Source organism: Microtus pennsylvanicus, chromosome 1 (assembly GCF_037038515.1).
Source record: "Microtus pennsylvanicus isolate mMicPen1 chromosome 1, mMicPen1.hap1, whole genome shotgun sequence".
In the NCBI taxonomy this organism is placed as follows: domain Eukaryota; kingdom Metazoa; phylum Chordata; class Mammalia; order Rodentia; family Cricetidae; genus Microtus; species Microtus pennsylvanicus.
The window spans coordinates 15135431-15207519 of NC_134579.1; the positions used below are offsets into that span (position 1 = coordinate 15135431).

Below are 72089 nucleotides of genomic sequence, written 5' to 3' on the forward strand. Positions count from 1 at the left end.
TAAACCCTGGGGTAGGGGTTGAATAAGATGATACACAAAGACCCAGTCAGGTCCCAACAGAGACAGCCAGTTCTTCAGACACCTATGCCTACCAGTGCTTTCCTTTTGATGGTTGCATCTTCTACTGAAACATTTAGGGATTGTGCCTGGTGATAAAAGAAACCTTGACAATGCCATTGCTTCTGATCAGTCAGTAGATACTTTATTGATGTTAATGTATAGATGTGCAAGTTAAAGAGGCCAAGGGTTTTATGGTTACATTTATTGACCTTCAGAGAACATTTGATATTAATCAGTGGCAAAATCTGGAGTATGCCACCTTAAAATTTTTTTTTATTTTAAAAATCCTGACTTCATTAAATTTTATCTTGATAATATTTAGTTAAATAAAATGACTGTTAAAAGGGAATGAACCTCATTGGGACCTTGGGAGCTCAGTCCATTGCTCCAGTGTGGGTCTCTGTCTCTATCTCCATCCATCACCAGATGAAAGTTCTAGGATGATATGCAAGATATTCGTCAGTATTGCGCTAGGATAGGGTCAGCAGAAGGAGGGAGAACATGAGCAAAGAAGTCGGGACCACGAGGGGTGCACCCACCCACTGAGACAGTGGAGCTGATCTACTGGGAGCTCACCAAGGCCAGCTGGACTATTACCAAAAAAAGCATGGGATAAAACTGAACTCTCTGATCATGACGAACAATGAGGGCTGATGAGACGCCAAGGACAATGGCACGCAGTTTTGATCCTACGCAATCTGCTGGCTTGGTGGGAGCCTAGCCAGTTTGGATGTTCACCTTCCTAGATATGGACGGAGGGGGGAGGACCTAGGACTTACCACAGGGCAGGGAACCCTGACTGCTCTTTGGACTGGAGAGGGAGGGGGAGAGGAGTGGGGGGAAGGGGAGAGGGGTGGGAGGAGGGGGAGAAGAGTGGGAGGAGGGGGAGGGAAAGGGGAGGCTGGGAGGAGGTGGAAATTTGTTTTTTTTTCTTTATTCTTCTTTTATCAACAAAAATAAATAAATAAATAAATAAATAAAAGGGAATGAACCATACATCCTCTATAATTTTTGCAAACGACCATCTGTATTTCAATGTTTTACGTTCCACTGGGGCATGGGTTCTATCAGTGTTCAAAATATGAGGCCACCAATTCCCTCTTGGAAAACTGGTTCCCCCCTTTTTTGTAAACTCATATGAGGCACTATTCAAGTAGATTCAGTACTCAGTGTTCTTTGATGGAACAGTGATTTGGAATCGTTTTTAAACTTTCAAAAATTCTACTTTAATTTAGTTCATTATGAATCAAACCAAAAAGGAATTTTGCTTTATGTGTGGAAAGAAAATAGATAGAAAAACTTGACAAATCTCTGAAAGCTCATCAGATGTTTCTCCACTCTTGTATTTTCAATAAAAAGACCATGCCCCTTAAAATAATAACTTTTAAACTAATTTTCTCACTACCATCAATCTTCATTGTGTCTTTTAACTTAATTTTCTTTCTAACTTTTTTGATATAGCACATGTATTCAAAATATTTTTCACCTGCATATTGTTCTAAGATGTTGTCCTAATCAAAGGTTAGATTATTCACCTTTCACTCTAATTCAGAAGTATTTAATTCCGGGTTGAAATTAAGATTAGGTTTGAAGTCTATTAGGTTTTGTTGTTGTTATTTTGTTTTGTTTTTATCACAAGCCATTTGGTATTTTGCTTATACAAGAAGAAATATTAAATGACAATCTTTACTCTTAAAAGTATTTTCTGCACACCAAAAGGTTAATGGTTGCCTAGAAACCTGCACCAGAAAGTACTTTAAGTGCCTGATATTGCTATACAGTGTGCAATCCTCAAAATATTCAAACAATTCTATGTAGATAGTGTAAACTGTGTTCCAATTCTAGTAGGTAATTCTCAATTCAAGCAGCTTGGCTTCATTTTTAGAAAAAAAATAATTATTATAATGATATTTTACACAGAAGTCTGTCATACTATTTAAAAATATAATAAATTTTATAAAAGAACACACAGGAACAGTGATAAATGTACACTTTACCTATACAGGTTTCGCTTGAGAAGGAATTTCCTGGAAATACTGACATTATCAAGTAATCAAGGTTGAGTTTGGCTATCAGAGAGCTTCCTTGCCTGTGACCCCACTCACGTTCATCCTAATGACAGGAAAAATGATAAATAAACATTGGGGGTAGACCAAGCCTTTGTCAGCCATGCTACACAATACAACAGTCTCTCAGTTTATTCTTAATTCTTTTTCTTCCACTGGGACTTGTAAGCAGAGGCCGCTCGTTTGTTTCCCAGCTGCCCAGACCTGAAATAATCACACAGAAACAGTATTATTACAACATTGCTAGGTCTAATAGCACACACTTTTTATTGGCTAACTCTTATATCTTAAATTAACCCATTTCTATTAATCTGTCTTTCACCACATGGTTGTGGCCTACAGTAAGGTTTCATTGAGCATCCAGGGTCTGTCTTTTGTGGTGGATGCATGAGTTCTCTTTGACTCTGCCTAGTCTCTCTCTACATCTATCTGCTTGGAATTCCTATCTTGCCCAATTCTGCTTTGAAATAGGCCTAAAGCAGATTCTTTATTCACCAATGGTATACATAGAATGCATAGTGGAATTCCACATCAAGGAATGATTCCCTAAAAGAAAATATGCCCTTCAAACTGTCTTAATACAATTTTATGGTTTTTGTTTCCCTAAAATTCATATATTGACATTGATAGCTCAGAATGTGGCTGTATATAAAGGTAATTTTCAAAAACATGAAAACTGGCTCTAGAAAAATGCCCAGGAATCCACAAAGGTGACCCCAGCTAAAACCGTGAGCAATAGAGGAGAGGGTACCCGAACTAGCCTGGCCCTGTAGTCAGACTGATGATTATCTTAAATATCACGATAGAACCTTCATCCAACAACAGATGTAAACAGAAGCAAAAACCCACATTGGAGCACTGGAATGAGCTCCCAAGGTCCTGTTGAAGAGCGGAAGGAGTGAGAATATGAGCAAGGAAGTCAAGACCATGAGGGGTTCATCCACTGAGACAGTTTGCTTGAGCTAATGTTAGCTCACCAACTTCAACTGGACTGGGAGTGAACAAGCATGGGAACAAACTAGTCCCTCTGAATGTGGTTGACAGTTGGGGCAGACTGAGGGGCCACTGATAGTGACACTGGGATTTGTCTCTACTGCATGTATTGGCTTCTTGGGATCCTATTCTCTTTGGATGTATACCTTGCTCAACCTAGATGTAGTAGAGAGGGCCTTGGACTTTCCACAGGGTGAGGTGCATTGCCCTCTCTTAGGATTGAAGGGGGCTGGGTGGGAGGGTGTGTGGAGGGAGTGGAAGGGGACTGCGAGGAGGGGAGGGAGTGGGAATTTGGATTGGTATTTTTTTAAGTAATAAAAGAAAAGAAAAAAAAGAAAAAGCTGAATAAGTTTGCATCTCATTAAGATAGATCCTACCCCAACATCCATGGAGATCTTGTCAAATAGAATACAAGTTGGAAAACAGACTCATGCACAAAGTGAACTGCAGGCAGAGACTGCTTGTTTGTTCTTAACTGCCCATTGTTTGTTCCCTGCTGACCAAACCCAAATGATCACACAGAAATTATATTGATTACTACACTGCTTGGCCAATGACTCAGGCATATATCTAGCTAGCTCTGACACCTTCAGTTAACCCATTTTTGTTAATGTGTATATTGTCATGAGGCTGTGGCTTACTGGTAAAGGTTCTGAGCATATTTCTCTTTTGGCACCTACACGGCATCTCTCTGACTTTGCCTACTCTCTCTATATATCTTTTCCAGTTTGAATATTTTCTGCCTTGCTGTAGGCCAAAACATCTTCTTTATTAATAAATGGCAATAAAACGTATTCAAAGCATATAGAGGGGAATACCACATCATCTCCCATTTGCTGTCTAGAAAGGTTTTAATTTTTTTGAAAGGTTTTCATTTAACATAGTAAAATTACATATAATAACAGATTCAAGCCAGAATTGCAGTTACAATATTTAGTTTATTTGTGTCTGGAAAAATTAGAGAAAATATACTATTAGCTATTTTATCTTTGTGAGTCTAAAGTTTCATATCTAATTTATCTTTTATCATAACTAAGGAAAAGAAAACTATAACTGTCTTCAACTCCATCAAAGACACCACAAGGATATAATATTACCTAAGTAAACAGGAAGTACATTGTAAGCAACTTCCAAACTTCTAGAAAAATGACAGAGACATCTCACTGCCTTGACATTCACCCAAGTTTTTCTCTAATGTTGGGGCATTCATCTTTAGCCTACAGGCCTCTAGTATTCTAGCACACTTTTCTCTGAAGCAGGAAATTTTAAGATCTGTTCTGCCTTGTACTCATAAAGTTCACCACTTGCTTTCTTCTGCGTCCTGTAGAATGTCTGGCAGTTTCTTCTGTGAAGCAGGAACCCTGAATGACTGTCTCACCTTCTTTAGGCAACTTCAGCAGTCATTTTTCTGTGGGTCCTACATTTCCAGTTCATACAGCATGCCACCAAGCAGTACAGGCTAGAGCAGTTTCTTGCTCAAAAGGCTACCCGTGTCATATTGAAGGCAAATTACATAACGAGTTTCTTCAACGATTTATACCAAACTGCTTTTAAATGGAAACAAACATTTATAAAAAATCATTTTGGGAATTTAGGTGTAGTTTTCTCTAAACTGCTTTCTGCTTTTTGTTGGGCAAAGTAGTTTTAGGGTTCATGGAGACATTTCAGGGGGGTCTTTTTCCATCAAACCACATTAGTCTGGAAGGAATTCACAGGTTCTCATCTTCTGTGGAAACAAAAGCTGAACCTCTTTTCCAACGCAACATGCCCTTAGATCAAATTTTGAAGTCAAGATACCTTTCTTAGAAACCCCCAGAAACAAACGTCTCTCTGCAGTCAAAATAATTCAAAGAAAACAAAATAATATGCATAATCCAGACTCTCTTTGTATTTTCCATCTTCATGTGATTTATTTTTCTTTACTCCTTTAATCTATGACTGTCTGTACTCTATTAATGTCTCTTTAAAGACTTTATTTTGTTTTTTTTAAACTATTTCTTTTTAACTGTCTCTACTCTTTTTCTTGTCCTTCCCAAGCCTACGTACATTTTTGAAACACACTGTGTCTCATTTAGATGTCTTTTATGTTTGAATCTGTCCTATTGCACATCTGAAATCCTTTTCTGACAAGGAGCATTTTAAAATGGTAAGCATTGTGATCATGGCAGCCCTGGATGTTGGCTCCATCCCTTTTGGTCTTTCAATATGGCAGAGGGACATTTACTGCCAGCTCTGTTACTGCTGAATGGAATCTGTGTTCACCATCTCAACTCTGGGAAGCACCATGCAGTACATATATCTGAGTAAAAGCTAAATCTGTCATGCAGCGAGCTGCATTTCCTGGAAATATCTCCATGTATGGCCACAGGAATTCGTCAAGCTTTCTTGCCTATGCATGCCTAGCAGACCTGATCGAATCGCTTTCCCAGGTGGGGGTGCTAAGTGGCAAGCATGCTCTCAGCTACTTTCCTCCTAATAATGAGTGGGCATAGAAGCACCCAGACCAAATGTATGGGTGCCATTTTGTAGGCAGAGACTACTCTTTTGTTTTCCTGTTGCCCAGACTCAAATAGTCAAATAGAAATATGACTGAGGCATATTTCTAGCTAGTTCTTATATCAGAGAACACATTGGAAAACACAAGAAAAGGGCATCCACATACAAATCAAGGACTCAGAAGGAAGCAAGCCTCAGAAAATTTGTAATATAAGAAAATCATATGATGAAAAAATATTAGGAATCCAGAATAACCAAAATTTACCTTGTGATTATGCTGATATTATTTGTCATCTATAGCTTGACACATATAATGTTTATAATAATACAAAATACATTTGTTTTCCAATCCCTGGATTTTTTCTGGCATTTTCACTGTCTCTGAGTGAGATGATAGCATAACTAACACCATAAAGACATTTGACTTCAAACTTATTACTGGAAGTAAAAAATAATTTGACAAACCCCTGTCTCTAGAAATATGATAGATGGGATAGTATATAATTGTAAAGAATTTTTAAATACAAATTGGACTGTCAATTTAGTATAAGATCTAAATGTTGTTAGTCATAATTTGTGCCTTTTACAATTACATTCCTCTTGGCATGATTAGGCACTTTAAAGCACATAGTGGATTGCATATTTAAAACAAATCTGTTTATACCTATGATAAAAGACCAATATAATAAATGTCTATGCTTGTAGTTACAAAGAGATGTATTTGATTGGTTTGCACTGCATGAATAGTCCACAATGACCGTCTGTAGGGTGGAGAAATGGAGAATCCAGTGGCTGCTTGGTCCATGCAACTGATGCCTCAGAAATCTCAATCTTGCAATGAATATCTGGAGGATGCATACAGGTCTTCAGTACACGGTGGAAACTTGAAAAATTAGGCTTCTGATGTCAGAAGAGCATGGTAGCAGCTGTAGCAACCATAGAGTTGAAGGACTCACCAGTAGGCAGGCAAGCAGGCAATCAGTAACAACATTTTCTTCAATCACTCTATACCTTGGCCAGGACAGATTGCTAGTCTTCTAGGGAAGCATCTTCCCATAGTCAGTCCCTCCAACAAATACCCCCCACACCCACTCAGCAGTTTGTTTCTTGGTTGAAAACAGATACAATCAAATTGATACCCAAGATTAGCCAGCTCAAGGACATAATCAGACGTTAAATGAAGAGGTTTCCCTTGCTTTTATTGATCTTTTCTTTGATAGTCTTTAATTAACTGCAAATGTGTATTAATTAATTAATTCTATGTCATAATTCTTCTCTGGGAGTACATAATGGTAAGATAACTGTCAGCCACTGTTCAAAGAGTTTCTATTTATTGGAGCTTTGTCAATGATTTTAATCAAGTATATGTACTAATCATTTTATACTGCATACTAGATAGAGGGGGAAAGGAATCAATTGGATGAGAGCTAGTAGCTTAATAAGAGAGAATGATATCATATAGCTTTTATTTTAATAATGGGATAGGTAAAGCATTTCAAGACAGGAAGGAAAGGAGTGTAGAGTGGTTTAGAAAAAAATGGTCCCCAAAAGGAGTGGCACTATTAGGTGGTGTGGCCTTGTTGGAGGAAGTATGTCACTATTGGGGTGGACTTTAAGGTCTCTTTTACTTAAGCTTCTTTCAGTGCGACTTTCAGAAAGTTGACTGCTGTGGGACATTGGTCTGTATCCTGTCAATTATATCTTAAATAAATGCTGAATGAACAATATCCAGGCAGGAAGTATGGGCGAGACAACCAGACAGGAAGTAGAGGTGGGTCAATGAGAGCAGGAGAATTCTGGGAAGGAGGAAGCCCATTCCTCTATAGTTATGACCCACCACAGAAGAAGCAAGATGTGACTGCCTAACTGAAAAAGATCCCGAGCCATGTGGCTAGCATAGACAAGTATAATGAACTAATATAAGTTGTAAGAGTTAATAAGAAGCCTGAGCTAATGGGCCAATCAGTTTATAGTTAATGCAGACCTCTGTGTGATTTCTTTGGGACTTAACGATTGTGGGAACTGGGCAGGACAGAAACTCTGACAACAGTTGACTTCCTATTGGTTGCAAGATGTAGGACTCTCAGCTATTTTTCCAGTACTATATCTTTCTGCCTGATGCCATGATTCTCACTATGATGATAATGGACTGAATTCTGAAACTGAGCCCCCTCAATTAAATGTTTTCCTTTTAAGAGTTAGCGTGGTCATGATGTCTCTTCCCCGCAATAAAAACCTTAACTAAGACAGAGTATATTGCTTTAATTCAAACAGTAGGAGAAAGGTACCTTTCTAAATGTAGTTCCTAGATAACTGCCTTTTGGAGTGATTTAGGATGTCATGCAGAACAATCTCATTAAGAGTAAAAAGGGACAGATAAATCTGATTGACAAATCAGTCAATTGAGGGAAGTATTGAGAGAACAGTTCAGGGGACCAGTGAGTACAGGTATATAGGCATTTCAGTTTATCCTTGGAGGATAAAGAATAAGCATGAAGAGATGTGGGTATCCAAGGTTTGAAGACAAAACGATGGTATGGGCATAGAATAATTAAGGGCATTGCAAAGGGTGGATTTGAGAGAAGAGGAACTTGTGGATTATAGAATAAGGTTGGCTTTTTCCAAATACTCTTCCTTAGTTTATTCAATACCAGCCCCCCCCCCCCCAATATATGAGTCAGGACTACCACAATAACACGGAAATGAGTAAAAATCACATGCATATGCCACACTGATGTCTACACATTTTTCTTATATTTATCCAGTATGATTTCTTCATGATTGAGACCTAATTCATTTATGTTAGAGTTTCAAGAGGTCACATATCACCCAAAAGGTATCTTGAGATACAGGTTGAGTGGGAGGAGGCAAAATACAAAGAGGCAGTGTCACTTTATATTTCTGGGTGATGGACTAAGCCATTTGATGCACTGAGAGCTTCAAAACAAGATCTGTAAACACTAAAGACAAACTGAATCTGCTGAGCTGGGCACCACCTCGCCATTCCTCATATACAGCTATAGTCATCAACCTTAATTCTCACATGGTGATGGATATTCATTAATTTAGCCTCTTAGAGTTGCACTTTTGCCAATGAGACTTGTCCTAATCGTTTGATGTGAGAAAATAGGACATGTTGATTACTGCCTTGGTAATTTAGTTATTATTCTCAATTTCCTATGTGTCAATTTAAAAAATGATCGCTAGTGTTTGCATGTGTAAGGTTGGAGGCTAAGGCTCTTGTTTAATATTCTTCAGGCACAAGTGTCAAAGGGAGGCCTTCGGAAATTCCTCTCAGTTATTTAGCAAATTCCTTTGTAAAGTTAACTAGTTAAAGGAACATAAGTGAGCATACGGGTTCGTTTGCACAAGTTACCAGACCAAGAAAATCAGATGGGATAAGGCCTAGGAAATATGTGGAATATTTTGAGTATTCATCTTAGGTTAGTATCTGACCACGCCTTCAAGCAGCATTTAGACACAGCTCCACGTGCTTCCTCTGGCTTTGTCCTCCTCCTTTGCAAGGGTGTGATCGTGTGAGTGGGGCCAGGACTATGCACAGTAGGACTGACATCTACCTCCCGATGACCCCTTGTCTGAGGTGGATGTTCAAGCAGCGTTCTGAAAAATCGTTATGGTCTCTGCACCTTTTGTAAAACAAGGTACCTACAGAGTCTCTTGCAGTTCTTTAAAAGGGCAGGGAGAGGGCGGTTTTGTGGGGCTGGAGTCAGTCCACTTAGCACTGACTCAAAACTTCCTGTCCTCTTTTTTTCTGTTTAATCAGATTAATCAAAGTTCACCTGGAAAAAGATTGGATGCTTGCATCCTCCTCTCAGATAAGCTTCAGTGAATGTTTATAGACAGCCAGGGTTCTTCTAATTTCATGCTTGTGACAAGCGCATGTGGTTGCTCTTTCATCATACATTCTAAGTGAGTGAATGCATGTGCCACAGTGAATTCTGTATAAGAGATTTGAGTTATGTTTCAAGTAGTGGTATATTGGTATATGCTACTTGTCAAAACAAAAACTCTTTATCTCTTATTCCCAACTTAATTGAAAAATGATGATGTAATTGTTTTTTTGAAGGGAACAAAAATGGGAATGAATTTGCCTGTACTTACATGCTCTAATTTTTCCCAAATTTCTTTATTTCTAGCAAGCTTCTGAGACAGACAATATTTTTGTTTTATATGCAAAAGAATTTTGGGTTCATAATGTCTGAGATGAGCTTATTAACTTAAGAATCAGAATTGTTAGAAGACTTATCTAAAAACAAAACCATATGCTTTCCTCAAAGTGTTTACAGAATTGTTAATATGAGGCTCTGTTAATTAATTCATAGGCTATAAAAGGGATATATCTGAAGAAATAATGAACAAATATCTTTACTTATAAGATGTACTCAAAATAAAAATATTTAGTATAATTTTATGCATATGTATAAAACAATAATTATAGATTTTAAAAAGACAACAAATAATGACTTGGTTTAAATATTTCATTAATGATGGCAATAGGCACTTCAGAAAATTAACAAAGAATGTAGATATGAATATTGGTTGAATTTTCTTTGAAATTTTAATTCATTTTGAATGAGTGAAAATAAGCTGAAATAAGAGTGGTTTGCACTCTTTTTTCTGGTTTTGGAGAAGGTTGTCTTCTACTGAGAAATCTAGAGACTCTGAGCGAAACTCTTGAGGTTTTGTAACCTATGCAATGGAAATACTTGCTATTTGTACTCATGTATTAGTGACTCATTTTTGCCCCTAACTGGTCTCATTATTTTTATAGAAAGTGGCAGCATGGTCCACATGGAAACATACCAGAAACTCAAGTACAAAGCCAAAATCCTCACTAATTTGCTTCAGATCTTCAGCGGACAAGAAAAAGGTAATGAGACCAATAGAAAATAAACTTAAGATATAATCTGCCCCCAGATCACCATATTTCTTGCTATACATTTTTTCTTCATTCCTTCTGTTTAAGATTGGCACTGAGTTTCTTTCTTTCTAAAGTAAAGAAGCCAATGGTATGCGTTGGATATAAAACAAGCTCTTGGGTTTTTTTTTTAAATGCAGATTTAATGCTTCACTGCCTGTTTGTGTGTGTGTACAAAATAAGAGTTTAGATGATTTAAAGATTCTCTTCAGGTCTAGAAAGCTAGTCTAACAATCATCACATGTACTTTTTTATTAATTAAATGATTTGTACATTCTAGACACAAGGAGTCCAACAACCATCCTACATACATTTTTATTAATAATACAAAGTATAAACCCACATGGACCAAGCTATAGATATATTAAGTATCTAAAATATAGTACTGCAAATTGGAGGAGAAAAAATATTAAAAAGACAAAGGATAAATTATTTGTGTATCTTTTAAAACAAAGCAACTTGGTCTTATCTACTAATTTTATAACTGTAATTCTAGAATTTGAAATTTCAAATCAGAGAGTGGATTTATCCTGTTATTTAGACTCCAGGGAAGTTGGAAATCCAACGTTAGTCTAATATTCAGGAAGGGAGATATCCCATCATATCTTGTACTAGGGCTGCTTTCTCATGCCCACCATACTATTGCAATCAGGTTCTCACAACTTCCTGAACAGCACTGTAAAATGTAAAACTAAGTAGCTAGCTCAAGTTTTACTGGTTGTAACCCTATGTCTCAGCATTTCCTACAGAAAGTAATATTTATTAACTCACTTTATAATTTTCCTCGACACAATGGTCATAGAATATGAAGCCAGCTTATTACAGTATGAGAATGATTTATTTCATTTCTGTCCCCAGTCATTGGCTACAATATTTTTCTTTCAAATATAATCTAGTGGACAATAATTGTTTATGGTTTTTACTACCACTTTACTACTTTGCATGTTATAAACATTCCATTTGTGGAAGTATTATAATATTTGATGCATCATGAGAAAGAGTCCACTTTATTTATCTTTGCCCCTTTGGTAGTACATGCCAAATAGACCAAGCCCTCAGTAAAGCTTTGTTCACAGATGCAGTGGAAACAGTACTCCTGGAAATCAGCAGGGTGGTATGAATTGGAAAATTTTTGAGTGTATGTATCCTTTTTCCACTTATTTTAAATACGACATAAATTATATGTATATTGTCTGTCATTGGAAAGACAGATATAAAAGCATGCAGAATGTAAATTTTAGGTTTCTTATTTGATTTACAGTGAAATATGAACAAGATATCATATTGAAGTTGTTGGATTTGCTACTGTTTAAATCCACCTTCTCCACACAAGCCCCACGCTTTCCTTGCTCCTGGAGATTTTTTTCTATCTGAAGTATTTTACTGTAACAGACTAAAAATAAGACATCAGGCTTAAAGAGAGGCTGATAGATGTAGGCTCTCACTTCACCATAAGAAAGATGGCAGAGTTCTAAGAACGTAATTGAACTTCTTGTCAAATTATCGATCTGAAAGATGGCAAAGGAAGATTGTTATTTTAGAAATGAAATACATCTTTTTGTAGCAAGAGTTTCTGAGACTTTGAGTTTAGGGCTGTTAGATTATAAATATCAACCCTAAAATATTTTCTTACAGAAAGAGTTAGAAGATAGATGGTTGATAAATAAATACCTGTATATAGGAGTACATTAGCCACCTTAGAATATAAGACAAACATTGGTATAGGGGGTTCTTCTGTTTTTGCGTTGCTTTCATTGGTGGAATAAAGATACTACCTTGGCCTTTGGATAGGGCAGCCCTCTGATAGGCGAGGAAGACACAACAGAATTCTGGGAGAAAGCAAGCAGAGACAGGCAGACACCATGGCTCCTCTCTCCTAGATGGATGCTGGTTAGATTCATGCTGGTAAGCCACAGTCAAGTGGCAATACACATTAATGGAGATGGGTTAAACTAATATGTGAGAGTTAGCCACTAAGGGGCTGGAGATAATGGGCCAGGCAGTATTTAATTAATACAATTTCCATGTGGTTATTTTGGGGGGTTAAGCTAGCCGGGTGCCGGGAATGCAACCCCTTTCTCATTACAAAACATAAATTTCAATGATCTAAAACACCCCAACAAATAATAGCTAAAATCCTACTTAACATTCAATGTGATGTCCCTGCAAAAATGACCTGGCACCTGTTCTAACCTAGCCATGTCTCATAGTCCAGGCCTTAGGGAAAAAAAGTACTACTCTGGCTTTCTCTAATCATCTTTAAAGTCACATGACCAAGCAATTGTGCCAACAGTACAGGCCTCTGCATCTCACATTTTGTGATCAAATATGGAGGTTGAAGTATCCTTTTCCCAAATGGTTTGAGTCCTTTCGCTCACCACGCTCCATCCTTCTCAGGACAACCTGGATATCAAGCAAGTCATGAATCCTCTTTGGGTGGTAATTTCCCTTCTGCAAACTATGAGTATGTTTGTCTATTCTCTTTACCTTTTGAGCTCCTTCTGCTCTACTGTTTGTACAATGCATGTGAAAGTACACCATACATCACAAATATTTAAATTTAAATATTATTAGAGCCTTGGGCAGAAAGCCTGAAATTGAATTGTCATTTTTCTAAACAGTGCTCCCAACCATGTTTTACTAAATTAGTAGAGTTCAATAAAATTCTTCTCTAGAAAGGGTAGGCTAAATCAGTAATTAGCCCTAGAAGTAAATGGCCCGATCCTATAGCCATACTAACGAATATTTTGCATATCACCATAGAACCTTCATCTGGCGATGGATGGAGATAGAGACAGAGACCCACATTGGAGCAATGGACTGAGCTCCCAAGGTCCAAATGAGGAACAGAAGGAGGGAGAACATGAGCAAGGAAGTCAAGACCGCAAGGGGGGCACCCACCCCACCCACTGAGACAGTGGGGCTGATCTATTGGGAGCTGACCAAGGCCAGCTGGACTGGGACTGAAAATGCATGGGATAAAACCGGACTCACTGAATATGGTGGACAATGAGGGCTGCTGAGAAGCCAAGGACAATGGCACTGGGTTTTGATTCTACTGCATGTACTGGCTTTGTGGGAGCCTAGCCCGTTTGGATGCTCACCTTCCTAGACCTGGATGGAGTGGGGAGGACCTTGGACTTCCCACAGGGCAGGGAACCCTGACTGCTCTTCAGACTGGAGAGGGAGGGGGAAAGGAGTGGGGGGAGAGGGAGAGAAAAGGGAGGCAATGAGGAGGCAGAAATTTTTAATTAAAAAAATTTAATAAAAAAAATCTTTGCATAGAATTCATAGATGTGTCATTGAAGATCTCCAAATCTAAGTCCTTTTTATATGTAGGAAATCAGAAATTTTAGCAATTTGAGCATTATCATATGGGGGTGGAGAATTTGCCTAGCTCTGGGATAATTGCCTTACCAGGGAATTTACTAACAAATACTTGAACTTCTATCCCAGCTAGTTCTACCTTGGTTTATCTGGCCTTAACCACACAATATCTATCTTTTAACTGTCGAGTAAAGGAAATTACTAACTTCCTAACAGGGTAGGTTTGAGAATTAGGAGTTTTTATGCATATAGACAAATTATATGATATAAGACAGGTTTGCAGAACTTATTCTGATTTACTGATATTCATAATAATCACCACATGCATATGTGAAACTTGGTAAAATAATGACTGTAGTGTGTATATGGAGGAGTGGCTGCATACCCCACGGCATCCGTGTGGTAGTGAGAGAACAACTTTTGGGATCTGGTTCTCTTTTCCATCATAGCTTCACAGTACCAAGTTTAGGTCATCAGGCTTCTTCAGGAAGCTGTTTTCTCAACTGAGCTTCTTGCTGGCCTAATACTGTTATTTTTAAGACTATGTTCTTGTTTTTTTCTTGACCGGTGGTCTTTCTAGAAAAGAACGTCATTCTAATGTTCCAGTAAGAATTTCTTTATGGAGTTTTTAATTATCAGATCTCAATTTTTTCAGTACATTACATTTTTGGGGAAATGGGGAAAACAAATGGTATCCCAGGATATTCTGGGATCCAACTCATCTACTTTCTCATTGTAGTTATATTTTGTCACATAAAATCATTTATAAGCTTCCTCTCCATCTCATTTATAAAAGTAAATCAGGTTAGTTAACTCCAGAACTACACAGAAAGACCAAATCTTGAGATAAAATCATAGGTAAGTATTAAAATGACACCAGTCTCACAGAATACTATCAACTTACTTTGTTTTAGCTTTTACAATCCATCTTAGAAAAAGGATACAGTTATTAAAATGGACATAAAATGTGCTTGCTAGTTTCTAATTCTAAACTGAATACATGTAATTTTCCAAGTAAGATGGCTCTGACTTAGTTTGAAAAACATATCTTCATTAGATTATCAGCTCCTTTTAGCAAATTCCAGTAGCATTAAGCAAATATAATTGGATTTCTGAAAAAACAATTCCAATTTCCTATAATCTAAAAATGAGCTTGACACCTATGAAGTCCTCAATGGTCTAGAATACTTACCAGGTATAGGTAAGTGACATAGAAATATAAATATGGATTTGCTTTTGGCCCTGATTTGCTCTACTTCAGAAGACAAGGGGAGGCAGAGAAAGAAAACAAACGATAAAGAACAGGTAGGTAGGTGAAGTAGTACAAAATTGACATATATTGTATATAATTGGATTTTGTGTATTATATTGTGATTCTTATTTTATATCCTTAATAGACAACCGAAACAAGAAATTGAACAAATTGTACTAATTATTGTTGTCTTTCCCAATTTTCTCCCTGCAGTTTCTCAAGCAGAAGGTTGACAATAGGAAATTCTAGGACAAAGGGGATCCAAAGATAAATGGTTAGAAGAACAGGATACAGCCAATAGTGATAACTGATGAGAAGTGATCAAGGTTACAGGGAAACAAGTACTTCAATATCCAATAGCTCAGAGCTGTATAAGGTTAAACTTCATATAGTAATAGTCATTCAACTTAGTGCTTTTTGAAAGAATAAGGTGTGCCAAGGGTGTGTGGATATTACAAATATGGAGGGGTGGAACTCTACTCATGACCTTGAATTGCCCTTTTTGTTGTGGGCTGCATCTGTACTGATGTCTAAGTCTCATTATCCAGTTCTATGCCTTTATATATGTCCTTTAAGTGTAATTATTCCAAATACATGTCCCTAGTATTGCTCACTCCTCTGATCTCTGGGATTAGATGACATTGACATTCTTAGTCCCCTTTTTAAATGTCAGAAAAATACTCACAACTTACATACCCAAAATAGAACTGTTGATTTCACAGGGTGATGCTGGGTCTGTTTCCTAATAAAAGCTAAAATGTTTAAACTCTTTTTTCTTCATTTTTTTTTGCATATACAAGGTATGCGATGCTGATTTCCTTAAATCTGTCACAATACCTTTGACTAAAACAAAGTAGAATGCCATATAACCCTCTAGACTATTTCTTTTTAGCTTCCCTCCAGACTTTGCTCATCGCTCATCCGTCATCGTCTATACTTAACAGTCACTAGTATGTGACTAGTGCAGGGAAAGACATTTCAGAACCTTACTCCCTTCATTCAAAAATACATAGATGTGTGTTACTCAAGTTTTCATGAGATTTTCAGATAAATAGAACAATAATCATTTTTTAAATGTTTTACCAGAATAAAATAGTTTGCTTTTTTGAAAGCCTCAAATGAAACTTGCTATTTACAGCAAACTTTCAGAATCCTGTGAAATATTTTTATGCGAAAGTAAACATGTTTTATGAAAAAGCAATACTTTCTCTCTGGTGTCCAATAAATGATTGGTTTTTGTTAGTTAAATATAATTAGGAAGACTTAATTCCCTTTTAACAGTTGGATTCCATAGCATTTTATGTCCAGTTACATTAAGAATTAATTTTTTGGCTTAACACCAATGCTAAATTTGCTTATCCAAACAGAAGCCATGCCAAGGGTTTGAAGGATGATGACAGTAATTAACCCGAATCATACTATTCCAAAAACAAAAAAAAAAAAGTGTCTGCAAAACAGTATCTTTTTAGTGCTGAAGTTGATGTGCACATTGTGTGTACCAAAATCTTCCATGCATGGATTCTTGCTGTAGGTACCATATGGAGGAGAGGAAACAAAGAATGTCTTATTGCAGTAAATAAAAAAGAAGTGAGAGAATCTTGTGATTTTCTGAGATGTGTATACAGCAATCAGCTTTCTAAAGAATAACATGATAGTATGTTTAGCGATGATTTGGAATGTATCCTGCTTATGCAGCTATGGAGAGACATTTTTTAAAAAGGAACATAGTTTCTTCCTTCAAAACTTTAAAATTAGTCAAGTGATTTAAGTTTTAAAGGGATTAAGCACTGTATATTTTTCCAAATTTGTCATATTGAAGCAGAAAAACTATAACTGGTCTAAAGATTTTGTTAAAACTTTTATAATAAAACAATAAAGTATTTCTCTTTTATAAAATGTAATTTTATATTATAAAATCTAACTTTATTAAAGAAGAATATCACTGTTTTTTACACATTAAATTGATAACATCAGGTTAAAATTACATTAAATACAAGTTGTAGAAAAATAGTTATATTTACCACATACCTATTGAGAAAAGAAGACAATATTCACCAACATGTTACAACACATGGTCTCTGAAATATAGTTTGTGAATTTGTGTTCTTTTCCATTTCTTTTTTCTCATCTGCCTTTTTACTAACCCCTCTGCCTTTCTCTATTTTCCTCTTTTTTTCCATATTCTTCTTTATGTCCTAACATTCTTTCCAAGTCTCCAATAGTGTAGTTCTGAATGATTAGGTGATGCTATTGACAAAGTCTTGTGGTTTGCTTGGAAATAGGCTCTGACTGAGTCAGGTGATATCCTGGAACTCTGTAAAGTCCGAGAAAACGTGGGAGAAGATACAAGATTTGAGTGAGGGGCTCATGGAATCCCTGCACTCAGAAAGTGAGTAAGGGTAGCCTCTGTGTACTAAGTCTAGAGTCAAGAATACCATGAGAGGTCATTGTGTGAAGTTGTGAGGGCAAAGCCTGGGCTGCAGTGGAATTGTGGGACACATGTCAAGAAAGTCAGTATACAGAGAGCAGAACCATCTCAAGAGAGAGATGTATGCTACAGACAGCAAAGGTGGAGGTGTGGAGCCTTCTAAAACCCATTGACAGGAAGCTATGTATTTGGGAAGCTATGTAGTTGTCCCTGTTGGTTTTGCTTTTCTTTCAGTCTAGTGTTTCCTCTTCTTCAGAATGGGAATGTGTAGTGTGTGCTACTGTAGGATGGAAGTGTGTAATTTGTCTTTTTTTATTAATTAAACAGGGGTGTCATAGTTAAAAGATGCATTGAGTCTAGAAGAAACTTTAAGATTTTGAACATTTTTGAGGCTGTTAAAGATTATGGGAATTTTCGAAGTTGCACTAAAGGCATTTTGCATTATGATGTGGCCATTAACCTTCTGTCAAGGAGATATTGCTGTGGTTCGAATGAAAAATATCTCCCATAGGATCATGTAATTGACCACATACACGCAGATACATGCATGTACATGAATCAAGGAGGGATGGATGTATTTATATAAAGTACCTAGTAGAAAAATGACAGGAATAGAGAGGAAGTCTGCACTGGTGGGAACGACACAGTGTACTCAGTTTTGACTACATTTATATATACTGTTCCCATATTTTCCTATAACAGGGAAGGTTTTGAATGAGTTTTATAAGTAGTTTGCATTCTCTGTAAGATAATTAATTCATGATAGGTAATTTTTATATTCCCTTGAAGTTCTAACGTCTTATAGATTTGAGGTTCACTTAGAATATTCTAAAGAGACCACAGAGTATTAAAGAACATGAAGGGGAATGACAGGTAACTCCTGGTCAAGGGAATAGACAGATATTAAGCAATCACAACAGATGAATGTTTGCTCTGTTCTAGAACACCAAGGGATTTCAACTGTACAAAAAGAGCCCTGTTAAATTTCCTGTATATGACCTTCTCTGGATGTGTAAAATGCTTCCAAAAGGACCCTCAAATGTATAGTAGTATTAAATAAAAAAATAGATACAATCATTGCATTGCTGTGAGAATAAGAATGTAAGAAGGTAAAATAACAGAAAACCCATGAAATAACAGAGCTATATAGATGCTGGTTTTTTTATATATCTATAAAAAAAGTCAGGGAAAATAGACCAATATACAGCAGAGTAAAGCAGAATTTTTCCCATTTACTTTTAGAGTTTCTCTTTGATTTTTTAATGTTCTCTCTATTTTTGTTTTGTGTGAATGAGTGTTTTGCCTGAGTATATGTCTATGGAGCACATGTTTGTGCCTAGGGTCAATGGAGGCCAAAAGAGAGTATTGGTTATGCTAGAACTCAGGTTCAGATGATTGTGAGCTGCCACGTGTGTTCTGGGAACCAACCGAATACAAGAGCAACCAATGCTCTTAACTGTGAGATGCTTCTCCTGAGTACCCTGCTAGTTTCTTTACAGCTAGTCCTGAGTGTCAAGGTGCTATAAGACAGATGAACACACACACACATTTACTGAATAGAAATTGTAGTGGAACAGGAGTGGGTCAGGTAAGTTGTTTATATACTAATGGACAAAGGATTGTCGCTTGTGACAAACCAAGGAAATTACGGAGTCACCTTAAGGATCCGATTTGCTTGAGGCCTGAATTGAATTCTCTTGGACTTGACTGCCTGGCCTTGAGCATAAGAATCATATTGCTTCAGCAGGGGAAGAGCATCCATCATATGAGAATTCATCTGTTGCTGTGTGGAAACAGGACCAGATGAATATCATTCTTCTGCCTTCTGCTTTCAAGGGACTTTAGCTTAAACTTGTATGGCAGAGTGGAGCATTTTTCATTCCTTCACCTACATTTCGTGACTGAAAATTAAGATCAACTCATTAGGGGTCTTACTTCACTCTGCTCTTCTTTTTAATGCGTGACTGTGGAACCACTGATAAGTGATTTAGTGTGGAGATAAGCAAATACTGTCAGACAGGTGTGTCCTTCTGTGGTCATCCATTGTTGGAGATGAACATATGATATGTGAATGTAATGTGAGAGATGGGTTGTAGAATGCATTGGATTTTAAATCAGTGAGCCAAATCCATTGGCTTCAAGGTTTTTAGCCCATGTGGAAAAAGAGATAAAAGTGTACAATTTTTATAGGTAAAGGAATCCTCTCTTCACACTTGAATCTATCTGCCTGTGCCTGCCTCCTCCATCTGCATGAATCCAATGAGACACTTTAGAGCATCAGAGAACATTCACCGTCCTTTGCAGGATATTTTCAGTGCACTCTCTACTTACTCAACAGAAGACATGAAAGCTTGGTAGTCAAAATATTACTCTCAAAACATAAACTCTTATTTTCAATGAAGCAGCAGTAAGTATAGGATGCATTTGTGACAAAGGCAATAGATTATGGCTTTACGCAAGGGAACGCAAAGATTTTGTCCTGATTGCCTGCCTTTCTGTTTAGTGCGGTTTGCAGTCATTAGAATGCACACATTTCTATTTTTTACTTTAAATTTTTACATTTTAAATCTTTTATCTTCTCTAAAGAGTGGTTTTTTTTTAACAGTAGTTGAAGATTGCATTTCTGTCAAAGTCTGGAGTTCATAAGACAAAAACATAGCTTCTTCTTATGGAACATGGTCCAATGAAAGGCTCATTGATGTCAACTCAGGTCAATTAAAACAATTAAACTTAAAAAAACTGCTGGATCCTTTTATTTTTTTTTATTATTTTTTTTATTGATAAAAGAATAAAGGGAAAAAAAAACAAATTTCCACCTCCTCCCAGCCTCCCCTTTCCCTCCCCCTCCTCCCACTCTTCTCCCCCTCCTCCCACTCTTCTCCCCCTCCTCCCACCCCTCTCCCCTTCCCCCCACTCCTCTCCCCCTCCCTCTCCAGTCCAAAGAGCAGTCAGGGTTCCCTGCCCTGTGGTAAGTCCTAGGTCCTCCCCCCTCCGTCCATATCTAGGAAGGTGAACATCCAAAAAAAAAAAAAAAAAGAAGAGAAATAGTTGTATTGCTACACTTATCTGGAAAATTAATAAGCAATATAACAAGAAGTATTGCTGGATTAAGCATCACCATGAATGAATCCCCCAAATTATTAGATTGAGTAAAAGATGTAAAGTTTTCCCATCCACTAACATGTAAAAGTGTGCTGATTAATTTTTATGTAAAAGTCTAGAATTTTCGTGTAACCTTTTAGTTATGAAAGCAGCTGAGTCACATGAAGGGACAGAAAATAAGAGAGATAATTAAGGGTCATATTTGGGAGCAGGGTAATGGAAATAAATGAAGTCTTGGTTTTGGTAAAGACTAACTCATATGCATATTAAAAAAAAACTGCTGGAAACGTAGTTCAGGAATTAAGAGGGTTCTATTCTTCTTGCAAAGGGCCCAGGTCAATTTCCAGGACCCACATCAAGAGGCTCACAGCTACCTATAATTCCAGTTCCAGGTTCCTAGCCCTTCTTCTGGTCTCTTCAGGCTCCTGCATGTATGAGATGCATATAAACTCGCAGAGGCACATGTGCACCTCGCACACACACACACACACACACACACACACACACACACACTAAATCTTTAAAGCCCAAGTACTACTTTCACATATTAATAGTAGAGGTTTGCTATGAATATCACAGAGGCCTAACATTCAACAAAATTGGACTACCGAAGCAGAAAACTTTACATTTATATTTTATAACAACAATAAAGATCTCACCTCATTTTCCAAAAAAGAAATAACCCTGAACATTTTTTCCATTGGGTCTCATGTATTTGCTTTTGATTCTTGGGGCAGTCTGCACATCCTAATCTGTTGAGTTTTATGCCTTCCCATTAGGGGCTTCCCTTTTCTAGGACAACCTGTAAAATATTGATACTGCAGTTTCTAAGCTCAGTGTTTAAGGAGTGTGCTCTGCTTCCAGTTTAAAAAGACTGAGTGGATCATTTACTTTAGTTACCACACCAAAGTCTAGAGAGACGGCAGTGAATAAATATAAAGGGAATGCTTCAGGGCATTTCGGAGTGATAAATGTCTATGCAAGTGATTATACGGTTAGAGAACCAAGGTTAGAAGGATCTGTAGCCGGGAATAAATACTGGAGAAGCTGTTGCAGACGAAGGAGGTGCGTAGTCAAGCAATGGAAAAATGTGAAGCTCATGGTCACAGTAGCAGAGAGCAGAAATGAAGGAAATGAAAGTTATCAAAGGCATTTGCTAGAGCTTTGTAATATTCTGTGAGATATTCCCCCTTTCACACTGTGCTCACCACCACCCGTGTACCACTCCACAGTCACAGTAGCTGCTCAGTGAAAACTCAAATAAAGGTGCTGAAGAATAAATCTGGATTTCTAAACTATATAACTAATGTATATAGTTTAGACTTTTTTTGAAAAGTGACAGTCTACATCTATAATTTAAGCAAGACTTCCAGTGTCCTATCTTCTAAGTTAAATGGGGCTTGATGCACAGTCCTCCATTTAAACAAGAGAGACACTATCAGAATCCGTGTGTGCAATAGAACAAGAAAATCTCATTAAATGCCCATATTAATCAACTATGTTTTCCCCATACTTTTAATCTTCCTATGATGGACTATCATGTATTTTAATCAAATTACCTCCAAACAAAATTTAGTAAATGAAGTGTATGAGCTTAGAAGTAAAACAGTAATCCTGGAGTTAGAAGAGAAATTTAAATGCTCTAATTATTATCTTCAAAGATTAAAAACACTGTGTCTGTAAAAATAAGTGAATAATTTACTGCAATAAATTCATACTAATAACAAGACACCTCTTTTTATTATTGAAAATAGATTCTTCTCTAACATAATATATTCTGATTACAGTTTCTCCTTCCTCTACTCCTCCCAGTTTCTTTCCACCTCTCTTCCCCTCCAGATACACTCCCTCTCTGTCTCTCATTAGAAAATAACAGACTTCTAAGAGATAAGAACAAAATATGATAAAATGAAATATAAAAAGTGAAATAAAAACTTTCACATTGAAGTTGACACAGCAACCCAACAGGAGAAAAAGATTCCCAAAAGCAGGCAAAAGAATCAGAGACCCACTCATCTGCACAGTCAGGAGTCACATAAATATGATAAGTTAGTATTCGAATACAGACACAGAGGATCTGTGTAGACCAATGTAGGCCCTCTGCTTGCTGCTTCATTCTCTGTGAGCGCGTGTGTGCCCTGCTTAGTCGATTCAGAGGGTCGTGTTTTCCTGGTGTCCTCCATCCCCTCAGACTCTTGCAATCCTTCTGCCTCCTTTTCCACAGGATTCTATGAGCTCCAAGAGGAGGGATTTTATGGAGAACTCCAATTCAGACTCTCTGCATAATGTCTGGCTGTGGGTCTCTGCATCTATATTCATCTACTGATGGGGGAATCTTCTCTGATGATGGCTGGATAAGGTACTAATCTATAAGCAGCTCTTGAATTATTTTAAGAATTTAAAAAAGATTTATAGATATAAGAAGTTATATTGTAAGCAACTGAAACCAGAAGCACAATAACAAAAGCAGACATGAAAAAATGATAGATAAAACTAAATTAGAGAAATAGTACAAGAAATTCAACCTGAAAAGTGTAGTAATAGGAGGAGCGGCGACGGGGCTACATCCCCAAAACCCCAAGCCGCCTGCCCGGCTAGCTTATGCCCCGAAATAATTACACGGACTCTATATTCATTTAAACACTGCTTTGGCCCATTTCTATCTAGCCTCTTCTAGGCTAATTCTCACATATTAATTTAGCCCATTTCTAATCATCTGTGTAGTGCCCCTAGGTGCGCTTACCAGGAAGATTCTAGCCTATGTCCATCCTGAGTCGGAGCTTCATTGCTTGCGTCTGCCTGGGAGCTGGGAGGATGGTGTCTCTCTGAAGGCGTCTGCTCCCGAGAGGAGAGCTGTCGAGTCTGACCTCACTTCCTCTTCCTCCCAGCGTTCTGTTCTGTTTACTCCTCCCACCTATCTTCTAACCAATGAGGGAGGACCAAGCAGTTTCTTTTTATTTAACCAATGACCTTCCTCCATCAGAAAAGCATTTCAGTAAACAGAAAAGTACTAAGTGCATAATATTCTAAAACACTCCCATAACTGAAGAACACAAATGTCTGCTCCAGCAATCATTCTAGTTTACAGTAGAAAGACAATCCCAAGTATAGCATGATTCAGAGACATAAATTGGGGTTCAACCTGAAGGTAAGAAAAGCAAAACAGCCAGACACTGGCTCTTACCTCTACCTCAGTCTGAAATGGTGATCTTGTCTCTAGGAATCTCAGGATGTAACTTTGTCTGAGAGCTGTTTCCTTCCATTTTATAATCCTCTCTACTGCTGGGATTACAGGTATGTACTACTACCTTCCAGTTTCTATGGCAAATTAATGTAACTACTGGGATTAAAGGTGCGTCACCACTGCCTGGTCTGTAGGGTCTATTGGTGCAGCTGCTTTAGTCTCTGAACTTCAGGCAAGCTTTATTCATTAAAATACAAATGAAATATCACTACACACAAGAGAGTACATCATGTTTCAGAAGGGAAGAAGCAAGAAGAGAGACCAAACAATAGCATATCTGATAACTTTCCTGCTTTTTGCCAGAGGTTTGTTGGCTATTGAAATAACTGGAGATAAATTACTGGTAGTTGCATAAACATCTACAGACAGACATAAAAAAATAGCAGGATAACAAGTGTTATATTATAAACCCCATGAATAGTAGGTGTTTCTGAAGAAAAACTACTAGCCATTGCATAAACAGCTAGAGACATGAGAAAATAGTGGGATAAGAAGTGTTATAAATATCATTAACCCCATGAATAATAGATGCTTAGTAATAATGAGAACATTGTATTTATTTTAAAATAAAGATTACAGCCTGGTTTGGGTAGGATTAGTGGGGAAAGAATAGTAGAAGGTTTCAAGTCAGGTATTAGTTAATGGAAGGTTCTGATGCTGTTTTAAATATAAAGAAACTGACTGGATAAATTTAAAATAATGAGGATCAACTATTTTCATCCCACTTCATTTCAAGCACAACAATTTCAAAGGAAAAAGGACCACCTTGGCAGGACATTTGGGATGAATTTTTTTTTTAAATCAGAGTGTAATGCAGTATTTGTGGGCACATGAACTCATAACTGTAGACAAGACTGCTTGCACAAAACTTGTCCAAGAACAAACCAGTCAAAATTCTAGCGTGAATGAAGGAGGTTATTCTGAGAAGCTATTGATAGTTGATAGTTGTAGGGGGACAGTTACTTTTCTTTCAAGATATGGCCCCTGGTAGGTTGACCATGCTTCAAAAGATGGCTCCCCATGCATGCACATAGGAATGACACTGTCCACCCATGAGAGGAACCTGGGATGCCCCTGGAGCCTTGAAATCTCTGTTCAGTTCAAATCTCAGGATAATGTGCTGTGCCGCCAACCACAGTATTTTGAACTCATTACTGTAGACCAGTCAATCATCAGTCTGCTCAAGGTAAGGTAAGGTATGGTTAAAGAGCATGTCCAAAATGATAATATGTTTAGTTGTTATGATATCATTTGTAGAAATATAAAGGAGTGTTCTTTTTATAATTAATTATTTATTAAAATTTTCCACCTCCTCCCATTTCCCTCCCACTCCCCCACTCCCCCTCCCTCTCCAGCCCTAAGAGAATTCAGGGTGCCCTGCCCTGTAGGAAGTCCAAGGCCCTCCCCACTCCATCCAGGTATAGAAAGGTGAGCATCCAAACATAGTAGGCTCCCAAAAAGCCAGTACATGCAGTAGAATGAGAACCCAGTGCCATTATTATTGGCTTTCAGTCAGCCCTCATTGTCAGCCACATTCAAAGAGTCCAGTCTGATCACATGCTCGTTCAGTCCCAGTCCAGCTGGCCTTGGTGAGCTCCCATTAGATCAGTCACACCGTCTCAGTGAGTGGATGCACCCCTCCTGGTCCTGACTTCCTTTGTCATGTTCTCCCTCCTTCTGTTCTTCATCTGGACCTTGGGAGCTCAGTCCAGTGCTCCAATGTGGGTCTCTGTCTCTATCTCCATCCATTGCCAAAGGACCTAGCTGGGGACATCCCCGTGGACACTTGGGAACCCCTCTAGAGCCAAGTCTCTTGCCCACCCTAAAATGGCTCCCTTAATTAAGACATCTTCCTCCCTGCTCCCATATCCACCCTTCCTTCATCTCAACCATCCCATTCCCCCAAGCTTTCCCCAATCTTCACCGTCTCCCTTCTCTCTTCCCATCTCCCCTTCCCCCACCCCCACCCCCACCCCCGTGCTCCCAACTTTTGCCCAGTGATCTAATATCTAACAAAATTGATTTCAGTGTGAGTTTTAAATTAAATTAAAAAGTCTTCTGAGGATCTCTTCTCAAAAGATTGCAGTTTTTAAAAAAAGATACTTTTAGTCTTTAAATTTATATAGCAATTTAGTCTGCTCAAGACAGAATGGTAATCATCTCCTTCCTGTGACAATGCTATTATTATTCCTCCAACATTATGCATTTTCTCTTTAAATCTTGCTTAACTCTTCACACACTAGGCTATATTTCATTTTCATATGATTCATAATAGTGCTGTAAGATCTAACTCCTTACTCAATCTATGATGATCATAATGCACTGCTAGTAAACAATATTTTAAAAGACCACAAACCATCTTTTTGGAATCTGTAGTGTTTCTTGGTATAGAGATTATGTCTCATTTTTAAATATACTTAGATGTGTGAGACTGATATTATGTATTAATATTTTATAATTTAAAATATGTTGGGAGTAAGAGTTTGTTTGGTAATGTCACAGTGACATTTTCCACCAAGAATGGGAAGAAATTTAAAAAATCAATGTCATTGGCAGCAATGAGCCAAATCAGTCTTGAGTTCTAGTAATCTTCATCATCCCTGTTTTGACCATTTCATGTTCCTTTCTGGGTTTCACTTTTCTCCTCAGTGAAACAAAAAGCTTGGTTTAGATTCATGCTATTCCATGTGGTTCCAGGCATCCCCCTGGTCTGCTGAATCAGTGTGTTGGTCTGAGAGTCAGCAGTTTACATTTAACAAAGTTTCCATGTGATTCTTCTGGAAGCATGAGACATGCTGATATATACTAAACATTATTTAACTAGATTCCCTTGAATATTGGTGGAAGTACCCCACGGCTGCCACAGTTCATTTAAATGTTATGAAACCTATACACATGTACACTATTCATCTTTGGAAAACTGCCGTCTGTTGAATTAGCTACCCTAAGGATATATATCCCTTAAACCGTCATTTCCAAATTACATAAGCTATTAAATAAGGATCCCTTTGTTTTGGAAGCCCTTTATATTCTCCCGGGCACTCAGCACAAAGAAGAATTGTAAACTACAAATTAACAGTCTATACGTAGCTTGTTTAGATTACTCAGCAAGTTTATCTTACTGAAGATAATTTTAAACTTTTCATAGAATTCCATATCTGGAGAATTTCTTTTAAAATGTGCATAAATTTGATAATCCCTCCTTTTCAATTTCCCTTGGTCTCAGTTGTCTGGAGTTAATGATATTGGATCCATTAACTACAGATAATTCCTTCTGGCTCTCCACATTCCTAACTAGTCCCAGTTGTCCTCAGCCTGAGGAAAAAAAAATGGAGAGTAGCCTAATTGTAATCCTAGTTGGACATGTGTATTCTAGGGAAAGAAAAATGACCATTTCTATAATAAATTACATAATTAAAAATTCTATACATAATTATGTACAAGTGAAAATATTGTATGTACTCTTGGTAGCATCCCTCATTTGATGTGTAGACTTCCTGATCATGTTTTCAACATGTGCCACAGAATTATTTCCATAGGAGGTACTCAATAATGTCATTGAGAGAACTATCAAGGTGAAATTTTGACCAATTTTGTTCTAGTTGTTCTGTCTGAAATTTGGACTTCTTACTGTTATAATGGAGTGTTTGTTTATCTAACCTCTCATAACTAAGTACCACAGAAATCATACTCTCACAATTCTTGAGAACAGAAGTACAAAATCAAGAGATAAGCAGGTTCTGGAAGCGCTGAGAGAGATTCTGCTTTGTGAATTTTCCCACATTTTGTTGGGCTGCTGTTAATCTCTGGCATTTCTTTTTCTTCCTTCCCCTGCCTCACATATATCTCCTCCCCCATCCACTCATCCTCCATCTCCATTCAGAAAGGATCAGGCTTCTCATGGGTTTGAACAAAGCATGCACATCAAATTGAGGCAAGATCCAGCTCTTCCCCCTGTATCCAGGCTGGGCAAGGTCATCCAGCATGGGGAACAAGTTCACAAAAGTCAGCTAAGCACCAAAGACAGGTCCTGAGGTCACTGGTAGGAGCCTTCCCAACAGACCAAACTACACATCTGTCACTCATATGCTCTACATAGATCGGTCCCATGTAGGCTCCCTATTTGTTGTTCCAGAGTTGATAAGCTCGCATAAATTTAGGTCAGTGGAGAACGTGTTAAATGTATACACATATACGGTAACTGAGCACATTTTGGTTTACAGAGAATAATTTTATTATGAATATGTAATGTGTCTAATTTTACAGGAAGTATAATTGGAACAGTGATTTTTTCCAGTAGTTTTCTTTTTTTCAGTGTCATCTATCATTTTAGCAAGTGTTCTTTTCTTTCACTTTTTAATTCGGATTGCCTTTTAAAGCCAAATTCTGCAAAGTAGAGTGCATTTTTTTAATGCAGAAGAATCCTTTAAACTTTCACCATTGTGACAAAGCTATATCTGATTGAGTTCTACATAATTGTGAAAGGAACAGAAAACATTTCTCACTGTTTATTTTTCAATTTCTCAGAGAAGAGTTTGAACTAACTGCACCCAAAGTTATACGTCTCTGCAACTCAGGAACTCATTCCGTTTATTTAGGTGACTGCCTTTTGGGCTTGCTTCCTGGCAACCTACTGGTCTTCTTTGCTGCATGGCTGGTTGTGCTGGCATGCATTTCTGCAGATTCAGCAATAGTTGCTTTGTCTATGTCCTATGCCCTGAATATAAGTCATAATGATGTTGTAGTACATGGTATATGTACAGTCCAATTAATTGGACACTCATATCCAATACTTGTCTGAAATAAAGCTTGCATTAACTAAAAAAATGGGGGACAAAGCTGTATTACCCTTTCTCCACTAAGGATGCCACATTCACATCACCCCACCTAAAGAGATAACTTAAGCTCTATGGACTGTATCTGTTCTGTTTTGCTTGGAGAGATTTTCCTAGTAATTTTTCTATTACACAAAAAGCTCCAGTGAGATGAATATTCCTGTGCTCCCACTGTAAGCAATCAAAAACCTAAAACTGCTTAATTCCTTCAACCATTCATCTAAACCCTTGAGGCTAGTTATGTCTCAGAATTGTGCATTTAGGTTTCTGGGAAAAGAATATGATACATCTGCCACATAAGATCTGTAGTAGACACCCATAATCAAGCATTAGTATTTCTATGTTTCTAGTAAAATGTATTTCTAGTAAAAGGTGGTAATAAATGTCTAGGTGGATTAAATAAAACCTTTAAAGAGCTTCAAATCCATACTGTTCAAGTTAAATGAACCATCAAAGAGAATAGTCTCAGATTCAACCAAAAACCCAGGTTGGATATACAACTCAGTGGTACAGCAATTTCTTAGCATGTGCAAGGCATTTAGTTTGGTCCACAGCACTCAGAAGCAGTGGGATGGTACAGGGACAGATGGAGGGAATGGTGGAGGATACAAAACTTGTACCAATTCACAGTAGACTATACCATGTAGAATAGCAATTTTATTAGGGCTTTACATTGAGGAAAATGTCTTAATTTAGTCATAATTATTGAATGTTCACGATTTTTCAGTTGATCATGTGATGTTGCTTACACTGTCAGTTCTATAGTTGTATCAACATCTGGGGATGGGAAGGACACAGAGAATAAATCAACCTACTTCATTCATCTTAATTAACTATAATTCAGAAGAAACGAGAGCTAGAATGCTGACAAAGTATAACATTTAAGCTATCTATATATTTTGCTTGCAGGTAACAATTTATTAACAAGCCCTATTTATGTAAAGAAAAACAGGTGTGCATATGTGCATTTTTGGTAACAAAAGCATGTGAAATTGAAAGAAATGCAGTTTCCTTTCAAAGAGTATGTGAACTTGAAAATATGAAGAAGTAAGCATTTCTGTAGTTTGTTTCATCTTTTCAAAATGTAGTCCAGTACAGAGTTTCGATTGGCCTGAAATTCAGGTGCTCCTGTGTCTGTAACCAACTGTGGGATTGCAGGTATGAAGGTGTGTGTCATGACGTCTAGGAATTCCTACATAACCAGCCAAGGACAATGAGTTTAAGTGTTGTCACACACCTGTACTGACATGCTAAAAACATACTTTAAACAAAACATGCATCCTAATTTCCTGACATAATGTTCAGAATTTCAATTTTATGACAGCCAGAATAATTGTAAAATGAATGCATCATTGAAAAAATTATTAAATTAGGACACACAATAAATTTTATTTCAATGAATTATTACTTGCCCTATTCTGATGTTGCACAAAATATACAATTATAACTTTGTGTGAATGTTATGTTAAGAAAAATTAATATAGTCATCTAATAATGATTAGAATCAGTACAATTTTAATTATATACATTGTTTATCTAGTCTGTTTCATGTGTACACCATTAACATATATGAACTTGCTTTGATTGTTGTAGTTACCACAAATAGGAGAGGGTTAGAATATTGGCAGAGCAACACATTTCATTTACCTCTATCATTTACTCGTAGGCCAATTCTGTCTCCAAGTTTCAATAACTACCAGTCAGATGAAAATGAGTGAGTTAGAGTTTTGTATCTTCTTCTATAGCCACTTATGGAGTTATTTTTCTCTTTTGCAGAGTAGTACTAGGAATAGACAGCAACTGCCAAGTAAACACTCTAATATTTCTGTAATGGGATTGTGAGTGCCACATGGGCCAGAGTCCCAGGTGTCTGTTTCATCTCAGCCAAACTGAAAACTGAACACCTAGGGGCTAAACTAGTAAGGATACTGAAAAGGTGAGAACTGGTATTTACTGAGGCAGAAAGCAAAGAGCAGAGAGCCTACTGTCAAGAGGGGATCTCCTTTTTATAGGGCCCCAGAGTCTTTTCCTTTTCAATCTTTCTCACATTTCATTTCCTCCTCCTGGACTGAAAATACTTCAAACAGATGGTATTGTTCAACCAAAATAGTCATAAACCACAAGTTATTGTCCAAAGGGCCTTGATTTTGATAGATGGCCCTGTTTGATGGATGGCCTTGTTTTCAGAGCCCATTCCATATGTTGTGTGGGAAAGTTATCTCCCTGGCAGGCAGGAATGTTATTCTCTTTCCTGTCTGACTGTTATCTTTTTGCCCCCTATGCTCTTCTGCATGCCTATCCCCTTACTACCTGCTCATTCTTCCAGTTTCATTTTTCTGTCATAACTCTCCCAGCCTTTTCTTGGACCTTACTAAGCACGGTTTCACGTCTTACCTTTAAGCATCCCTACCCTTGGCTCTTCCCAGCCTGTTAAGATGCTAAAATAGCCTCCACATAGTCACACTTGTACTTGAATTTTACATGTCCCTGTAGATTCTGTCTGGTCTTGCCTTTCCTACACATATGAATTCCATGACTATTGTTGTAGACTGCTTGTTTGTTTCCCTGCCACCAGATCCGAAATAATTGCACAGAACTGTATTAATTACAACATTGCTTGGCCTATTAGCTCAGGTTTCTTATTGGTTAGTTCTTATGTCTTGAATTAACCAATTGCTAGTACTCTGTGAATCACCAAAATATTGTGGCTTACCAGCAAAATTCCAGTGTTTGTCTCTTCTGGCAGCTACTTGGCATCTCTCTGACTCTACCTCCTTTCTCTCAGCATTCAATTTAGTTTTCCCACCTAGCTCTAGTCTGTCCTGCCCTAGGCCAAAGTAGGACCTTTATTAGCCAATAAATAAGCAATAAAGCATATACACAGCATACAGAGGGGAATCCCACATCACATGACAATCAGATCATCTTTGTATTCTTCAACATCCAATATTCAGTTTCCTTAGTCTGTTGGCTGTATGACCTTAGGCAGTAGCATTTTTCAAGTCTCAAATAAGGTTATATCCAGAAAGATTTTCGTTTATAAAATGTGTATATGCCTGCATTTTACTGTTTTCAATAGTGAGGAATACATATTATGCCAGAACTATTGATGTGAAAGGGATAAGTTTATTCAGAAAACTTAGCACCTCATTTTCCTGTTCTCTTTACAGAAGTTCCTGAAGGACAACTGTCAGCACTTCCTTCTATAGTTCTTCTCCTTCTGTCATTGCTGGACTCCCCTCTAACTGGCCTTTGATGTTGCCACCCTGTTGGCTATGCCTTATGGAGTTCACCAGCGGCCCACATTCAACCTGCACTTTACCCGACTTGTCATTTGACAATGGCAATCTCTCTCCCAGGAAATGCTTGGCTTCATTGTTCAGGCCTCTTTCTCTCTTATGAGTTCTTCCACTTTCTGATATTCTGCTGCTCTGCCAGGAAGGCTGTTGCATGATTTTTAATTGCTCTTCATAATAAAAACCTGGAGTAAGATATCAGGGTAAGTGTTGAAAAATCAAAGAAATAAAAAAGCCAGCCACTAGAGAGACCTTTTACCTCTACTGAATAATCAGACCAAAGTGAGCAAAATCCTGTCTTCAGGAATCCTCAGACTGAATGTAATGTGCTCCTGTCTCCTCTCTCCTCCCAGTCACATCCCTTCCTGTCTCTACCTCCCTAATGCTGGGATTAAAGGCCTGTGTCTCCCAAGTACTGGGATTAAAGGTGTGAACCACCATCACCTGGCTCTGTTTCTGTTTTAGTCTGGATCAGTTTCACGTAGCCCAGTGTGGCCTTGAACTCACAGAGATCTGTCTGCCTCTGCCTCTCGAGTGCTGGGATTAAAGGTGTGTGGCACCACTGCCTGGCCTCTATGGCTAACTAGTGGCTTAGCTCAGCACTCTGATCTTCAGGCAAGCTTTATTTGTTATAGCCAAACAAAATATCAGCAGAGAAGGCGCCTGCCTTGAGTCCTTGGCGCAAGTCCTTTCCACAGAGGGCTTGCTTTCTAAGATCCACAGTGTAGATTCCTTTACCATGGCAAGACTTTTCTAACTTACCCACTGTAAAAGAAACTCTCCTTTCACTAACTCTTCCTGTTTTTGTCTTCCAAATATTACCGTTAGTAAATACTCTGCTTACTTATATGGTTTCTGGCTCATTCTGGCTCTCATCACTGGGAGCAGGCTTCGTGATTTCAAGAGCACAGGCCAGACCCAGTTTCACTTTCTCTCTGCTTCCATCTTGTGGCTCAGATGTAAGCTCTCAGCACCAGGCTGACCTGTCTGCCACCACACTCCCCGCTGAGATGATCATGGACAAATGCTCTGAAACTGTAAGCAAGCTCCAAATAATGATTTTTTTTTTTGTTTCTTAAATAAACTGCTGACTTGGTCATGGTGACTCTTCACAGCGATAGAAGTGTCATGAAAAAAGAAATTGATACCAGGGAGTTGCATATTGCTGTGAAACGCCTGTCCATGCCACCTGTTGGTAAAACGTAGACTTTGGAGCTTTTGATTAGGGAAGTAGTTGAATGCCAAGAGTGGAGCTTAAAGGGCCGTAGTAGTATGAACTCACAAGACAGCAGTGCTGAGAGCTGCTAGGGTAGACAAGCTCAAGCAGTCTTAGAGGGGAAAACGGATTATCATACTTGTTATAATTTAGCAAAGAATGTGGCTGCTTTCTGCCATTGTCAAAAAAAAAATCTGCCAGAGGCTAAATTGAAGAGTTTTGGGTTAAAATCATTGGCAGAGGAGATTTGAATACAGCTTAGTATTGACTGTGTCCCTTGGTCACTAGTGATCACACTTGTGCAGATCTACAACGAAAAAGAGGAAGCGAAGCAAGTAGAAACACAAACTGTCATTTAAGGAGACTAATGGCACGGAGAATGATAGTGTTGTAGCCAAGTCCTGTGCTCAAGGAGATTGGAAGTTAAAAGAAAAGCCAAATACAAAATGGAATACAGGCAGTGGTGCCCTCAAACAAGACCCTACACAGCTCTCATTTATGAAAAGAAAAGCTTATTTAACAAAGTGAACCATCGAAATCCAAAGCTTATATAAATAGCTACAAGTCATGAGAAGCGCAAGGTTTCAGCCTAATCAGGGAGTAGAACTTATGTTTGTTTGTTGCCTAATAACCCGAGTTCCTTTCTTTCCTTCAAGAATGTTATCTCTACAGAGATTTTTAAATACTTTTTTTCATTTATCTTTTCATTTTTATGTGTATGAGCTTTGTTTGTTTGCTTTTTCTTCTTTTTCTTTGCCTGTGTGCATGTCTGTGCATCACACGCATGCAGTGTCCTCGGAGGGTGTCAGATCCTCTGGAACCATAGTTACAGATGGCTGTGAACTGCAGTGTGGGTGCTCAGAATCTAACCACGTCCAGTTAAATTCAGGTTATCTGTAAGTTGAGTGGCTGATCTTAACTGTTGAGCCATTTCACCAACCTCTCTTTTGTTTGTTTGTTTATTTTTATCCCTTTTATCTACGTTCCTATCCCCAGAACCTGGACAATATCTGATACTCAGAACTGAGATAACGAACACTTTTAAATAAGCGAATAAATGGGGTGTGACAGAAGGAGGAACAAGAGTATCTGGAAATTAGAATTGGAAGTGGTAATTATAAAGATGGCCACTGGAATTATTTTATTTTTTTCTTTGGTCAGAGTTGGACAGTGACAGCTGGTCTGTCTTCCTTTTGATTTGCTTCATAAAACAAAATTCTCATCTTGAAGTAACAGCCTCCATTAATTTTAAGACTGATAGCTTGGTGCTGAACACATTTAGGAAGGAGTTTTCTCACTGTACCATCTTGATAATGGCTAACAGACTACAATCTATCATTGATTCAGGCAAGTAAATTTTCTTAGCAAAAAAAAAATTCTTGGCAAGTTGATATTGGATATATAGAATACACTACTTATCACAGGGCAAGGATTTTTTTCCCTATGCACAAAGTAAAATTTTCTCCCTAAACATACAGAAAATACTCTCCAGAATAAATGGAGGAATATTTTAATGATTGAGGAATACTAGAAAATTGTTACTTGTAATAAGTAGTATCTGTATTTTGTACTGAAATAATTCTTAAACTTTCCCTTTTGTAAGGGTGAGGTGGAAAATCAATTATGGTTTATCCAACTCTATTTTCTTCACATTTCAGGATGGCTGTTCTAGACTCCAGAATTATGGGATTCAAGGTGCCACAGAATTTGAATCAATGGAAAGGACTTTTTTTCAAATGATAACAGAAACTAGACAAATACTCGAGGACCAGAAATGAATTGTTTTACTTGTTTGTTGACTATTCTAAATGAAACGACTGTAGTGCATTAATCTCTAAAAATAACGGCAGTGAGAGATGCTCAGAATCAAGTTTCTGGCTATGACTGGTACATGTACCAGTTAAGTGTCAGATGTTTACAGCCATCCTGGCCTCTGCTCAATCTTCTTACTTCTGTTCAAGCCATCTTTCTTTACATTATCCATGATTCTGTCTGCATTCACTTGCTCAATTAAATCAACCACTGACCTCCCTGCCTCCTACCTGCCTGTGTGATCTAGATGCAACCTTTCTGGATTTATTCATCCATGCCTGCTCTTTCATCATGCTTGGGCCATACTCTTAGTTTAATTCCTTAAGTTAGTGTCACTTGCTAGAAAAGAACCACTCAAAGTGCCCAGTGTTAATCAACTTTGCGTGACGTTACTATCACAGTCTTTATGGTGTGTAACTATGCATCTTAGATTCGTATGCTGTAAAGACTTATCACATAAGTATGCTGAGCAACTGCCCAAATCATGAGATGAAGGGGATTCAGAAGCTTTTATAAAAAGAGGCATTGGTTTTTAATTCTATACTTATTGAATCTTAATATCTGTTTAAAATGATGCTTTATATTTATTACTTTGCCTTTGAGTAAAATAATACTCCATTATATTAAGTTTTGGGTTGGATCAACCTCAGTAAGATAGTGTCAGTATATAAGCAGGAGAAAATTGTTGACTTGTAATGCTTACCATGTTTTGGATATAATTATATTTTAAGAAGCATATTGTGATACGCAAGATATTCATTAGTATGGTTATAGGTTCGGGCCATTTCCGGCTCTCTCTCCTCAGCTGCCCAAGGACCTAGTTGGGGACATCTCTCTGGACCCCTGGGAACCCCTCTAAAGTCAAGGCTCTTACCAACCCTAAAATGGCTTCCTTAATTAAAATATATACTTCCCTGCTCCCATATCCATCCTTCCATTATCCCTTTGTGGGAGCCTAGCCTGTTTGGATGCTCACCTTCCTAGACCTGGATGGAGCGGGGAGGACCTTGGACTGCCCACAGGGCAGGGAACCCTGACTGCTCTTCGGTCTGGAGAGGGAGGTGGAGGGGAGTGAGGGAGGTAGAGGGGAGGGAGGGAGGTGGAGGGGAGTGGGGCATGGGGAGTGGGGGAGGCGGCAGAAATTTTTTAATTAAAAAAAATTAAAAAATGCATATTGCTTGTTTCTGCAGTAGAAGCAACATTATATCTTTAAAATATTCTAAAAATGTGAAGTATCCAAATTCCAATGGTACTTTTTTTTAAAAAAAAATGGTACTTTTAAGAGTATTTCAAAAATGCTTTTAATATCTACAAACTTTTCTTTTTTTATGTCCCCTTTCTTCTTCCTACACAATTTTCTACATATAACGTGCAAGTCAGAGGAGGGTTTTTGATTTGATGTGGGAGTCCCCTCTGTGTGTTGCTTGTATTGGTTAATGAATAAAGAAACTGCCTTGGCCTGATAGGGCAGAACTTAGGTAGGCAAAGAACTAAATTCTGGAAGGAAGAAAGCAGAGTCAGGGAGACGTTATGGATCCACCAGAGACAGACACTGAAAATTTTACCGGTAAGTCACTGCCACATGGCGATACACAGATTAATAGGAATGGGTCAAATTAAGATCCAAGAATTAACCAATAAGGAACCAGAGCTAATGGGCCAAGCAACGATTTAATTAATATAGTTTCTGTGTGGTTATTTTGGGCCTAAGCTAGCCGGGCAGCCAGGATGAACAAGCGGGCCCTCCAACACTGATGCTCTGAAACTAAAGCTACAGAAGGTTGTGAGCCATTATATGGTGCTGGGAATTTAACCTGGGTCTTCTGCAAGAGCAACAAGTATTCCCAATGATTGAGCTCTCTATCCACTCAGGCACCAGGAGCTTATTTTTGAGACACAATTAAATAAATTTTTTAAGACAAAAGATATTTTTTCCAAAAGATTGACACAAACTTTATTAGAAAATTATGAAGTATTAACTGCCAGGTGAAAGATTCCAGTTGGGTGGTTTGCAGACTTTTTAAATGGATCAAGTCAGCACTTGACTCCATTAGTTAGAAGTGATGGTTTGTTAATGAGAATTCTAAAGAAACTGTTCATATAAGAACTAGCTCGTCTAAATTAGAGATATGAGGAAAATATAGGAGAAATCTCATGAGGCGCATAGGATGCAGTAAGATGTGACACTTCTGGAATTAGATCACTTGCTACAAAGTCTGTACGCATCACATCAGGTCTATCTTCTGTATTTATACACATCAAAAATATATTCCATCCCAGCCATGGGTGGAAAATAAACAATTCACAAACAAAACTGCAAAATGGTATGCGTTTACAGCGAAATGTGAGTTACCTGTACACACATTTTTAAGAGGCACAATCTGTTTTATACAGTATCTGTCATATTGAGTTCATATTATACACAGTGGTATCTGTTAAATCAGTGGTTTGAGTGAGGACACAGTACCAAAATATGGATACAAAATAAATTAATCATTATTCAGTATTTTTAAAGTCACACACTTCAAAAAAAACAGCAGCCAAATATACAACTAAAAGGTTCATTTTATGAAAAAATGATCTTGAATTTTAAAAAATAGTCCCTGTTAGGATGCATTTGTACCTTTTGAAGAAACTCCACTGACATCAAGATTAGGTCTACGCAACTTTGTAACATAGGATTGAAGTCATTTCCTCCGCTGTTTTTAACATTGCACTATACTAGAGAAGAGGACGCTAACTGCTCAGCCCCAACTCCAACGGCACTATTCTAGGTTTTCACGGACAATATCTGCCTTCACATTTTAATATTATTTATCTGTTCCATTCTGTGAATTGTTCTTGCCCATGTCTTGAGTTCCACCAAATATCTAAAATATTCAAGTTTGCTCTCTGTAACCCTAAATGGCTTAAGAGAGAGTGAAAAGCATGCGTGGAGATTGTAGGATAACTTGAATACTTGAGTCTCAGACATGTTCGCACAGATACTTTGTAATCTAGAATCAGATTCAGTCTTGAATATTTTCAGAATGCTGTTAAGGGCTTGTCTTTGGCATTTTCTCTATTAGTTCTGAAATAAAGCACAGCATCTTGTGTTTTCCTGCCTACCTACTGCACACTTTTGGTGCACAAAAATAACTGATATTTAACAGCAACTTCACTATTGAGGAACATTTTTCTTCATCAAGCTGTAAAGAAATATCACCTTTCAACATTATACCCTGGGAAGCCGAAGTGCTTTATCTTAGTGAAACTTTCTTAGTTCTCTTCTTTAGTTATTACAACACTCATAAACAGGATACACTTTATATTAATAAGACAGCCAGGATATAATTCCTATAAGCCTTCATTAAAGCAAAAAAAATGATATATATCTTCCAGTAACAGGGCCAACACAAAGTCAAACTACGATATTTTCTCCATTGGTCCCTATAGCCATCTGCCTTGTGTTTTCTCTCTTCCCCTGCGTCCCTGCCTCCCTGCATCTCTCCCTCCCTCTTTCACCTTTTCTTTTGAGATAGGGACAGGGTCTCCCTAACTTGCCCAGGCAGGCCTAGAACTTGTTGTGAGGCCCCTGCCTCAGTTTCCAGAGTAATTGGATTATGTTCCTGTACTTCTAGGTTTGGTCCTGGGGAAAAAAGGCAAACAAAATAACACAGCCAAATACAAATAACCACTACAATATTTGATCTGTGCAAAATTCCTGGATAGCAGAAACAGAGAGTAATGCAGCTTCATTGTGAGAGCACTTTGAAAAGGCAACGGGTAACTCCCGTTTTCTTACCAGGCAGAACTGTGGAAATAAAAGCAGAGAATGTCACACTGAAGAAAAAAGAACTGGGAATTTCTATTATCTGGCAGGAAAGATCTGAATCAATCCGTAGCCACTTGAGGAAGAAAAACTGGTCTTTTAAACATATTAAAATCTGTAGACTAGGAGAATAGAACACATAGAGAAAGGTGGAAGTACAATTTATATGGTAGTTGATGAATACTATCTATGCAGTGTATTAATACTGCTATGTCCAGGCCAATGTAAATACCTGACATCAACAGTCCTTCAAGTATAGACCAAATTAGGAGTTACATGTGATAACTCAGTAATGAATTATCAGCCCCTACTAATGCAAAGCCGTACAAACTGGAGGGCTTATAAATGGCACTATGCCAGGAGCGTGTATCATGAGCTCTTGTGGGCCATGACGCAGTCACACCTTATAGCAACTGATAATTCAGATGTCAACCCACCTCAGAATTTCTTAGATGGAGGAAGCCTGCCCAGCAGAGCCAGCAGCACAACTGACCCTGAAAACTGTTGCTTTCATCTGTAATTGCACCATGGCCCACAGCAGCTCCTAATAAACGCTCCTGAGAGTACGAGATACTGCCAAAGTCATGAGTGAAAATGGTTACCTACTTCCAGAATCCAGAGAAGTGGCTAACCTCCACGCTGTCACTTTAGAAACACTATGACAGTTCTCCAAACACAAATAGGACTCAACTGGTCACATCAATTCTAAATTATAAAATGTTCCTCTCTAAATGTCCTCAGGGTGATCTGTGAGCTATTTCGTGTCCTTCTTTTCTGAAGGAGGCTTCACAAAGCAGATCATCAAAATCGCTAGACAAGATCAGTTACCAGCACTCCCTCAGAGCTCAGTTGAAATTAGTTTTCTGCAAATGTTTATTGGGGATTTCTAAAGCACTGACTTGGAGAGGCCAAGAGCCTCCATCAATCCCTGCCTGAATGGCCACTCCTGTCACCACTGCTAAATCAGGGTCCACAGACGTGTTGGGGTCTTTTCCAAAGAACTCTTGAATGACTTGGCGGATCCGTGGAATACGAGTCGAGCCCCCGACTAGAACCACCTCATCAATTTCAGTCTTGTCTAGGAGGCCTTCTTTTAATACTTGCTGAATGGGCACGAGGATTTTCTGAAAGAGATCTTCATTGAGGGTGTCAAAGAGCTGGCGTGATATTTCTGTCTCAAACAACACCTGGCTTTTCCCGCTCTTGCTTTCAGAGAGGCCCGGCCTAAGCACTCTGCTCACGTGGTGATCATGTCCTGGGGAAAGCTGCTCTTTCGGCAGATGAGAGTCACCATTCTGAGGTGTCTGGCTGTCCTCCTCCTCTACACTGAGTAAAACTGATACCCGAGCAGAATCGTGAACCGTCAGATTTAATTTGACCATTTCCACGGCTTGTCTTAATCTATGGATTTCCTCTTTCCTGGAAGGGAGGAAGCCATATGTCTGATAGATCTGTTTATATAAATACTGAAGCAGCCTCTGATTGAAGTCTTGTCCTCCAAGTTTATTGTTTCCTAAAAGAACAATTAAAAACTTTGTTATTCATACATGCATAAAACATATCACCTATATATGTTAACATATTCCAAGAATAAGGACTCCTGTAAAATATTAAGATTTTTCTTAGCATGAATGTTGCCTAAGAAGAACTCTGTTAAGGTCAGACTCTGGAAACCCCTTTACACCCACACTTACTGCCTCTCTGGCTATCATGTACTGTTGGTGCACAGTGCCAGCAAGGTTAGAAATTCTGACTGACGTAAAAGAACCTCGACCACACTGGAGAAGAATGCCAGGCCACTTGTTAAGCAGTTATTTGAAACACTGTTATTATTCTCAACAGAAGAAAGTGAATTTTATGATTAACATTTATTTTAATGATTAAAAGCTCAATAGAAAAGTTCTATGGGAAAGAAAAGCATAATATAAACTCAAAGTATGTATAAATTGGCTCTGATGAATCTGGCTAAGACAATGAACAATACATACATTAGAACAATTCTATTATTCAATCGAAACACCCTTACATTTTTAACCTAAAAAGCACAAAGAGAAAATCTTGAAAAGTGATTTAAAATGAAAGATCTTATTTCTTCAGTGATATTAAAACTGCATTTCTCAGGACATTTATTTTATGACGCATAAGAAGATTAAATAATTCGAAACTCTTCATTTTAAAGCTTTCTTCCTTAATGCTCCTTTTACCTTTGCAAGAAAGCCCTGAAGGAGCCCCTCATCTGGCTTATTGGAAGCCTAGACATTTTATTTTGACAGTTAACTGTGATCTTTACTACACAGACTGGAGCAACACCACACAGAAAATCACAAAATATTCTGAAAGCCACACCAATATGCTAAATGCTAGGCATATAAGGCAAACAGGCTTGAGCCTCTCTAATTCCGTGTTGTTCTTACCGGACATGGCTCGGGTAAGAAACATCCCTCCTTGTTTATTCAGTAATGACACATCAAGAGTTCCTCCTCCCAGGTCGATGACCAATACATAGAAGACATCCACCTTGTGCAGACCGTAGGCCATAGCTGCTGCCGTTGGTTCGTTGATCACTCTTAAGATCTTCAGGCCTGAAACCCACGAGAGGAAAGAGTCTACTCAACTTGTACTAACAATATACTTGTTTCTTCTTTAACATGAACTTCACCAAAGCAGTGGGAGAAAGACAGTGGGATGAAATCAGAGATTCTTCTCACTGGGGTAATTAAAATTATTTTTAAAGGGTACAACATGGAAAAAAGAAAAGCCCAAGTTTAGCGACTTGAAACTTCATTAACATTCGAGGAAAAGCTCTTCCAGCCTTTTCTAATATTGAGAATGGATTTGGAAATACAGAGTTGTGGAAATGTGACAAGCTGATCTTGTACAAAAGATCCCTTTACCTTGAGTAAGATTCCTGCTTTGAACAAACTCCACCCCTAAAGTGTTCTCTGTAAAATATGGCACTACACATCCGGGGCCCCATCAAGAATTCCACCCAAGATCATATTGCCCTTCCCTTTAGTTATAAAACTTGGTAGCTCTGCTCTGGTCATGTCCAAAGTCCTCTGGTCAGAGACACTTAAGTGCTGCCCTTCAGGGAGGCACGCCAGATTATTCTATATGGCACCCTTATCTCTGACTACCCCCGACCCTTCATTCTTCCACTCATGTTACTTTCTGATGAAGTCTGCACCAAGCTGTGGACACAACATGAATTATCCCCATGAGGTGAATGGGAATGACGGAGGACCTGTTGATAGCCTTCCATTGGGAGAGGAGGGTACAGCTACTATTAGTGAAGACGTAAGGATAAGCGTAAGGAGTTTCAATAATAAAACATTGCACTTTATGCTTATTCTGTGCTTCTATCTAGCTGTAAATAAACACCACACACAAAAATAGGATTTGTAGGACAGTGGTATATTCCTTTCATCTTACAAATTCTAGAACCACATTCACCTTAATAACAAAGAGATCATATCTTTCAGAAGAAGTGCAGACGTGCTCATGTTCACTTGTAGGCTTTATCATGTATCTGAATAGCTTCATTTTTGTTTTTTTGTGTTTTTTTGGATTTTTCAAGACAGGGTTTCTCCCGTAGCTTTTTGGTTCCTGTCCTGGAACTAGCTCTTTTAGACCAGGCTGGCCTTGAACTCACAGAGATCTGCCTGCCTCTGCCTCCCAAGTGCTGAGATTAAAGGCGTGCAATACCACCACCCAGCTTGTATATTTTTTTAACTTTTTTTTTTTTTGACACTTCAAGACAGGATTTCCCAGTAGCTGTAGACTAGGCTGGCTTCAAACTCACAGACATCCGCCTGCCTCTGCTATCCAAGTGTTGGGATTAAAGGTGTGTGCCACCACTGCCCGGCCTTTTTTGGTTTTTGTTTTGTTTTCTGTGTGTATGTGTTTTACATTTTTTGAGGATGTGTGTGTCCTGGAGGACTGAACCCAAATAAGCGCTTATCTTCTCTAGAAAGCAATCCACCAGAAAGCTACATCCCCAGTCCCAAACTATGCTCCCCCCCGTAATATGAACATTCAACATAGTACCAAAGAGTTCATAATTATTATCTGCAAATGTACATAATTCATCTGCCATATAGTTTATGTGGCCAGAGTTGATTGACAACATGGTCATTCTTGCTGCAGAAGATTATGTCCTAACAAAACCCTGACAAAACCACACATCAGTCAAGGATGCTATTACCGGCAAGGTTGGCGGCTTGAATTGTTGAATTTCTCTGCTTTAGGTCAAATTCTGCTGGCACAGAAATGACGGCATTGGCAACTGGCATTCCAAGATATTCCTCTGCCATTTTTTTCAGTTTTAGCAACAATCGAGAGCCAACATATTCTGGAGAAACGATGATGGTTTCATTACTTGTTACAGAAAACTCAGCCATTCCATTTCTATGTAAAACCTGTAAATAAAATTTAAAAAAACACAACGTAAATGTATGCATGTAAACGCACATGTGCATTTACTTTCACATGTACACTTGGATTTATTCAACAAAAGCCTTTATAAAGTAATACAATCCACTATAATCAACCCAGTACACTTTTCCAGATTAGAATTTACTTAATGTGATACTTCAAAATTTATAAAATAAATTTATGTTACAGTTTTCAATAACGAAAATGAAAGCCAAGAATTTAACAGGAACCTAGAATACTCTTGCTACATACTTATTGGAAGAACGAACGATGTCATGCACTTGACTCACGTTATTGGGAGCTATATGTTTCAAGACCCTCAGTGGGTCTTAAGACCTTTACACTTAGATGAAACACTTTACAGCTTCTCGCCAACATATGCTAATAGCCATTACCATTAATATTACACTTTGGGGACATTACTTAGTGAAATAATTTCAACAAAAACTTTGCAATGCCTGTAACACCTAACAACCAGCAAGGCCACTAAGTGAATAAAGGCCAGAGAAACCCTGCAACAAAGAGCTGGATGAGACCCATTCTGGGCAAAAGTAAGAAGAGCAGAGATGACTTCCGCATGCTCCTTTTCAACAACTTACAGATGGTTGTCTCTGGGACTCTGCATTTCATATTCTCAGCTAGTCATTGAGTGCAAAGAATTAAAACCCCAAGAGAGAAAACTAAAGAAAGTAAACTCACAAAGGCTGCAAGAATGTCTTCAGTAAGCTGTCTAGCGAGTCTAATTCATTAGAATACCACCTCTAACTTGGAATAAAAGTCCCACACGGGATAAATAAAAACAAAAACTACATGTTTTAAGATAAGTCACTGGAAAATAAATACATAAAAGCACTAAAGTAAAAAACCACAAGAAAAAAAAAGATCAAAACAGCGAACCAATAGAAAGTTTGAAAGTTCCTACTGATTACTATTAGAATCAGTCACTCTTCCAAAGCTGAGATTTCATGAAGGCTTAATATGTTGACAGGAAGCAACAAATTATGCAGCATAAAAGTGATAAAGTGAAAAAGATAATAAAACACATCAAAAGGTATTTTATTGTCATTAGGAAAAAGTGAAACTTGTCAAAACAGGATAGAAAAGAAGAAATGCATCATTAAATAAAATAAAAATACCCGAGGCAGAGGCAGGCAGATCTCTGTGAGTTCTAGGCTAGACAGGTCTACAAACTGAGATACTGCTTCAAAAACAAAAGCAAGAAAAAAAAACCCAACATAATACAAAAACAAACAAACAAAACGTCACTAATATAACTTTATTGGAAATCAGAGGAATGACATTTAATACAATATGCCATTTCTCATTTGTGGATTGGCAAATACAGAATAAACCGGCATGGTGCTGAGGTTTTCACGTTCAACAAGAACCTGGGCTATGTAGCAAGACCTACCTCAGCAAGTAAATAAAATCTTACCACCTACTGAAGATACACTCAACAAAAAATAATGGTTAAGAGCTTGTAACCTTCCAGAGCACAGTTAGGGAATATGGATAAAATTCCTTAAACACACACACACACCTCATCAGTTCTACAAGGCAGGCAATTTCTGACACACACAAAGAATATGTGAATGCTTATGGAACTTCAAACATTGCTGTCATACCAGGAAAGTAATGCAATGTAAGAGATACTGATGAGCTAGATCATCTCATATAACAGTATTTCTGCAGGCATTAAAGGTAGTAAGATGCACTACTTGATGTCTGCAACATACTGCTGTATTTCAAATGCCAGAAAACACCAAAACTAGTGTGCGAACCCTATATGTGTACAAATAGGTTCATATATAGAAAACATCCATCCATAGCACATGAGGCTTCATCGTCCTTCATTGTGAAAACACCAAAACCAGTGTGCAAACGCTATATGTGTACAAATAGGTTCATATATAGAAAACATCCATCCATAGCACATGAGGCTTCATCATCCTTCATTATGAGGATAGCAGAATAGGCACACAGCAAGGCCCATTTCCCTGACAGGGAGCCACTGAATTGATTCACCCTGCCGCTGCTGAGAAATTTCTCAGTGAGGGCATATAACTCCCTTACAGATAAACCCTGTTGAGATACAATGATGTGCAGCGTGAAGCCAAAGCACTAATTGAAACAGTGTAATAATCAAACCGACACAGACTTTAGATTAATTTCCTACCTTAAATGGGTATCTGCCGATTTCAGCGTCCAATTCTTCCGGGGTGAAAATCTTTCCTATGAACCTTTTAGCATCATAGATTGTGTTTTGAGGATTTGCATCCGCCAGCTCTAGGCTGTCATATCCCACATATATGTCACCATCAGTAAAGGACACCATGCTGGGGATGCTGACGTGCCCATTTTCATCTGGAATCACCTTTACTTTTCCAGTTCCAGGAAAAAACACACCAACGGAACAATAGGTGGTACCCAGGTCAATGCCAATCACTTTGGGAGTAGGCAGTGGTAAATACTGTTGTGCCAAGTAGCCAGCCAACAGCAGAGTCAAAACAGCTGAACCTGAAAACAGACCAAGCAAAAGACACCTCTTTATCAAGCAACTACTATATACCGTTCCTGCAGCAACATCTCTTCAATAACATTCTTCATTCAAAATATTTTACTCTAAAGATCAATAACCACTTTTTTTAGACATTAAGTCTTTCATATTCCAGTAGGCTACAACTGAACATGGTAAAGAAAAACAATCGAAAGTCCTCACAACTGTATATCTGTATAATTAATTATAAGAAAACAAAGAAGTAAAATGTAAAGATATTTCATTAATAATTATGCTGTTGCTGAATGGAAATACCACAAATGTGAAGCAAAAGCTGGTTACAACCCACTTTTCTTGACCTATTGCCATTGAGATTGACAGCTTCATAAACAGTTCTATCTGCATTAGTAAAATGAAATTCCATCATGAAACTCTCACAGCAAAAGCTTTGGTATTGTAAGGTTAACCTCTTTGATTATGGTCTTTACCCATTCAAAAGAATAAAATAAATAAGTTGATCACTGATTTTAAAAATTGCTTAGGTATTACTGATACCTAACAGAGCCCCAGCGTTTTTGCATATTTAAATAAGAACTAAGGACATATTTCTCAAAGAGGTAGTAATTAAAGTAGTATTTAACTCGCTAACCCTGATAGAAACATCATGGAAGTTACCTGAAGGCAAGTTTGTTCACCGCTGTATTCCACAGCAAGAGCAGAAGCTCAGCAAATACCAATTAAAGCAAAAAAGATCAAATACAATCGTCATGCATATTGTACCCCAAAGCGAATAAGGACATCGCTCTGAATTCGGAATGAATGTCTTACTTGGTTTCACAGGTGATACCTGCTCTCATTCAGACTCATGCTGAGAAACCAGAACGTCAGCCTGTACTCCTCGTTGTTGGTAATTGCTAGCTCCTTCAAATCAACGCCTGGCTCAGAGCAGATCAAGAGCCTACCCGCTTGTGTCTTCTAGCCTATTGACAAATTCTAAAATTTCATCACCACTAGCAAGGGAATGCATTCCGAAACGGTAAGTTTGAAAGAGAAACTAGCTACACAGCACAAGGACCAGAATCCCTCTCAACTCAGCATCCCAAGTGCCGCCCAAGACTACAGCTCGAAATTCCCCCTTCTTACTCCCCGAGGTTCTCGCAGCCTCCACGTAGAACCGAATCCAGCTATTAACTCAAGACCGAGGTCTTTTGCGAAGTAAAAAGACCCGCGTCCCTCAGACCTGTGGCTGGCGGCAGGACCCCCAAGATGACTCCAGCAGCCGGACCCGGTTCCGGGCGCCCCGCCCCCACCTGCCCCCACCAGCCTCAGCCACCTTTCCAGGTTCCCTTCGGCTGTGTGACCTGGGCTCAGGAGGTGAGACAGTTCACCCGTGCCAGCCCCGACCTCCTCAAACCAACCCCTCGACTGTCAGAGCAGCAGGGACCCTGGGATACCGACCCAAGATCGTCATCTCCCCAGCCATCAGTCCCGCCGAACAAGCAGAGAGATGACTGTACTGACAGGAGGCACCGCCCCCTCGCCGCCGGCCGACCCGCAGCCTTCTGGGAAGTGTAGTCCGTCGGCTCCGAGGCAGCTGGAGGCATTACGTCTCCCAGCACATCAGGGACTCCATCTACCATGAGGCCGCGGGGTGGAGTCCTCTCGGACCGGTGAGGAAATTGTCGCCTCCCTACTCATGAAGGCCCAGCAAACCAGGCTTCGCTGGGGAGCAGCCTCCGGGAAAGGTCAGAGTTTGTCATTCACCAAACCCGAAACGCCGCGAGCCTACTGGCCTGAAAACTGTCGCTATCGCTCCGCCTCGCCGCGTTGAATTGTGGGAGCTGCAGTTCTCGACTGCCCAGAGCTCGGAAGGAGTAAGGAAGAGGATAAAACCTGTTTAGAAGCTGAGGTGGGTTGCACTGCGGTCCTGGCGCGGGATTCAAACCTCTGTGCTTTTGTTCCGCCTCCCTGTGCGGTTTATTCCTTTGCTCGAAACAAGACTCTATCGGAGTTTTCGTAAGCCCTCCGAAGTCCCCTCTGCATTCCTAGAAGAGGCTCTGTAGTGGTCCTACAGGACACCTGCTCTTTGCACTGTAAACAGCCCTGCATCTCCTGAAAGCATCGCCAGTCCCGTGCTGTTGTTGGCAATAAATTAGTTCAAGTGATCTTCAGGAATGAGGTTTATCCCAGACTGCAAGGACACATTTTTTAATCTAATACTGACATTCAAATATGCTATTAAAAACAGATAAAACAATAAACCCCTAATTCTGCTAATTATGTCATAAATGGTAAGAATTGACATCCTGGACAGGTCCTGTCACTGTGCTGACTTTCGTATTAGGTACCTTTTTTTTCTTGCCGCGACGAAACCCTTATCAAAGCAATCTGAAGAAGGCTGAAGTATTTATTTTAACTCGAAATTCAAGGGTACAGTTTTTATAGTGAGGAAGTCATGGTAGCAGGATCTTTAGCCAGCTGGTCACGTTCCATCTGGGGTCAGGGAGCAGAAAGGAAATGCAGGTATTTTTCTCTCTGTTATTCAGTTTTAGACCCACTGGATTGATACTACTGTCCATAGTTAGGTGAGGTCTTCCCACCTCAATTAGCTGGGTCAGAAACTCCCTCACTCACAGATATACTCGGAAGTTGGTGTCCGGATGAGTCTGAAGCCCATCAAGTTGAAAAGATTAACCACAGCTATTGAGGATACTTGTGCTTTTTAGTGCATGAAACCTGATTTTCTTCTCATTGTCTAATATTTGATATGATCTAATGACTTTCTGAAAATAATCTTACTATTAATATTGGGTAAGTTTATGAACACTTAAGGTCCTAGAGGCTTAAGTCTGCTTCTCTGCCTTAGATACATTTCAGTAAGTTCCACTTGACAACAGGTCAACCTCCTATGGGAATACACCTATACGGACTTTCAATTTATGTAAAATCTGTTTATCTCTTCATCATCTGTCTAGCCATCCTCCTGCTTTATCAATCAATCTATGTATGTATGTATGTATCATCTATTTATCTATCATCTATCTATCTATTTATCTCTACATCCATCTGTCATTTATGTATCTGTGATATAGGTAGATATTATCACATACACATATAGAATGGTTTTAAGTCTGAATTATGGCCAGCAGAGATCTTTTATAATACACTTTAATTTTTAAATATTTTGTTATGTGAAATATGAAACACATGAATTTCTAAGTACTATTTACCAAAATTCTTATGAAGAAAGCATAATTCAAACATCCAACTGACCATTTTTATGAGTAATGATAGTTTTGACAATTATTATCGAGCAATTGCTGTGTGCTTAGCACATGGGAAGCCACTGGTAGCAATAAAAGAAAGTGAAGGTAAACAGACATTTTATTTAGTGTGGTATGTGCCATAATGCTAGTATGATCAGTAGGAAGAAACAAAATTGGAGAAAACCTTGTAATTTTACCATTAAGAAAAGTTCCAGTTCCAGTGTGTGAGAAGTTTCTCTCACTCTCTTCCCTCTCTTTCTCTTGAAATCTGAGAGTCAAGATGTAAAATGGAAAATAAGAAGTAGCCAGGTGGAAGTAGTCCAGATAATGGTAACCAGATTACACAGACAATCATTAAAATTAATAAACCCCAGGACCGGCATCAGGAAGCTCATCATTTGTGCCACACACAGTGGTCATTTATTTGTTTGTTTGTTTTTACAGTGGTCATTTGATGGAGGTGAGTCTTGTATTTATCTGTTGCTTTCATTGGTTAATTAATAAAAAAAAACTGCTTGGCCCTAATAGGACAGAAAATTAGGTAGGCGGAATAGACAGAACAGAATTCTGGGAGAAAAAAGCCGAGTCAGTGAGTCGCCATGATTCTTCCACTCCAGACAGACACAGGATAAGATTTTCCCTGGTAAACCACCTCGTGGGCTCCACAGATTATTAGAAATGGGTTAGATCAATATGTAAGAGCTAGCCAATAAGAGGCTGGAACTAATGGGCCAAGCAGTGTTTAAATGAATACAGTTTCCGTGTAATTATTTCGAGTAAAGCTAGTCTTGTGGCGCGACCCAGCCCGCCGTTCTTATTACTACAGTCATTTAAATTCACTCTGTCCACCAAGCTGTTGTTATATGAAAGAGAAATGTCACCTATTGGCCCATGTATTGCCTCATTTGTTACCTAGTTGGTGGTGCTGTTTGGGAAGTTGGGTTAGGAAAGAGTTTTAGGGTATGGAGACTTTTTGGAGGAAGTACATCACTGGGGAGCAGGCTTTCAAGGTTTCTGGCTTCACTACACTCGCAGTACTTTCTCTGTACAGTTGAGATATGGTCCTTTAGTTTCCTGCACTGGTTGCCTGCTTCTGTGTCTCCCCTGCCAACATGAATATCTAGCCTTCTGGAACAGTTAGCCAACATAAACTTTTTCTTCAGTGGTTAATTAGTTCCCAGCTGCCTGGCTAGCTTCGACCTGAAATAATCACACAGAAACTGCATTCGTTAAATCACTGCTTGGTCCATTAGCTCTAGATTCTTATTGGCTAACTCTTACATATTAATTTAACCCATTTCTATTAATCTGTGTATGGCCATGCAGCTGTGGCTTACCAACTAAAGTTCCGGGGTCTGTGTCCAGTGGTGCTCTATGACATCTCTCTAACTCCACCTCCTTTCTCCAAGCATTCAGTTTAGTTTTCCCCACCTAGCTCTGTTCCCCTATAGCTGTTCTATAGGCCCAAAGGTATTCCTTTATTTATCAAAGGTAATCACAGCATACAGAGGGAAATCCCACATCATATGGTGATTTAAGGTTAAAAATGTAAGCTCTCTTTTCTTCCTGTCACCAGAGCTGTCTCTGCTATCTTGGATTCTAACCATCTGAAACAGTAAGCTAACACAAACACTTTTATAACTTGCCTGGGTCATAGTGTTATGACAGCAATAGAAAAGTAACAAATATAGCCCCTCTCATAGATGTTTTTAATCAGAGAAATGAAAAGGTAGCTAGTGCACACCCGTTCCTCCTGTACTTTTCATTTGTCTAGTATGCAGCAGTAGACTACATTATCTCAGAATAGAAAACCCTTATCCTCAGAGAAAGGAATATAGCATGCCATACACAGGTTATCTTCATTGCTTGTTACGACCTTAACAAAGTGTCTTAAAAACCAATTGAGGCATATTATTGTACAATTCTATAGACTGGAAATTTGGTATTATGTTTTGATAGATGAAGATCAAGTTGTCAACCCATTTAGTTGTACTGAATTACAATCCTACTTTTCATTCCCAATTAAGTTTCCTTACTCTGATTTCTCCTTTATATTTCTGATTAACTTGAATAGATTTGCCTCTATTGTATATCTACTATAAACTGATGGTTGAAGATGGATGTTTTTTCTAATTAATTTTTCCTTTGACTATGTATTTTTCTATTAAGAAGTATAAAATGAGGTGAATTTCTAATACTAAGTACTCACGAACGTTGCAAGTAGGGTTGAGGCACAAATCATGAGATGTTCTGATGTCACACTCAAGTACAGTCTTCTCTTCATGTTTGTCCTCTTTAAAAGGAAATGGCTACAGACATAGATACAAGGGATTTTGTATGATAGCAAATGGCATTATGCAGTGAATGGCTTGTGCTTGCCAACATAACAGTAGAAATGAGGAGGAAGGAATAATCCTACAGCTTCAAAAGATCCATGAACTAGTGGTGTTGACTTTGCACTTTTATCTTCATAGTTCTGCCATAATAAGCTCCTCTTATTTTAAATTATATAATTTTGGGTGTTTTATTATAGTAGACCCAGAAAAATCTACACGATTTAAAATGAAAATATTTAAATCACAATAACCTGTCCTGGCAAGTAGAGACTGCAGTTGTTCCAGCAAGGTCTCTGTGAGTGCATGTAGCAAAATGGTCATATGGACTCATAGATGAAGACATAGGCTTCCAGTTATTGCCATGATGAAAATAAAGGATGTTGCCCTTCATTCAAGGGAGGAAAGAAAAGAATAAAATATATGGAACAACTTTCTGACCTTGGAACATAGGTGGAAAGTGGTATTGATGTCTCCATAAACCTGACTAGTGGATTTGTTCATTTCCCCTTATTCATTGAAATAAGAGTAATAGTTTGGCTACTCCATTCTGTATCCTACTCAGAGGTTAAAGTGTCTACTTTATCTTCTTTTTTTCTTGTTGTGGTAGATTGACTACTATAATTAGAAGACCTTTAAGAACACCTCAAGAGTAGAATAACTACCCTAATTAATTAACAGTATCTGACATGGGATTGGATATGAAATATGGCACACCTGCTATTCCTATATGTAACTGCACTATTTCTTATGTGTTGCAATGTTTACTAGGTATGGAGTATGCTGAAGTTTAAGAAGTAAGTAGACATATAAATATAGTTGTCTTGATGTGCTAACTTAATTGTGAGTGGCCAATATAGTCACAAAAAAAATGAATAGAACTAGTAAATACAAATAAAGGTTTACATATAAAAGCATATTAAGTGAGACCTTTAAGTGTTGGAGTGATGGCTTCTTTATAGATTACAACAGGGTCTAGCACACTTAAGCATTTCCACAGTTTGCTTTACGTGGAGATTAGATGCTTTTGAAGTGATTGAAAGGATGTGTGTTCTGGAGGCCAACATAAATGTTTCTAAAAGAGGTTTTTTATCTATCCTATGAGCTTTTTCTAATTAGCTGTGTTTTCAGACACTATACCGAAAACAATTTTTACTTCAGTATCAAAATTATTTAAGTTTATGCAACAGTATACTCATTATATAGAGATAAAATTGTCCTTACACTTTATGTATGACAGCTACTTCAAAGAAACACTTACTTTGTAAAAAGAGACTTTTTGATAGGATGCTAGGTTATCTTACACATACAATTCTTGAGGGATGTGTTATTGTACTGGAGGTTGAACCCAAGATCTCATTCATGCTAGGTAAATATTCTAGCACTGAGCAAAAACCACCCAGCCCTACTACATTTGTTACAGAAGATATTTTGCTCTTTTTTTTTTAAACTGTAAGATAAAAGAAAAATATAATTGTTAGTAGGATGATTTCAATAAAAGCAATCTACTTTTAACATTGCACATATATTTATTTTATCAAACATAATTTAATATTGATATTAAAATATATACTATATTATAAATAATGTTAATAAACTTAACTGTGCTTCTCTAGGACTTACATTAGTAACATTCTAGAGATGATAAGCTTATTTCAGTGCTGTCTAATTGAAGAATTTCAAGAATTAGCGGTAACTTGTTTTATTCCTAAGATGATGGGCTCAGAGGACTTAGCGAACTAGACTGATGCCACAGATTTATTTATTCTTTTAGTAGTTTACTTTTTTTTTTCTTCTAAAGTTTAGGGCAGCTGAAAACACCTATTTCTATAGCCTATCGCAGAAAGTTTAGAAATCACACTCAAGAAAACTCTGCAACTAACCAGCTTTCCTGTATCTTGTATTCTTTTGATTTTTCTCTGACACAGATATATGTAACAAACCTATATAGTTTATCAACAATTGTGCTTATATATGATACATATTTTCCTATGATTTGTCACACTTTTTATATATTTGTTATGTATCATGTTCAAATTACAGATTTAACAGAAAAATATTATAATACATTGCGAGACTAAGTTTCAAATTTTCAACTTCTTCAGTATTTAACTAGTTACATTAATATTTATTGATTAGTCTTCCTTACTAGTTTGATAGCTAATTTTAGTTTTATTTCTTGTAATTCTTTTTGTTTTTCCTTTTGTTTTGTTTGTTTGTTCGTTTGGCCTTCTTTTGGAAACAATAGTCTCCACCCAGTCATTCACTTGGCTTTCCTACCGTAGCAACTAGTATAGGCAGAACAATCACAACCAACTCCTCACTGATGATATTTTAATTATTTTGGGGATTGTAATATAATAATACATCATTTCTCCACTCCTTTTCCTCAATCTAAATTCCCTCACAAACTCCTCCCTTTTCTCTTTCAAATTATGACTGTTTTCTTCCATTAATTGTTGTTACATATGTACATGTATATGCGTGTTTTCCTAAATATATAAATAATAATATATAATCTGCATAGTGTTGCTTGCTATATGTTTCAATGCTACATAGGCCATGTATACAATTTCCCCCTGATGGCACAGCCCTGTAATCCTGTCGACTCAGGAAGACAAAGGGGTAAAGTTAGGAATTTGAGACCAAGTTGGGCTATACAGAGTGAGTTCAAAGCCATCCTACATAACTTAGTAGGATTCTGTCTCAAAATGAAAATGAAAGAAGTGTGTAGCACTGTGGTAAGCTGCCTGTGTCACATGTGGGATCCTCTAGGAACCAAACTAGCACACAAAAGCACGTAGAAAGGCTAGCTCTTTTGTTGATACTTGTTTCATTTGATTATTGTAGGGCAGTAACATACTGCCTTAATCAGTAGAAGTTTATCATAAATACTTATATCTGGATGGACAAAATATACTTAATTTTTCTTTTAACATTTTCTTCTGTTTGCATCTATTTTTTTACATAACTTACAGATCACTTAGTTTCTTGCCTTCCAAAAATTGTTATAATTTCTTTAAAGTTTAGACTAAAACTTTAGCTTTATGTGTTGGTTCGAGGAGAATGCCCATCCTTACAACAGTGGAATGTCCATCCAGGAAGATGGTATCTTTCTGTTTTAATGATGATTTTTAAGTGGTTTCCTTCAATAGAAATTACACATTTTTGTTACTTTTATTTCAACGTATTCTAACAGTTGGGGGTGTTGTGATATTGAGTTTGTTAGAATCACTTACTAATTTAAACATTTAAACTATTAAATTCTGCTGTAGTTTGTCAAAATCACTGTCCCCTCTAAATTCTAAGAATTAGTTTCTGCTCTGGCATGAGACGGTACTGACAGAATGGCGAGTGTAAACGCTTCCACATTTTTTCCTTTGCTGTGTAGTGTGTTGGAAGAGAGTGAGGTGGGGGCGCTATTCCACCACATTGCGGGCTGCGAGGACCACTGTTATCAAAAACAGAATCTTCCCTAGTTGTAGTTTTAACACATATGATGGACAAGCTGTTCTGTTATAAACTCAAGAGGATGAGGGCGTGGATGCCTCCTAAATTATGCCGATCACTCTGTGGCTTCCTTCTGCATCTGCTCTTGTTTCTGCCCTTTGCAGTCTCACAGGATGGTTTTCTTTTAGAGATGCTTCAGAAGATGGTGAGGCCTTCTGCTCTGCTCACTGGAATTGCTGAATAGTTTTCTTAGATTCAGTTTTGTGTTTCCTTTGCTCAGTGCTTACATTTGTTTTGCTCTATGTTTTGTTTATTTGTGTTTGTGTTTTGTTGAGACAGTGTCTTGACTCCATAGTCCAAGCTGGCCTGAAAAACATAGTGCTTACTTACTAGCAGACTGGCTGAAAACTCATTGTAAAAGCCCTGACTCCATGTCCCAGCCTGGGATTGCAGGTGTGAGCCACCATTCCAACTAGCATTTGTTTTATGTTATTCTTATATAATATTTTATATATATAATAAAGATTATATACATATATATATGGTCTGTTTAGTTAGTTTAAACTGTTGACATGGTATAACATAGAGTTATTTAAAAGAATAAGCCTCCATTGAGGAATTGCCTATCTAATATTAGTCTTGAATGGGTTTGTGGGGATTGTCTTAATTATAATAATTCAGGAGGGCCTGGCCCATTCTGGTTATGCTGGCACAGTTCCATAGGCAGGTTGTCCTGAGACATATAAGAAAACTCGCTAAGTGTGAACCTGTGAGGGAGCCAGCAAGAAGCATAACTGTTTTGTTTCTGCTTCCAAGTTCATGCCCAAGTTCCTGTCCTCAGTAATAGGCTATGACTTCGAAGTATAAGTCATGGAAATCCTGCCCCCTCTAAGTTGCTTTTGCCATGGTTATTTATTACAGGGCTATTTATCTAACTGGATTAAGATAGAACATAAAGTGGTACCAAGGTGGGGTGTTGCTGTGTTAGATGTGCCTGAATATCTTTTTGTACTTAGATACTTTTCTGTTGCTGGGAGACAAACTCACAACAAAGGCAACTTCTAGAAGGAAAAGTGGAATTGACCTAGTGTTTCAAAGGGAGACTGTATCATGAGGAGACCAAGCAACAAGCACCAGGCAGACTTCCAGACCAGGAAACAGAGAGCACATCTTCAGTTGCAAACACACAGAGAGAGCAAACTGAAAGGCATGGAAGTCTCTAGATCTACTCCTGTTAATGTTCTTCCTCCATCAATGCTACAACTCCTTATGGCCTCCAAACCGTGCCTCAGAATGGGGATTACTCTTTCAAATATTGTGTAGGAATTTGGAAGATAAAAATTCTGAGAGAAATGTAGCCCATTTAAGCTTGACTTGTAAGGTTTCAGAAGCAAGGGAGGACTCTGAGAATAGGGGTTGGGGTCCTCTGTGTGGCATTTGGGCTAAGATTCTGAGTATGCTGATCACTTGGACTAAAGAATAAGAAATGGTTGCTAAGAGATTAGCACTACTGAAGTGAAACTTATTGTATATCATTGGGAAAATAGTATTTTCCCAGTCTCAACACACAACTGGCAGATGTTTAGTTTTGTGTGTGTGTGTGTGTGTGTGTGAGTGTGTGTGTGTTATTTTGAGGTGAGTTACTAGTCTGCACTTCAAGCTCATGGCCAAATGTGGTAAGGATGACCTGTCCCGAGGTCACACAGGTGGTACTGGTTTTGAAAGTATGAAGGGGTCATCGAGAAGAGTTGAGGCCTGCCACCATGTGGTGAAGTCAGAATCCCTCTGGAGCAATGGTGAAGACGCAGCCTTGGTTGCTGTGGAGATTAAGGGATATCAGAGATGCCAGGAATGCGGGACATTTCTAGGTGTCCAGAGGAACAGGCCTCTGGCCTATAAGACAAGACGTTTGCTGCGAATGGCCACAGAATGCCCAGTGAATGAGTGTCAGGGCTGTGGGTTTGCTTGCATTTGATTCTTCTCTGTGACTAGGTTCTTTTTATGGAATAAAAAGTATTTAACTTGTTTTTTTATTTTATAGGAGCTTAATGTTAAAAGACTTCGGACCTCTGAAAAGACACTAAACTTTTTAATCATTGGAACTTTAAAGACTGTGGCACTTTTAAAGTCGTATTCTTTCCTATTATATTAGCATGAGATGTGAGGACAAGGAGTGAAGTGTACAGTTTAAAGTGGTATGTTTTTGTGTCAGGCTGACACTGGCAGCTTTAGCTGTCAACTTGACACAGCCTAGAGTCATCAGAGAGAAGAAGCCTCAGCATAACATCGCTGTGTTCTCCAGGACGTTCCTGTCTGATGAAAGGAGAATGACGGGTCTCTGTGACATGGATCTGAATTTTCCTGACGCTTAGGGAGACTGAATACTTTTGTGTTTATTTTCCTTTTTCCTTGTCCACTCATATACATTTGCACATTTTTCTAATAATTTTCTTTTCCAAATTGTGGTGTTTTTTATATTTTAAGTACCAATATTTAAGTGTTTTGGATATCTTAAATATTTTCGTGTCTTTTAAGATTATCTAAATGATTATGTAATACATTTGATTTTGTAATTTTGTCTTTTACATATCATTAACTTCTCTCCTATGCCAATGTCACTAGGATATTCTTCCATGTTATCTTCTTTGAGCTGTCATGTTAGGTCTCTAATCACCTTTGGACTGATAGTGTATTAGGATGCTACTCCTTTTTCCTGAATAGACATTAGCCTAGGACCGTTTACTGAAACTAATTTCTATAGTGTTTTAAATGGCCTTCTTTATTATCTTCCAAGTTGGAGGGTGCATAGGTCTCTCCCTAACTCTATTTTGTTTTACTACTCAGCTGATATAATATTTTTATTACAGTTTTGTACTAAGTTGTGCTATTACTCTGAACAAATATGTTTACTTTATTTTTTCAAGAAGTTTGCTGTCTGGCTTTCTTCTTCCTTTTCTCTCTCTCTTTTTTTTAAATTCAAAAAGAATATGTGAGATGACTCAACTTGATCAGGACAACCAATTTGAAATCACATAGTTCTTAGTTCTTCCCAAGGTCCTGAGGTCTCCACCTAACCTATGAGTCTCACAGTCATCTCCCCTGTTCCTGGTCCAAGATCCAATGTGTTGGACTTGATATTGACCTCCAGGGAATCTCTGCTTTTGTGAATTCTTTTTGGCTTTCCTCTTGAGTTTCAGAATACCCTTTTTTTTTTTTATTTTTGTCCCTTGGAGATTTTCTTCAGCTTCTTTGGAGCCTAGAATTCAGTGCAGCAGTACTTTATGCCTGCTATTATTTTCTCAAAGAGTTTTTATATTATCTAAGACATGCTTTTCTAGATGTGTAAGTTCTCCAGATGTCTTATGTCACAACCTTAAAGCTCAGTCAAATGTGAAGTAATTTAGACCGATTGATGATGTGTGAAATGTCAGTTCTTATTTATGGGCTAAGATCTGTAAGAGGGATGAGAGGCTTAATGTTCCTCCATTAAAGTCAACTGACTTGTCTTCAATGTATTACTTATTATTGTAAAAGTCATAAAAGATTGTGCACATGGATAGTTAGAAGATCTTATTTTTTTCTTACGAGTAGGTTATAAATCAGAGATTATTTGATATCCAAATAGAAATATCCTCATCAAAAATAATAAATATCATGAAAAATGAAAGACAGACTTGCCAAATTAGTCAATGGTTTATATGGAGAACTCTGAAACTAAGCCAGAATGGAGAGTTATGGGAGTGATAACTCAAAAATGAAGAAGTAGCTGAAGCAAACCTAGAAATGTATCAGATGGTTTTGATGTTTTTATCTAGTATTCAGTGCCAGGCTCCGTGGATCTCTAGAATGCAGAGAATGAATTCTGTAATTGGGAATTGGATCTCTGCCATTGACTCCTTAGCCAGGCTTGGCTATCAGTGCCCATGCTTTCCATGATCAGTGCTGGAGAAATCCACCCGCAGTTTGGCATAATATCGATGTAGCTCAAAGTAGCTTTTGAATTTGATGTGTGACATTGCTATAATAAAGCAGGAATAAGAATCATTGTCTGAGTAGGATCATGCAGGGGACCACAAGCTTTGGGACCAGGATGACCTGGCTTTACATCCCAGCATGAGGGGCCTTTCATTCCTTGTGAGCCTCAGAGATCTTACTGCTGAACTGAAGATGATAACACCTCTGTGGCAGGGTGCAGCAGATGAAGTAAAGGGGTGTATTACAATCCTTGAGAAACATAGCTCTAACTTGTAGTTATAGCCCTACATTTCCCACATAGATTAGATGAATAAAAGCAGAGTGGTAATTATTCTTCTGTTTTTATCATAGGGTGAAAAAAAGCAAGGCAGAAGAGTTTGGGTATCTGGTATCTTTTTTTTTTTTTGGTTTTTGTTTTCTTTTCTTCATTTTTTACTTTGGTTAAACTTCTTGTTCAGTTGTCTTCCTCATTTGTTATTAGTGGATACATCAGGTAAATAATTTAATCACCCTTTAAAATATATAAAGATATATGAAATGCTTTCTTTGGAGATGAATTTTGAATCCAAATATTATTAGCAAGGTAACTGAAGTGGAACCAATCCATATTAGACCACTTAAGGTGAATGTTGCTGCCAAACTAATCTTCCTTAAGGACTGAATTTATTAAGTTTCTCTTTTTGATTTTATCAAAACTCATCTTATACTTTAATGCACCAAATCAAAAGTTAATGTCAGGCTTTCAAGAATTCTTCTCATTGGGGCCCACTCTTTCAAGCCAAACATTTCTTGCTAGGCCTACAGTCCACTCTCTGCTTGAAGATATGAACTTCTTGCCCACAATATCTTTTCAACAACTGCTTTTTTTCTGTAAGTCCTGGTGTTTTTCTATAACTCCTCGCCAGTTCCATAGTGAATATGAGATTCAGGAACTCATATGAAATAGAGTCCCCAGATGTCCTTCTACACAAACCTAGCTTGGTATGCTCATGCCCCATCAGAGCTCATTTTACTGGGCCCTTTCCCGAGTAGTACAGCTCTTATGTAGGAGCGTACATGGCGTTGGTTATTCATCACTTAGCTTAGTTGATAATTCAATATTGACTTTTATTGCACACTATTATCAATATGAAATAAGTGATATATCCAGTTAAAACCTAGGCTCTTTGAAAAGAGATTTTCTTATAATTCTGCATGTGTGTCTAAATGTAGTCAGTATTAAACACAGTATGAATAAATACTTTTTAATTGATTAGTTAGTTGATTAAAATAAGCAACTTCACATGCCTACACTATGAATCTAGTGAGGTATATTATCTAACTTACTAGTTCTATGTGTTATTTTAGCTGGCAAAAAGCAAGTCAATTTGTTTAATCCCCTTAAAGTCATATAAGAAAAACTTTCAGTACTTCTATACACTTCTAAATTCTATAAACTTTCAGTATGTATGTATATATATATATATATATATATATATATATATATATACTTAAACTATATTTTTTATATGTAGTTTATATATATGTCAATGCTTCTAAATATAGTTTACATTGCTTTTAAACATAAACATCCTAAAGAAGTGACTTAGAAATATTTGTTGTATAATTTTTCAATTTGTGTCAACCATAGTGTCACTGTGTACCTTCACAAATAAAACGCCAGTTTCTCTGTGATGGACCAAAGTATGGTACATTTTCATGTGTCTTCTAGAGTGGTATTATACAAAGCAGCTTCAGTAAAATGGAATTAGCATAGTTATTTAGCTTGCAGAATTCACTTCCTGTTCCATATGTAATATAAAAATACATGAACTCCATTTAATTATATCTTTTTGTGTAGCTTGTTCCTCATGTTTATGCGCTGAGTTTCCAGAAGATTAAAGACTTTGTGTGGAAGTTGTGGAAGTCAGAGCAAAGGATCAAATGTATTTGGGGTTTTGAGCTGTGAACAACATAGTGACCAGCAGGTGTCTCTGTTACACAGTGGAGAAGACTTTCCAACTTGACCCTGTTTCACAACTAAGATCCCTTCTCAGAAATTTTCAGTTATTTGTTATATTTTTTTAAATGAAGAATCTTTGTTCCTCTTAAGTCCTTTATATAAAACTCTGTTTCTTTTAAATGAAGCATCCAATTTTTTTTTAAATATCTAATGTCTTTGTTTATCTTGTATCAACTTTTAGAATGGAAACTAGATCAGGATCTTTATTTAGAAGCCCTAAGCACTGAAAGGATTGCAAGATCACACATGTGCAATTAAATAAAAATGGTAGTGCACTGTAAAGAAGCAGTAAGAAAGCTTGGCAGTTGTTTTTTTTCCTTTAACTAAAACAGATGCGTAACTAGAATCCTTAACTAAGAGCTAAGGAACTGCAGCCCTCTCTCTGTCTCTCCCCCTGGCTTTCTGTTGTTTTAGGACAGTGTCTCACTATATTGCCCAGCCTGTCCTTGAACTCAGCATCTTTCTGCTTCAGTTTCTCACATTCTAATATCACAGACTTGTGTCACCATGCTTGGCAATGATTTTCTGTAACATACCAAATATAAATGTAAATATTTGGTGTATGTGTGTATGTAAGAACTGGCTAGTAATACTATATTCAGTCCTTTTGCAATTTACACTTAGTTTTGCAGGCCATGCAAAGGAGAGGGCCACACTCTACTTCTTAGCATCAGATTCTTGCCTGTAATTGTTCCATGATTTAAAAACATTTCAATGTTTTCTTTCCTTCTTTATCATCATTGTCCAAGGTTTCCCAAGAGAATCATTTCTGCGTATTCTCTGGAAGAGAGCAGAGTGATTTTTGTGCGTGTGTGTTGGGCAGAGACAATCTATAATTCTGTGTCCTTTACTTTTGTCACTTTTTTTGTTTGGGTATGTCCCTGCTTGTACTCAGACTAATTTAAGATATGTGAATTATGCTGTAAAAACATTTGAGAATTTTTGGATTAAAATCATCTTCATCCTGATTGAAGTCACTGAACACTTTGGATGGTTCAAAGATCTGCTTACCTCATAATTTTAAATTAATTTCTCTATGAGGGAGGAGTAATCCCATTGCTTATTGAATTTACAAGGACATATAAAAAATAAGAACATATGCAGAATGTTTATATTTTGCAATTTCAATTACCAATGTTTGATAGTAATGATAAATTTCTATAAATAAAATTACTAATTTTCCTGCATCTAATTTGTAGTCAATGTTTTTGAAATGCTATCTTTAAAACATATTATGAAAGAGCTTATATAATAGTATATATGGGGTCTTGATAAGGCAGTCCAGATTAACCACTGCAGTACCTTGGCTTCCATAATGACCTGTAGTTGTCAGGTGTCTTATTAATAGAAAGTTATTTGTGGAGAATAAATGTAATTTTTGGTGTCCTTGCTCCTCCTTGTATACTAAGAAGGATCCAATTCACATAATCTATCTTCCTTCTTCCTCCTCCTCCTTCTTCTCCTCCTCCTCCTTCTCCTTCTCCTTTCCTCTCCTCCTCCACCTTCTTCTTATTCTTCTTCCTTTTTTTTTGTACCTTTGGAGCCTGTCCTGGAACTAGCTTTTGTAGACCAGGATGGCCTTGAACTCACAAAGATCCACCTGCCTCTGCCTTCCAAGTGCTGGGATGAAAGGCATGTGCCACCACCACCAGGCTATATAATCTTTCTTATTCCACCAGAATATCTACAGTAAGTACACTTGAACGTCATAGCGAAGCATACTTGGAGGATGAGTACAATGTTTATTAGGTCAGGGAGATGGGATTTTGTTCTCCCTCTAACTCCATGCCTGCTCCATACAATTAACTCCATTCCATCATTTGTCAGACAAATGCTGCAAGATAACTAGGTTGAAGTTTGTTTACAAATTAATAAAATCTAGTACCTATACATGTACATATTCACATCAAGTCATATGACAGAGTTTTATATGCAACATACAAATAAAGTCCTTATAAAATGCACTACAGACTAAGGCAGTTTAAACAATATCATAGGAGGTAAGAGTGACGTTAGGAAACACTTCAATCTAGGAATCACTACATACAGTGTGCTTTAAAATATTTAACAACAAATTTAGTAGTAACTTTTACATCTCTTGGAGGTTATGTCTTTCTTTAAGACAAAATAGAAAATTACTATTCCACATATTTTTTCTTTATTTTTCTTAATAATTTTGAGTTTATGCCCTTCCTATATATAAAAGAATAAAATAATGAGAATATTTTAAAATATTGTAACATTTCAAATAGCTAAAAGAAACAAGTTTGATTTCCATCTGCTTGCATTTCTTGTTTCCTATTGTTGTTTCATTTTGTTAAGGAAAGATTGGGAGGGTAATGAAGGAGGATGTGTGGGGAGGGGTAGATAGAACTTGGGATATTTGAAAAGTCATAGGGAAACATTATTTTAGATGCTTTCTTTAATTAAAGGCACCCACCATAGGGTTAATTCTCTTCCCAGAGGCCATAATTTAGAAACCAAAGTGCCCAATACTAGGTTATGGATGCTGTCCTCCAGTTGTTGGTTAGGGAATCTCAAGACACCACTTACAAACAGTGCAGGCCATTGCCAGGGCTCTCTGTTGTTTTTCAGCACAATAAGCTCAGACCTTATTGTGCTGAAAACAATACACCCTTCAATTAGAGGACTTGGAAAAAAATCAAGGTAGTACTGAACTAGAATCCACCTTCCTGATAGCAGTGTCAGAAGATGCTAGGTAACATGCTGGAGGAGCAAAGTTACTATCAGCCCTTCCCAGCAGTAAACCCTGCAAACTCCATTGGTGACCAACCAGGAAAGGCCAGTATTGACCCAATGGTACATTACCAGCAGTAATATCTTGGGGGAAGGAATGGTAATAAACAGGGGAATTCCTGCCTGTGCTGTAAAGCTAGCCAAAAACGTGTGGCTGGAGAGGTCATGGACCTTAGAGAGAACTGACTACTGCCATTCTAAAGTGGTTTAATAAGTAGTTATCTGTGTACCCATAAGAAAGGGCAGCTCTCACTCATCATCAGAGGAGCTTCTTTTTCCAGCAGACAGAGACAGTTACAGAGAGCTGGTCAAAGTGCCAACCCTAAGTCACCATGGTGTGCTCATCCCTAAATGGGGCATCTGTAACACCACTAACACCCAAGGGGAAATCACAGAAGAGGAGGCAGAAAGATTGTAGGAGCCAGAGGACTGGGAGGACTCCTGTAAAATAGTGTCTTCTGGGCGTGACCGGGATGTTGTGCCGTAACGTTGGAGCAGCATGATTGCTTGTGGAAGACCATACCACTCTTCTGCAAGGAAAGGCTCACAAAGACCCACCATAGTTACAGAGCCAAGGCTTTCAGAAGCTGCAGGGAGAAGGAGTTTTCCTCAGGAGTAAGACTCCCCATAGGTTGATAACACCCAAATAGTTAGCCACATATTACATATTCAATAGAATCTCTCTCTGTCTTTCTCTCTCTCCCTCTGTTTTGTGTGCATGCATGAATGTGTGTATAAAAACCTAAAACTAATTATAGTCATAGAGGAAAAGGATATGAATTATGGAGGGTGAAGGGGAAGATGCAGGAGCATTTAGGATGAAAAGTGTGCGTATGAAAAGGATACATTATATTTATATTTGAAACGCTCATATTCATGAGACATTTAAAATAATAAATAATAAAATGCATATCATTATGTACTTGAAAATAACTAAATAGGAAACAAACATTGAAATACTGTGTGACTATATGTTTTTGTCTCATACAGATAAATTAATATTCATTAAATGAGTGAAAATAATCTCTTCTTCCACCACTCTAATTGAAAAAGTAAGATTGTGGCGCAAACCATTTCAAACACTTTCAATTTTATATCATTTGAAACCATTTCGAACATATTTTCTTCAGGTTTTTGGGTTTTGTTGTCATATGGGGTCCTTCCGAAATGCTATAGTGCGCATTCCCATGTGGAAAGGGAATTAGTTTGTGTACCACAGTTAAGTCAGATACGGGGTTTCCATCAGAAGACATAAAGCAGAAAACAAGCCAGTATATGCCATTATTTTCCTGCTGCGAAGAGAAATATAATAATTTTAAATTCCCCAAGTTCCTAAAAGAAAGAGATTTACCATCGTGCCCTAAATGAAGAATGAGCTGATCCCCAGAGTGTAAAGTACATCCATTTACCCTACAATTTTCAGGAGTCTCTGTTTTGTAATTAGATCTGTGCTTAAGACTCATCTGGGAACAGGACAGAAAGCCCTGAACCTGACAGGCCTTGAAGTGGTGATAATACACACACTGAAACCTTTAAAGTTGTAGGACTCAGAAAAGTATAGAGCAAGGGCAAAACCCATTTCCAGAATAAAGAGGTAATGGTCTTCCTCTACCTGGAACCTGAGTGAGAAGTAAAAATGAAAAAATAGTCATCATCTTTAGTAAAAAATTAACCCCCATCTGTACATTGAGTTAGTTATACAGCCATAGTCCTACTTTATTATTAGTTCTGAAATGGCAGGCAAACTACAAATGTTAGTCATGGGCTGGGAGTACCTTTGATTCTATAGCAGAATTCTTTACAAAAACACTGAATTTGAATACATAATCCATGGTTCTATGGAAATTTGCCCTGCAATTGCAAATTATAGGAGAAAATAGAGAACTTTAGGACTCCACAAACTTGACAAAACTATAATGTAAGTTTCTAAATTCTGTAACACAAGAATGGGTGAAACCACAAGAAGGTAATTACCATTTTTAAAAAAACAGCCAAATGAAACTTACAGGAAAAGGATGGTTTCACCTATTTCTAAGAACAGCAGATAAGGTAAAAGATATTCACCAGGGAGATAGATCTAGATAGCATCAGAATTTTGTTATCCTCTTCTCTACCTTCCTTCCTCTGCTTTCATATACCTAACAATTTCATTTTTATATCCATGGCCTTTTCCTTCCCTAGATTCCCCAAATGAGAGATAGGTGATACTTATCTTTGTGGAGCAGCCATTTTTTCCCAAGTAATAAGATAATCTCTTGTTCCATTTGTTTCCCTGTAAATGATAAAACTTTATTTGTGCATGAGTGTGTGTGGTTGGGAGGGGCAGGTTTGCGACAGGCTTTTTTTTTTTTTTTTTTTGCATAGTCCTTGCTGTCCTGGAACTAGTTCTGTAGACCAGACTGGCCTTGAACTCCCAGAAATTTACTTGTCTCTGCTTCCAAGTGCTGGGGTTAAAAGCATGTTCCACCATAGCCCAGTAAACCTTTATTCCTTGGCTTAGTAAAACTCAAGAAATAAGAGCAACAGCTGACAATGAGACTTTCCAATTAACAATCTTCTGGGAAACAAACATGTAGAGTCTTCAGCAATAGGGTCTTAGTAACAAGTTCTGGAGAAGTCAAGGGTATTTCTATGAATGTTATGGGAGTAAGCAGCTACTTTCTGATTGGATCTAAGGCCTTCTGCATGATATGGAACTCACAGTGACACTGTTAAAGTGGCCAAGGACCTTTGACTTGATAGATTACAGGCCCTAGGGGAGAACCTAATGCTGTTATTCTTCTAACTGGATATAGTATAAAAGTGACTCCTAGTGGTTTATTGCTATACCCACACATCAGAGCATTCCTAACCCTCATCAAAGAAGCTTCTCTTTGCAGTTGATGGCAGTTCACTCAAAGATCCTTAGCTGATCAGTGAGTAGAGAATAAGAGACTGTAGAGTACTCAGCCCTAGACAGGGCATACATATTACACCTTTCCCCTCAGTGCTCAGAGAAATCTTTGCAGAAGATGTAGCTCCAAAGATTACAAGAGTCAGAGGTAGTGAATAATATCAATGAAACAGGTTTGTGGTTGTTGTTGTTTTCTTGACACTGCAGTAGTGTGGGAAGTCCTTTTGTCTATGTTTTTTGCTTTTATTGGTTAATGAATAAAGCTGTTTCAGCCAGTGGCTTAGAGCTAGGTGGGAAAACTAAACTAAATGCTGGGAAAAAGAAGGCAGATTCAAGGAGAAGCTATGTAGCTGCCGCCGGAGACAGGCACACCAGAAACTTGCTGGTAAGCCACAGCCACATGGAGATACACAGATTAATAGAAATTGTTTAAGATATAAGAGCTAGCTAACAATATGCTTAAGTGATTGGCCAAGCAGTGATTTAATTAATATAGTTTCTGAGTGATTATTTCCGGTCTAGTCGGCTGGGAACGAACAAACAGCTTCTGCCTACACAGTAGGGGAGTTGTATGTACATACAAACTCACAGCAATTGTGACAGGAAGACAAAATTCTAGCACAGAAGGTTAGTATACGTATGAAATCCCACCACTAGCTGAGGAGCAGTTGGGGTTTGATAGATGCTGGGTGAGGGAGTTTGTTTCTTTTAGTGGTGTGACATGAGGCCAAGCCCTACTCATATGACTAGTTGTACAATACAAACAGGATTCCAGGGAATGGGGGAGAAGAAGACAACACTGGGAATATGAAGGGGAGTGTGAATAACAAGTTTCTGCACAGCAAAAACAACCAACATAGTGAAGAAGTAATCTGCAGCCCAGAAGACTGTCTATGCCAAGTGTTCATTTAAAAGGTGATTTATATGTAAAACATACAGAACTCAAAACAGTGAAAACTGAGAGTATTCTCACTAAAAGGGCAACAGAACTGAGCAGACATTTTAAAAATTAAGACTTAAAAATAGCCAATAAACACATGAGGGATTGTTCAGCATCTTTGACTCTTAGGAAGGACACACCAAGCATGAGATTCTGCAACTTCTAAAACTCTAGAAATGACAGAGACATCTCGCTGCCTGGATAGTCACCCAAAGTACTTCTGCATCATTGGGGCATCCACCTTCAGCCTACAGACCCATAGTATCCAGCAGACTTTTCCATGACACAGGAAATTTTAAAGACAGTTCAACCTATATTGGCAGTTTGTCAGTCACTTTCTTCTTTATCCTCCAGAATGTCTCATAGACTCTTTCGTGTAGCAGGAACCCCAAAGGATTGTCTCATGGTTAGGCAAGTTCAGCAGTCATTTCTCTCTGGGTCCTGAATGTTCTATTAAACAGTCCAGGCAAGAGCAGTTTCTTGCCCAAACTCTATGAGGAACCTCTTCAATGTCCATAATCCTCTTGAAGTAATTGGTGCTGCCAGGAAAAAATGTGTCTCATTGTCATGAAAAGTCCTAACTTCTTAAAACATTTTAAATGCCATATTCTGAAGGTCTCTGAAAATTTGAAGAATACCCAACTGAAATACATCTCTATATATTTAGAAAACCTAACTAACGTAACTAGAAGCTTGACTATTATAGATGACTCTCTATTAACCTATATTTCCTAATTATACATTACAATTTTAAATTAGCTGGACAAACATAATACCTTAATCAAAGCAAAAATATACATATAGCAAAATTGAGCTGAAATTTGTATTAATAAAAATAAAAATCAAGATCCATACCAAATCTCTATAGTGTATCTCCCTTTAAATGTAAACAAACATTTATAAATAATCTTTTAGGGAATTTGGTCATAGTTCTCTCCAAACTATTTCCTGATTTTTGTTGGGCAAAGTAACTTTTGGGGGTGTTCATGGTGACCTTTCAGGGGTCTTGGTCCATCAAACCACATTAGTCTGGAAGTATTTCACATATTCTCATCCTCTGTGGAAAAAAAGAAGAATCTCTTTTACAAAGCAACATATCCTTAGACCCAATAGTTTTGTTGTTGTTGTTGTTGTTGTTTTGTTTGTTTGCTTTTTGTTTTGTTTTGGATTTTCGAGACAGTGTTTCTCCGTAGCTTTTGGTTCCTGTTCTGGAACTAGCTCTTCTAGACCAGGCTGGACTCGAACTCACAGAGATCCGCCTGCCTCTGCCTCCCGAGTGCTGGAATTAAAGGTATGTGCCACCACCGCCCGGCTTTAGACCCAAATTTTTAAAACAAGGTAACTTTAAGTATGTATGTTGGTTTCTTAACTTCTTCCCAGTCAAAAAGAAAATTCAAAGAAAACACCCTAATATACTTAATCCAGACTCTCTGTGTATTCTATATCTTTATGTGGCTTATTTGTATTAAATCTATTTCATTTTAATAGTTTATTATCTTTACTCCTTTAATCTATGACTAATTGCACTCTATCTCTTTAAAGACTTTGTTTCATCTTTTTAATAATTCATTTACTTCTTTTTATAACTCTCTATACTCTTTTTCATCTCTCTCCCAAGTCTACAAACTTTTTTTTAACACATTGTATCTCATTTAGAGGTCTTTTTCATCTGAATTTGTCTTTATTGTGTATCTGTAATCCTCTTTTGACCAGAAGTGCTTCTTAAAATGCTAAGACCTTCTTATGAACTTAAGTGGCGGCATTGCTAGGCGAAATATGTCACTGCCTGCTTTCTCCACCCAGTACACCATGGTGGATCCGTTTGCTGCCTCTAAGAGCACTCTGTTCACAAACCCCATTTAAATGTTTTATAGCTGGACCTTCAGAAAGAGTCAGAGTTTGCACTGGCACCACAGCCTAGAAAGCCAGCATATCAAAACCGTGGCTTTTTTTTCTGCTACTGCTGAATCAGGAAAACCTGTCTTAAAGGAGCAGCAACATGCCACCAGCAAGCAAAGCCCATTTGGGAAAATAAATGCAGCTAAACTTTACTTTTTAGTGTCTAGAATTCCTTTCCAAGCCCTCTAAGGTTTTACATGGATTTAGTTGACCATGTTGGAGTACCAATTTGTTGTAAGAGGCTATTAGTGTGTTCCTATCTGCCCTCTGCTTGTTCATTTCTCATGGATCCTAATTTGTTGTAGGAGGCCGCTTGTTAGTTCTGGCCATTCAGCAGCTCATACCCAAAATAATCACACAGAAACTACTATTTAAATCAGTGCTATATTATTTAAATCCCATTAGCTCTAGCTTTTTATTGGCTAACTCTTACATGCTAGTTTAACCCATTTCCATTATTTTATATTTTACCATGAGGTTCATGGCCTACCAGCAAGGTTCTGGCATATCTGTCTCCAGCGGTGACTCCATGGCTTCTCCCTAAAGTCCACCTTCCTTCTCCCAGCATTCAGTTTAGTTTTCCTGTCCTAGCTAAGTTCTGCCTTGCTATAGGTCCAAAATAGTTTCTTTATAAATCAATGATAATCACAGCACACAGAGGGGAATTTCACATCAGTTTACTACAAGGTAATAATGAACATGTTGTATAACAAAACCTGGAAGAAGCAAATAGTATAATTAAAGTGTAAAGCCATAAATATAGTTGAGAAAAATTTAGAATGGAGAATATTGTCAAAAGTGCTGAACTACCTCGTAAATATATGTATATACCCAGAGACAATTACCATACTCAGTCTTGATCAGTGAAACCTCTCTTTTTAATATAGTGCAGGGATGTATGCCTACACAGGATGCTCACAAAAGTGGCAGTTGAGTGCTTGTTCCTAAAGAAGATATTTATATCATTCTTTCCAAGGTTCAGGAAACACTGTTGAAGAGAATGACAGAAGATTAAGACCTAGATTATAGAAAGACATTGGTTCTTCTTGGGAAGACACAGATGTTGCAGTTATGATTTCTGAAGGACTGCAGATGAACACAGGGCTCTAAACAAGGATGACCCATCAATAGCCAGGTGTGGATGAAAGAATGGCTTGGGGGTCTTTACCCCTCATGACTAAATTGCTTGTTACTTATAGTTTCAGGGAAAGGTAGAGTCATTGACTTTAGTTCTATCTCCCTGGTTACTATATCAGGCTCAAATGCATGGTCCCAGCCTAGTGATCAAATGGGTATAGTTTAACTGAATCACAAATAATACCACAAAACAAGAATCTTGGAAATGTGACAAAAAAGGATTAGGGAAGATTAGAAAAGATGGGCAAATGATAAGAGAAGGGGAAGGGTGTGACATAACTAGAACACATAGTATTTGCCTATAAACTTGTCAAAGAATTAATTAAAATGCAAAATATTTTTACACACGTGAATAATGTAAGGAGTTGTAGTGATTTGAAAGAAAATAGCCCCAAAGGGAGTGATACTATTGGAACTTGTGGGGTTTTTTTGAGTAGGGATGGCCTTGTTGGAGGAAATATGCCACTGTGGAAGCAGTCTTTGAGGTTTCCTATGCTCATGATACTGTCCAGTGTCAGTCAACATCCTACAGCCTGCATATCAAGATGTAGCCAGCATCAGGCCTACCTGTGAAACTGTAAGCAAGCCACCCCAATTAAATGTTTTCCTTACAAGAGTTGCCATGGTCATGGTGTCTTCTCAGAGCAATAAAAACCCTAAGACAGTAGCATCAGAAGATAACAGAAGCACAAGATAAATGTAAATCAAAAAGAATAATGTAATAACATTAAAATTAATTAAATGAAAACTTAAAAAGAAAATACAATCAAATGAATTGCCAAAGCCGGGCGATGGTGGCGCACGCCTTTAATCCCAGCACTCGGGAGGCAGAGGCAGGCGGATCTCTGTGAGTTCGAGACCAGCCTGGTCTACAGAGCTAGTTCCAGGACAGGCTCCAAAGCCACAGAGAAACCCTGTCTCGAAAAAAAAAAAAAAAAAAAAAATGAATTGCCAAATGAGTACATTAACTTCTCAGATGTATGTAGGATTGCTTTCCCTACTCTAATGTTTTCTGATAGAACAATGGCAGTGGGTTTTTGATCCTACTGCACGTACTGGCCTTGGGGGAGCCTAGGCAGTTTGGATGCTCACCTTAGGAGACCTGGATAGAGGTGGGCGGTCCTTGGGCTTCCCACAGGTCAGGGAACCCTGATTGCTCTTCAAGCACATGAGGGAGGGTGACTTGACCGGGGGAGGGGGAGGGAAAGGGGAGGCAGTGGCGGGGAGGAGGCAGAAATCCTTAATAAATAAATAAATTAAAATAAAATAAAATAAAATAAATTTCTAGTAAAGTATTCTCATTAAAACAGCATATCCTTACATCAATACAATGTGAAAGGATTATTCAATAAGTGGTCTTAGAAATTTAAAAGTATCTATGAAAATATATGTCCAGATACATACATCTCACTATATATAAAACTACTTTTACATTTAAAATGGCTCAATGTAAAAAATAAAATAGACATTTATAAACATGAGCTTAGATTAGTGTTGTAGGAAACAACATTGTAAATCAGCTGCATACAGGAATTAGAGGTAAATTTTGCAAATAATCTCAGGATAATAAGGGGATATAGATATTTCATAGAACAATGATGCTGGTATTTTTAAACACTGACTAAAATT

At 37.9% G+C, this 72089-nt stretch overlaps 1 protein-coding gene across 1 annotated transcript; it reads right to left on the reverse strand.

Moving 5' to 3' along the window:
• Positions 1 to 36994: 36994 nt before the first annotated feature.
• On the reverse strand, positions 36995 to 47341 carry Hspa13 (heat shock protein family A (Hsp70) member 13). Its single transcript, XM_075956516.1, has 5 exons — positions 47267 to 47341; positions 45488 to 45828; positions 43082 to 43295; positions 41292 to 41459; positions 36995 to 40390 (listed from the first exon to the last, which is right to left on the reverse strand). The coding sequence occupies exons 1-5, from the start codon at positions 47289 to 47291 to the stop codon at positions 39723 to 39725; spliced, it is 1416 nt and encodes a 471-aa protein (XP_075812631.1). The 5' UTR covers positions 47292 to 47341; the 3' UTR covers positions 36995 to 39722.
• Positions 47342 to 72089: the final 24748 nt, after the last annotated feature.

What these genes read in the sequence shown, in the direction of transcription:
- Hspa13 (XM_075956516.1), bottom strand. Translation starts at nt 47,291, where the DNA reads ATGGCTGGGGAGATGACGATCTTGG. An exon ending in TGGGGAGATGACGATCTTGG is followed by an intron (nt 45,829 to 47,266) that starts GTCGGTATCCCA and finishes GTCTGTTTTCAG; the next exon opens with GTTCAGCTGTTTTGACTCTG. An exon ending in TCAAGCCGCCAACCTTGCCG is followed by an intron (nt 41,460 to 43,081) that starts GTAATAGCATCC and finishes CGTGGGTTTCAG; the next exon opens with GCCTGAAGATCTTAAGAGTG.